At 37.4% G+C, this 72089-nt stretch overlaps 5 protein-coding genes and 1 long non-coding RNA gene across 6 annotated transcripts; all 6 read left to right on the top strand.

The window, feature by feature from the left end:
* The first annotated feature begins 19245 nt into the window (after positions 1-19245).
* On the top strand, positions 19246-20078 carry LOC141718924 (uncharacterized). Its single transcript, XM_074521294.1, has 3 exons — positions 19246-19302; positions 19351-19493; positions 19814-20078. Exons 1-3 carry the CDS (start codon positions 19246-19248, stop codon positions 20076-20078), a joined length of 465 nt encoding a protein of 154 aa, XP_074377395.1.
* Positions 20079-20081: 3 nt separating this feature from the next.
* LOC141718922 (putative mitochondrial protein AtMg00310) lies at positions 20082-20714 on the top strand. The gene has a single exon (XM_074521293.1). The coding sequence runs from the start codon at positions 20082-20084 to the stop codon at positions 20712-20714; it is 633 nt and encodes a 210-aa protein (XP_074377394.1).
* Positions 20715-20729: 15 nt separating this feature from the next.
* Positions 20730-21793, top strand: LOC141718921 (uncharacterized). Its single transcript, XM_074521292.1, has 3 exons — positions 20730-21222; positions 21313-21353; positions 21416-21793. Exons 1-3 carry the CDS (start codon positions 20730-20732, stop codon positions 21791-21793), a joined length of 912 nt encoding a protein of 303 aa, XP_074377393.1.
* A 590-nt stretch (positions 21794-22383) lies between these two features.
* LOC141716873 (uncharacterized) lies at positions 22384-23867 on the top strand. The gene is made up of 3 exons (XR_012573398.1): positions 22384-22561; positions 22761-22839; positions 23589-23867. It is a non-coding gene; the product is annotated as an uncharacterized LOC141716873 (long non-coding RNA).
* A 9953-nt stretch (positions 23868-33820) lies between these two features.
* Positions 33821-38326, top strand: LOC141719316 (putative inactive receptor kinase At5g67200). The gene is made up of 2 exons (XM_074521687.1): positions 33821-35485; positions 37313-38326. The coding sequence occupies exons 1-2, from the start codon at positions 34117-34119 to the stop codon at positions 37879-37881; spliced, it is 1938 nt and encodes a 645-aa protein (XP_074377788.1). The 5' UTR covers positions 33821-34116; the 3' UTR covers positions 37882-38326.
* Positions 38327-43945: 5619 nt separating this feature from the next.
* Positions 43946-46552, top strand: LOC141718920 (uncharacterized). The gene is made up of 4 exons (XM_074521291.1): positions 43946-44861; positions 45122-45297; positions 45370-45776; positions 46486-46552. Exons 1-4 carry the CDS (start codon positions 43946-43948, stop codon positions 46550-46552), a joined length of 1566 nt encoding a protein of 521 aa, XP_074377392.1.
* Positions 46553-72089: the final 25537 nt, after the last annotated feature.

Here is a 72089-nt window from a genome sequence, read left to right as displayed (position 1 = left end):
TGATATTTAGCTTGATGCACACACTAATCACTCCATCTGAATGATGAAAATTACTGTGGTGGTCTATGTTGTTTCAGATAAACAGTCATTGTGTCACCTTGCACTAATTCTGAGGACAAGTTCTGGTTGCATATTCTGAAGATTAAGTTCTGAAGAGTATAACTCAGAACTTGTATGAGGATTTACTCAGATAAGCATTCCTTTTTCGAGTTAAGAAATTATGTTATGATGACTGTTAAGTTCTGATATAAGTCTAAGTTCTGATATTACAGTCCAAATTCTTTACTTGACTTATCTGTGGATAAAATTTGATAACAGTCTCGGTTCAAACTAGAATATGTTGAAGTGGAAGATTAATAGTCACTATGGTTAGGGTTAATGGTATTCGTACTTGAACAGTTTACTTTTACTTGTTACTTGTGCGCATTAAACCATGTTTTCTCTTTCCAATGAATGTTATTCTTTTTCCAAGTCTAGGGAGACGAAGTAGAATTAATTCTACCTGTCAGTATTAAATTCCTTTGCGTCTCCTGGCATTCACTTGCCTATATAAGCAACCACTTCACATCAGCTTTCCCATCAAATTCTTTCTCACAAACTTACCTTCATATTTTTTCTTTCAAAAACACAATGGTCAAATACAACATGTTTTTGAATTACCAAACATTTAATATGGAGGTAAGCTGTGCTGATTGGCAGCAGGAATGGCACGTCACGGCCATTCCTGAGGAGATATGGGACTCTGTCCCACAGGAGGTACTGACCCACCTCCTGTTCTTCTATATGGATTACCATCGCCATCTGGAGCGATTGGAGGAGGAAAGGCTGGAAGCTCTCCGCCAGCAAGAGCGAATCATCCGACTCGCCATTCTGTTTGTCGAGAGTAGGAAGAAGAAATGATTTATATTCTTCTTCCTGTTTTTCTTCATCATCAGCCTTGCCCTGCTTTTTGAGCTAGGACTAAGGCTGTTGATGTTAGGTTTAGTAGCTTAGGGAAATCTTGTATAAGTACTGATGTAATTTCAATTTCATGAATGTATTCTCTTGATATATTAATGAAATTTGTTTTTGTTTCAAGATTTTGTCTCTAAGTTATTTTGTAATGCATTGATAAATCCTGATAATTATTCATATTCTGATGACCATATAAATTATGTTTTAATTTAAGTTCTGATTTTTCTTTATCAGCACTTACTCATCTGATTTATCTTGGTCATTTTCACTTGATTTATTTTCAGAATATTAATGATGCAGTGAAAAATAATTAATTTAGTGGGAACGGTTTCAGTTTTGAATTAAAACTGTTTCACCTTGATTCATGGAATATCTGGGTAAGTGGAACGGTTTTTCCTTGAAAACAGGCAAGTGGGCAAGTAATGATTACTGTTTTCTCGCGCCCAGTAACTATCCGTTATTACTGCATGTCTGACAGGTGTCCAACGACATTTTATCAAACACCTAACAGGCAATTTTAAATCTCAATTTTTCACATGGCACCTAAGAATTTCATCATTGATGGAGCTAAGTTTGTTCCAAACAACTATGCTGTAATTCTTGATCATGCTGAAGCTCCATCTGAATTGCATTTTGTGCAAGATCTTCTTGCACACAATGAGATTGGGTATGCATTAACCCAGCCTTCAGTCTTTTCGAGCCAACAAGTTCTGATGTTTTGGCAGACTGGGCACTTTGATGATGGTGGTAGACATGGCACTCCTAGTATTGTTTTCGAAGTGGGTGATTCTTCTTATGCAGTCACTCCTGGTACAATACGCAAGGCTCTACATCTCCCAGAAGGTTGTACCTTTTTAATTCCAGAAGAATCAGCTCTTCAGGAGTTAATGGCAAATTTGGGGTATGAAAAGAGTTTGGAAAAACTTGGGCAGTTGAAACGGGCTCATATCAGAAGAGAATGGAGCTTCTTCTTCGACTGCATCACTAAAGCTTTTGGGAACAAATGTTCGAATTTTGATGCTATCCCAATTCTGAGTCAGCACATCGGGTATGCTATTATAAATCAAACTCATTTTGATTTTGCAACTGGTATAATTGGTTTTATTGGGGATAGGATGACAGAGGATAGGAATGTTGTCTATTTTGCTAGATTCTGTCAACTTATTTATACTTTTTGTACTGATGAACCTCAATTAGTCAGTTCCTCAACCCCACCTTTTAAAGTTGCAAAACGCTACTTTAATGACCTGGTAAATGCTGACACTAAGAAATTAGTGGTTAGACCATTACAGATTCCTCAGTCTGTAAAACAGATTTTAGTAAATGCTGATCCTGATACTTATAGATCTGTTTACTCTGATGTCCAACCAACAACAAACACTCAAAAACCATCATCCTCAGCACCTACCACTCATTCTACTCAACCTACCCTCAGGAAATATCTCAAATCCTATCTCTCCACTTCACAGACTGTTCAACTCTCATCCTCCAAGCCAAAGAGGACAAAGACTGTTCCTCAAACACCTCAAAAGAGAAGACGGATTGCCTTGAGAGATGAATCTGATACTGAGGACCAGGTTCCTTCTTCAGAACCTGTTGTAGGTGAAGCTGACAAAGAGACTTCTCAGAAGGATTCTGGAATTGGGGGATCTAGGCTTCTCAAAAGGCTTAGAAGAATGACAGTTCCTGAAACTCCCAAGGAATCCAAATCAACAAAGAGATACAAGAAATAGAGGGCAAAAAGGCCAGTTTCAGATGATGAAGAGGAAGCAGCTAAGGAAGGGGATCAGGAATCTCTGAACTCACAAGACAAGGAATTTGCTACAGTCATTTCTTCTCCATCAACTCCATCTAAGGAAGCTGTTTCTGAAAAGGCTAACACACCATTTGTGTCTCCTGTTGATCCAGGTACAAATGCTGATATTGATGTTTAAAACTTGGTTGTGCCTGACGTAATTCTCTTAGAAGCTCCAACAGCAACTAATCCTTCAACAACACTTGTTATTGATGCTGTTCAAACTCCAGAGTTATCTACAACACCTTCTCTGCATCAAGATGTTGATGCTCAGACTTTAGGTGAGCATCAGGATATGGCTGTTGATCAGAACTTAGAACCAGATCAGCAACTAGAGGATGTTGAAGCCTCCATTGCTACTCACACTGTTGTTTTATCAGAAGATACTGATTCTTTAAGTTCTGATGCTGCCAATGCTGGAGATACTGGTGATGCTGCTACAAATGCATATGCTGATGCAGCAGGTCCTTCAGGACATGCTCCTCAACAAACTACTCTTAAGTCTGAACTTGTTAAGAAGTTTGTTACCAGAGAAGCACCAGTGCCTTGGAGTGAAACTCCTGCAGGACAGGAGTGGACTAAGGAATGGAACTCAGTCACCTGTATTCCAACTGCACAGAATCTGGCCAAGCGATTGACAAAAGCTGATGAGATGTTAAATACTGATGATTTCAAAACACAGCTTAGAGTCACTGCATTGAGTACTAAACATTTACAAGGTCTTCATTCAAATACTCATGCAGAGTTACATATCTTAAGGGAAGAACTAATGAAGCAAGAACAAGTTCACAAGATTGATAAGAAAAAGTTATTCCAACCTACCTTTGACAGGATTGCTTATATTGAGAAGACTCAAGATAATCAACAAGCTCAGATTGATGATATTCTGAAAAATCAAGCTTCTCAGCAATCACAACTCAATGAAATCCAATCTTCAGTGGAATTGCTTGTCTCTCTTCTATTACCTGCTGATGCCAAAAAGGGGGAGAAAGTAATTAAGTCCAAATGCAAGACTGACAAGACACTGAAAGGGAAGGATGATGGAAAAGATGATCGAGGAAGCTCTGGAATGGGTAGAGGTCATAGTCAAGGTAGAGGATTCACATCAAGACAAGCTGAAATCACAAGTCACAGGACAAGTTCTGATACTGGGAAAAGGATAAGTTCTGCTACTGGTAAAAGGATAAGTTCTGATGAACTTTTAGATCTTGATGAAGAAATGTCAAGACAGTTATTTCTTCAGGAAAATCCAGGAATGGACTTGGAGAGTTTAATGGAAGAAGAAGCCAGGCTTAAATCAGAGAAAGTCACATCTAAATCTGAAGCTTCTGGTAAAAAGCCACTTCCAAAACTCAAAGGCATTGTGATCAAAGAAAGGACACATTCTGAAGCAACATTGGCTAGATCACAACCACAGATAGATCCAAGATCCAAGGGTAAAGAAAAGGTTGGTGAACCTATCAAGGTTTATGTACCTCCTGAGGATGAAGAAATTACTGATGAAAAGGATGATCTTGCTCTGACTTCAAGAAAAGTTCTTAAAACAACCTCTGACATGGCTCAAGTTGTTCAGAGTCAAGAAATTGTAAGTTCTGATATTCAGAAGAAGCAAGTAACCTCTGACGCAGCTCAAGTTAACTTGATATCAGAAGATAGACCAAAGACACTCCTACCAGGATTCACTAAAGCAAAACAGACTCAACCTTTGAAGACTACTGCAAGTGGTTTTGAAGACTACTGCAAGTGGAAAGGAAGCAAGAGATAAAACTGGATTGGGAAGTGCTGATGAAAGGAGAATACAGAACACTACCAATGATCCAACTTCCTTGAGTGAACCAGGTATTGGAGCAACTCCTGAGAGATTGAATCAACTGGAATCTGTACAAATGGTTTACCATACCTACTTGAAAGAATACATCTTGTTGTATTTCATGACAGATGGTAGGGTTTATCATATAAGACAAAATGCCATTCCGTTGAAGTATTTTGAAGAATTGGAGCATGTACTATTCTTACTTCAAGTGGATGACAGATTGACAGGGACTGCTGCAAACTATTTGAAGGATCAGATTCAGAGACAGAAAAGGCTTTATTCTGTTAAGTTTGACAGCATATACGTTCCAAAGTACAGAGATCACAAGGGTGATATAGTTGAAATGAAGCCCAATTCTGCTCAAATTGTAACTACCTTTCTAGGGTACAGGGCTGTGGAATTCAATCTTGAGTCTGATAAAGCTTATTTGATCAGACTGGATCAGGATATAAGAAAAGCAAAGATCAATGATCTCAGAGCTGCAATCTTTCAAATTGGTGAAGATACTGCAGAGCTTAAAGATGCCAAAAGGAGAATGATTGATGAACTTAGATATGCAGAGAGATGTTTGTTGAAGAACTATCTCAGAACAACTCCTGACATCAGAGAGATCAGATAATGAAGCCAAGTCAAAGATCTACAACTGCTTAAATTCTGATATTTGAACAGACTGAAGTTGTTATCAGAAATTAAATATTGGTAAAGCTTTAAGGACTGTAAGTTGTAGTTATCTAGTCTAATTCTCATGCATTTGTACTTAATATTTTTGACATCATCAAATATCTGTTAAACTTGTATATTATGCTAATTTACAAGTTGGGGAGATTGTTAGATATATTTGATAATGGCATGGCTAATATGATTTATGTTTAGATTTCAGATCTTACTTAACAGGACAATTCAGTACTTAATCATCAATCAGTACTTATACTGAAAGACAGGACTTAAGGATATCAGTACTTATATTATCAGGAGATAATCATCAGAAGTTAGATATCAGAACTTAAGTGCTGGAGTACGTTCAGATAAGGACAGTAGCTGATTAAAGGAAAGAAGATCGAGATAAACATAAGAAGAGATATGCATGAAGAAGGAGTTCCGTGAAGAATGGAATACTTGGAAGAAAAGTTATCTGATTGATATATTTTAGGAAGCAGAATTATATTCCATATCAATTAGCGATTATCTTATAACTGTGTAGTATATAAACACAGACATAGGGTTTACACTATAAGTGTTATCATATTCAAGAAGATTATTCATTGTAACCCTAGTAGCTCTCGTGATATTTGTTCATCACTGAGAGGTAACAGTTCCGAACTGTAACAGATTTTATTGTTTCAATAAAGTTTGTTTTCTGTTACTCAAGATATTAGAGTTCGATTTAATTGTATTATACACTGTATTCACCCCCTCTACAGTGTGTGTGACCTAACAAGTGGTATCAGAGCTAATCTGTTAACACACATACAGTTAAAGATCCAAACACAATCATGTCTGACACAGAAACTCCAACTAAGCCTACAAAAACCGAAGAACCTCCAAAGACACAAATCCAAGGTCGGTATGAGACTATCAGAGTTCCCATACTGAGACCATCTGAATATCCCATATGGAAGGTAAGGATGACCATGTTCCTGGAAGCAACAGATCCAGAATACCTTGATAGAATCAAAGAAGGGCCTCACAAACCAACCAAGCTCGCAATTGCAGGTGAAGCAGCAAATACCGTACCAAAGGAGAAGAGTGATTATACTGCTGAAGATATAGCATCAATTGCTGTAACACCCCCAGATCCGGGGTCGGGGATCCGGGTCGTCACAGTCTTTCTTTCCACAATATCACTTCACTTAATTAATAATAATAACCTTATGCTGTGACCCCACACTAACACACACCACAACCCGTTATAGTCTCAGAGATGAAATTTAAATAAGTACAAGTCTTTGAATCCACAATTTAAAAGTTATTACAACCCAAAATGATTACTTGATAAATTTACAGTTAATTGCCATTATCTGCCACAAGTTATAATTATACATAATTGATTCTCAAAAGTAGATGGTCTGATCTACAATAGATCTACCTCTGCAGCTATAGCAGCTACAACATCAACGGGAAGACGCGGGACGCTTCCCACGCGCTTGCGCTGGGTCTGCTGGAGTCTGGCCATCTTTCCTAACTGTTGTTGTGTGATGAAGAAATAAAGCAAGGGTGAACAGCAAGCCCACCAAAATAATATGTATAATGATTTACAATATATGAGCCTTCTCATAGTACTCATGAAAGTCTTGGTCAAAAGAAATGAACCAAGTTTGATATCTTAATGCGATGAAGTCGCAAAATATTCAGTATATATACATATATACTTTTCAAAATCTTGGAAGTCCTCTTCCATGCATAATATACACAGAGTTCCAGTGTCTAACTGTATAAAAATATCGTTGCAAGGTGATCTCATATATCTAACCTTGTCTCAACGTTTTTCTGAAAATCTTTGTCATGCATAAGATAATCATTAACTAGATATAAGTTTAAAAGATGAAGTTACAAGATACCCCAAAATACTTATATCTTTCCCAAATACTACTTGAACTACCCCCGTTCAAGTTATAATCAGTTTCAAAGTTCATCACCCAGATGAGACTACAAGATAAGACTTGAATAGATTCAATCTTTGAAATATCATTATAAATAATGAAGTTACGAGATACTTCATTAAGTCCTGATATATATATCCATATATATATATATATATATCTCATACATTTCCTGAAAATCTCTGTCATGTAAAGTATGAACAGAGTTATAATATCCAATGAATTTTGGAAAGGAAAAGAATTTTGGCATAAACCAGATATCTTGCTGATCAGGCAAAGATACCAATAAGTAACCTTTTCTACTGTAGATGGATGAATTCCTCACCGGTCATCACCCTGGCCGCATTAGGACCTCGCGCTAGACCGTTACCCGGCCACTCACGCGTTGATGGACTGCCACCCAGCCACTTACACTTTGATAGACCGTACCCCGGCCTGTCGCTTATGCCGACTCAATTAGATGGGCTTACTTCCCGAACATTGGGCAAGTAATCAATTCATTTATCAAAACAGCAACCTTGTTGCGAATATAAAATACACCATAGAGCCGGATCCCTCAGGTTTTGAACGAGTATTTAAATCCCCTTTAAAAGGAAGATCTTAAATATAAAAATGAGTTTTGGGATCCGCTCTAACTTTTAAAAATCATTTTGAAGACTCGAAAACACTTTAAAGAGTGTTTGGAGTAATGCTGATTTAATGAAGTAAATCAGTCCCAATATATTTAGAAAATGTCTGAATATTATTATTTAAATAATATTCCCATAAAGAATAATCTTTATACAAATAATTGAAGTAGAAGTTGTAAGACTTATACTTGAAATGAGTATTAAATAACCAAAGATATACTTATATGAAAGTACTATCTTTATTTGAATAATCGAAAATAAGTTTGATTATCGAAACATTATTCTTTAATAAAATACAGAATATATCTCAGCAAATAATCGGAGTCATAGATCCTCAAATGAATATTCAAATAATATTCATTAAATAATATAAACTGAGTCATAAGCCCTCGAATGAATATTCAAATAATATTCAATAAATAATATAAAAGAGTCATAAGCCCTCGAATGAATATTCGAATAATATTCAAATAATAAAATAAAAGGAGTCATAAGTCCTCGAATGAATATTCGTAATAATATTTATTAAATAAAATAAAGTTATCGAATAAACCTTATTCGATTAATAGTTTTAAAAACTATATCAATATATATATATAAATATATATTATACTCGGGAGTCTCGCCTCCCGGTTTAGAAATATGTTCACCTTTTATCCCCTATACTAAGGGTAAACTCAAATACCGCTTATCTCTAGCATAGGTATTATGCAACTATAAGCATTTGAACCAACAAATATATAAACCAAGAATATAAATCAGGCATGCATATATACCATATCACATGCTACAATATATCGCAAGAATTTGCTAATAACAAATATGCATTTATCGCAAGATCATGCATATACACATATACATCACCACAACAGTATAACGGGTAGAAAACTTGCCTGAGCGACTGGGGGTTACGAATGGCTCGGGACGAGTCTGGTAACCTATAAACAACAAGTAAGTTGGAATTAAACCAAAGTCACTTGTAAATCTATACTTTAACTAACTTAGACTCTAACGCTTGTTTTGCGCTTATTGATTCTCTTAAGTCACTCGAGTACCCTCGGCTCCACCATTTTTAATAATTTAACCTTTACGAGTTTTAAGGCGATTCCTTCGCGAGTGTCTTACCAACTTCCTAACACACTTACCATAAATATTTCATACATTAATTAACCCTTTTTGGTCTTTAACCTATGTTTCAAAGTAAGGCGAGGGGAAAAGTTTCGTTCGCGAAACGCCGTTACTTGAAACGGTCGTTTCTCCTAAACCGTGCATCGGAATCGAACGAACTACATATCAAAACGAAGCTCGTAACATGAGCTATCTAAACATGGCAGTGGTCATAATCTAGCAGGGGGTTCTCGGGTCCTAATGTTATGCACAAAAACAGTCCAAAGAAAATCGGACGTTACGACGGCTATGTTTACGCGATTACCAATGTTTAAACTACTCCAATTAACCACCAACCAACTCATAACCATCAATACAACAAAACTTCACCTAAACCATACCACATCAGTCCATAATCTCCAAGGTTTTCAACTCAAACAACCACAATCAAGACCTATGAACTATAATCAAGCTTCAATTACCAAAACACTTCCAAATCAAACCAAACTACTAATAATCACAATCCATGCTTCTCATTTCACAACACCAACCATTAAACTTACTAACAAATAAAGTAAAGGCTATGGTTTGAAGTTTATACCTTCCTTGGGAGGTGTTAAGTTGCTAGGAAGCCTTAGGGAGCGTCCTACAAGCTTGATCTTTCCAAAGAAATCAAGAACACAAAGTTAGGCTTTGAAGTTTCTAAAAGTCCGATTTAAAGAACTGTAAAAATGAGGGTATTACCATGATTATTTGGACGAGACTTGTGAACAAGAGTTGTAGGCCATCTCAATACCTTTCCAATGAGCTATCGAACACAATATTTGAGTGAGAAATGAAGGAGATACAGCAGTTTTAGTGTTCTGGTTCTGTTTTGGCCGAGAGCATGAAGAACAATGCCTTGGTTTCTTTTTGATTTTGATGAAAATGATTTTACTTGGCTTGGTTGCTTTGTTTTTGTGTTTGATTTAGTCAATTACCTTGTTGCCCTTGAATTTGTGTGGTTCTCATTCAACCACACCTCCTTCCTTCCCATGTCATGCTTGTGTCATCCTCATGATGTCATCCTCCCCTCCTTGTCCTCTTTCTATTGGTTGGATGACATCATCCCCACTAATCCCCTTGATTAACTTCCTAATCGTTTGCCTAATGACCGCTGATCTGTTATACGGTTCGCTTAACTTTCGTTTTCGTTTATCGTTTGAGGGATCATACCCGGGATCTTATTACTTAGGTTCCCTTAACCTTTCTCAATATATTGTATTCCTTTTATGATCCTCTCTTATAATCCTTTAATTTAAATCCTTTTTATCCTGTTACCTTATACTCAATTCTTTCCGTATCTATTGGATTTCCGGGAAAAATCAAAGTGTTCGGATTTGGATTCTGACGATCTTTACATACACTTATATCCCATATAAAGTACTAATAAAATCTCAGAATATCCATATCAGAACCCCTACATAGTGTGGCATGAAAAGTTTTCTCATTCAGCAAAAACACTATTCATAAGGGTTTCAAAAATTTCCCAAAAATTGGGGTTATTACAATTGCTAAGGATGCTAAGGTACGACACTTACTGCATAGTGCCATTGATAATGTAATGTCAAACAGGGTAATCAACTGCAAGACTGCTAAGGAGATATGGGATGCTCTGGAAACAAGGTGTCAGGGAACTGACACAATTAAGAAGAACAGGAAGACAATACTCACTCAAGAGTATGAACATTTTGACTCAAAGACTAATGAGTCATTGAATGATTTATATGATAGATTTGTCAAACTTTTGAATGATTTGTCATTGGTTGATAAAGAGTATGATCTTGAAGATTCAAACCTTAAATTCCTATTAGCTCTTCCTGAATGCTGGGATTTGAAGGCAATGACAATAAGAGACAACTACAATCTTGATGAAACAACTCTTGATGAAATCTATGGAATGCTCAAGACTCATGAACTTGAGATGGAACAAAGAAGCAAGAGGAAAGGAGGAAAGTCAAGGACAGTTGCTCTTAAGGCTGAAGAAGAATCCCCCAAAGCAGCTTCCTCAAGGAAAGACAAGGGTAAAGCTCTTTTCATAAAGTCTGAAACTGAGTCATCAAGTTCTGAAAGTGATGATGACTCAGATTCTGAAAGCTTGCCTGAGACTGATGCTGATGAGGAGATGATGAAGCTGTGTGCTCTTATGGTGACTCACTTACACTGAGAAGCCACTATAAAAAGGAATTTCAAAAGATGCATAAAATGAGCACAAACAGTTGAGGTGGACTCTTGCACAAACTTATTCTATAGTAGACTTCATTATTAATGACATATTTTAAGCACTTTTCTTAGTTATGCCTTATTTCTAAGATGTACTGAAGTTTATCAGACTTTAATCTTTATCTGATATTTTGCTAATGCACACACTATCACTCCATATGAATGATGAAAATTACTGTGGTAATTCAGTTGTTTTTGACAAACAGTTAAGTGTCATATTCATAAATTCTGAGGACAAGTTTTGATGGAAGTTCTGATGCTTAAACTCTGAAGAAATAAGTCAGTATTTGTATGAAGAATCTCAGTAACAAACATTCACTTTTTGAGTACAGAAGCCATGTTCTGATGACCGTTAAAATCTGATAATAGTCAAGTTCTGATATTAAATCCTGATGGAAACTCTGATGCTTGCGTGGCATTATTTATTTACTTGACTTATTTGTGGTAAATACTGAAACGGTCATATTTTATCAGAATATAATTAGGTGAGATAAAAACAGTCATAATCATTTGGTTAAGTGGGAAACGTGTTTGTCTTGAAAAACTGCATGTGCACATTAATTACTACTTAATTCTCGTGCCCACTAACTCCTGCTTTAACTTTTTACTGACTGCTCACATGTTGCCAGGTGTAAATTGTCTGCCATGCTTCAAAAATATAGCTGTTATCACATGGGCTGTATAAATAAATGAGTTAAAAGATTTTCAAATCTTTTACATACTTTTCTTATTCTCTCATCTCTCTTATTTTCTCTCACCCACTAATATTCTCTGAAGCTATTTTTCATACAGGCATTTTATCAAACACCTTGCAAACACTCTTTTTCTCATTTGATTTTTCACAGAAATGGCGCCAAAAGACATTGTTTTCAATGGAGCTAAGTTTGTTCCCAACAACTACTTGGCTATTCTTAGCAAGGGTGAAGCTCCATCAGAACTTCACTTCATTCGGGACTTCCTTGCTAACTCTGAGATTGGGTATGCTTTGACCCAACCAGAAGCAATCTATGGAACTCAAGTGCTGGAGTTTTGGAGAATTGGCATGTATGATGATGGTGGTGCTCATGGGTCCCTAAGTATTATCTTTTCAACAGGGGAGGATGAGCATGTAGTGACTTTGGCTACAGTTCCACAGGCTTTACATTTGCCAGAAAACTGTGTCTACAGTTCAACAGTTGAGGAGCCAGCTCTTCAACAGATGATGGCCAATCTGGGGTATGAAAAGACTTTTGCAAAGCTTGGTCAATTGAAGAGACCTCACATAAGGAGGGAATGGAGTTTCTTCTTTGACTGCATCACAAAGGCCTTTGCCAACAAATGTTCTAATTTTGATGCAATCCCAATTCTCAGTCAATAAATCGGGTATGCTCTCATTAATCAAACTCATTTTGATTATGCAAGTGCTATTTTAGGATTTATTGGGGATAGGATGACAGAAGATAGAAATACAGTTTACTTTGCTAGATTCTGTCAGTTTATTTATAGTTTTTGTTGCTCTAATGCACCCCAACTAACTTATTATCTACTGATAATAAGAAGACTATTTTGAGACCCCTCCAAATTCCTACATCTGTCAAACAAGTCTTGGTAAATTCTGATCCAGCCACCTATGCTGCCTTATATCCTGATGTACAACCAACCCAACCTCCATCAGCACCTCCAACAACTACACAACCAACCACCTCTCAACCTCAACCAACTCAACCTACCATCAGAACTTACTTCCAACAATCAGCTCAATCTTCACAACAACAATAACCATTTGCTAAAGCATCAAGATCCAAACCTTCTAGAATAAAGTCTGTTCCTAAGTCTCCACCAAGGAGAAGAAATATGATTCTAAGGGATGAATCAGAAGATGAGGAAACACAGGTTCATGCATCAGAACATGTGATAGTTGAAGCTGAAACTGTGGTTTTTCAGAAAGAAACAAAAGCTGAAGGGTCAACCCAACAGATAAATGCTGAAGATGAGGGTTCAGGTAATTTGAAGAGAAAGAGAACTACTAGTTCTGATGCTCAAGCAACTCCTTCACTATCAATGAGATTGAAGAAAATGAGGGTTATGAGGCATTTGGCTAAGCCTCCATCAGAAGATATTGAAGAAGCTGAGAAAGGGGATCAGGAATCTCTGATCTCAAAAGAGCCAATTATCATTGAATCCCTTCCAGAAACAAAAGACAAAGTTCCTGATACAGTGCTCACCCCTCCTGTCTCTCCAATAAAAGTAACAGATGATGCTGAAGAACAAGCAACAAGTTCTGAAATAGATATTCACAATCTGAATATTCCTACTGTTCTTTATCTGGAAGCTCCTACAGCAGCTCAGACATCTCCAACTCATTCTCCAATCTTAAATGCTGAGATACCATCCACACCAATTCTTGATCAGGAACCTGAAGATCTGAATTTAGATGAGGTAGTTCCAGAATCTCCCATTGCCTCACATACACTTGTCTTATTAGAGAATGATGAGTCTTCTTCCAGTACTGGAGATAGTGTTTATGTTGATACTCCAGCTCCCATTCTAGGAAAGGAGGCACTTATTGAGAAATTTGTTGATCAAGCTGCACCTATTCCTTGGGAAGATACTTACAGAGGTGTGGAGTGGACCAAGAAGTGGAATGAAACTGATTCATTCCAAGCTCCAAAGTACTGACCGACCATATTGGTAAAGATGATGAGTTACTTACAAATTCTGATTTCAAGACACAACTCAAAGTCACAGCTCTGTCTACCAAAAATCTTCAAGGTCTACACTCTGCTACTCAAGAAAAGGTTGACAAGCTTCTTGAAAAAGCTGAAAAGCTAGATATGGAGACCAAGCTTGATAAAAAGAGGTTTATCAGACCTATTTCTGAGAAGATTGAAGCAATTGAGAAAGTTCAGGAGAAGCAACATGCCCAAATTACTGAGGTCCTGCAAAATCAAGCTTCTCAAAAAGCTCAATTGGATGAAATCCAATCTTCGGTTGAACTTCTTCTCTCTCTCCTACTACCTGATGATGCCAAAAAGGGGGAAAAGATAGTTAAGTCAAAATGTTCTAATGATCAAGTACTGAAGAAGAAAGATGATGAAGCTAATGACCAGGGAAACCGTAGCAAGGGTAGAGGTCAAGTTCAAGGTAAAGAGCACAACAGCAAGGTTTCTTCTAGGAAACTAATTACTGATGCAAGCAAATCTTCTACTCAAAAGAAGACAAGTTCTGAAGCTGCTCAAACTCAAAATCTGATAGCAAGTGCTGATAATCAAAATCTGATATAAAGTTCTGATAAGCAAAGTCTGATAACAAAGCCTGATGTTCTGATTCAAGGTGGAAGTCAAAATTCTCAAAAGTTTATGCAAACTCTGAAGCTAAAGGGGAAGCAGACTACAGTCTACTACAAGGATCCCAAGATTCAGACACTTGATGAGGAAATTGCTAGAAGATTATTTCTGAAGCATAATCCTGGAATGGATTTAGAAAATCTCAAGGAGGAAGAAGCTAGATTTAAAGCTGAAAAGACAAATCTAAAGCCAAAAGCTTCTGTTGCATAGAAACCTCCAAGGCCTAAGGAAAAAGGCATTGTGATCAAGGAGAAGTCAAATACTGAGGCATCAAAGCCCAAAACTAGATCACGGATTGAGATTAATCCCAAAGACAAAAGGAAGGGAAAACTTGATGAACCAACCAAGCCACTGGAGATGAAAATTCCTCAAATCCTGATAAAACCAATGTGCAAAATGGTTCAAGTTACTGATGATACTCTTGTCGAAGATGAAGATGTTCAAACTCTGAAAAGAAGGAAGATTTCTGAAGAATCCAAGACAACCTCTGACAGTGCTCAAGTTGTTCAGAGTAAAGAACTTCAAGCTACAACAAAAATAGCAAGTTCTGATAAAGTCATCAAGACATCAACCTCTGACAGTGCTCAAGTTGATTTAGACAAGATGGAAGTAGCTGATAAAAAGAAACTTCTGTGGAAAAATGTCAAATCATCAGATCCAAAGAAAAGCCAATTGTTGTCTACTTTCATGACCATTGGGTTAAATGCTAGAGAACCAAGAGACAGGGCTGGGCTAGGTTCTGATGAAGCTAAGATCAAGACAGGAGTTAAAGTTGCTACTAGAGATCCATTTATGTTGACTGACAGACCTCTTGAAGATGTTACACAGAAACACCTTGATAAGGTTATCTCTATTCAAGTGGTACTGGATGTTCATGACAAGCACAATGTCAAGGAAAATCTGATTTTATTTCTTGAAGATGGAAGGACATATCAAATGTCAGAATCAGATGTGCTAAACAAATCACTGAAAGAACTTCAATTCTTTCATTACCTTTTAGAGGTAAAGTCTGATATTACCAGGAGATGGTCAAATTTTATATTGAAGACCATAAGAGATCAAACAAGAATTTCTGGTTCAAGGGTTACAGAATTCATTCCTAATATAGTTAAAGATGATGGAAGTGAAATTCCAATAAAGAAGGATTCTGCTAAGCTTGAAGTGTTACTGAATGAAAAATGTTTGTGCTACAATGAAGATTCTTCTCATCCAAAGGTAATAAGACTGGGTGATGGTTTAGAAAGAAACCATATTTCTGCACTAAGGACTGCAATCTACCAGATTGGAAGTCAGGGTGAAGATTTGAAGCAAGTCAAGACTACATTATCTCAAGTCCTGAGGATCAAAGAAGAAAATTTGATATCAAGCTTTGTCAAGAATCATTTTGGATTCAGATTGACTCAGTGAGATTGGTAAAAGCTACAAGGACTGTAAGTTGTAGTTAGTTATCTAGTTAAACTCTTATTTGCATTTGTACTTAAATGTTTTTGACATCATCAAATCTATTAACTTGTATATTTTGCATAATTTACAAGTTGGGGGAGATTGTTAGATATATTTGAGATATCATGTCTAATATGATTTGTGTTTAGTTTTCAGAACTTAACAACAGGACAAATCAGGACTTACTAAAATCAGGATTTACTGGAAGTCAGAACTTAATATCAGAACTTAAGGTCATATCAGAACTTAAGTACGGGAAGACTTTCAAATAAGGAATAAGGTTGATTTACAGGAGAAGATCGAGACTAAAACAAAAGAAGATATGCATGGAAAGAGTTAGAAGACTGGAAGACTTGTAGAAGATATCTGATTGATATACTTTAGGAGACAGAATTATATTCCATATCAATTAGAATATATCTTGTAACTGTGTACTATATATACACAGACTTAGGGTTTACACTATATATGTTATCATTATCGAGAAGATTATACATTGTAACCTAGCAGCTCTTAGTGATATTTGTTAATCACTGAGAGAGAATAATAATTCTTATTGTAACAGAGTTTATTCAATATACTTGATCTTTGTTACATACTTGTGTTAAATCGATTTGATTGTATAAACACTGTATTCAACCCCCTTCTACAGTATTGTGTGACCTAAAAGAAGAAATGTATGCTGATCTTGTTATTGAGAATGAGGAAGATGAAGAAATAATAGTGGCAGATAAGGAGGTGGAAGAACCAAAACAAACGTTTGTATTGGTGGGGCGATTCTTAACGGAGAAGAACATTAATTTTAATGCTATGAAGAATGTTATGGCCTCGTTATGGAGACCAAAGAAGGGCATGGAGTTTCATGACTTGGGAGGTTTCCGTTATTCATTCGTCTTTTTCCATGTATTGGATCTATAGAAAGTGGTGGATGGTGGTCCATGGTCGTTTGAGCAGGCATTATTGGTGTTTAATCGGTTGCAGGCATCTGAGAATCCTCATATGATAGAGTTAGAAGAAACAGAGACTTGGGTTCAGGCGTATGAGATCCCGAGAGGTTTTTTATCTGAAAATATACTTCAGAGCGTTGGAACGTCGATTGGGAAGTATGTAAAATCTGATCCACGTAATTTTGATGGAGCATGAAAATCATATGTTCGGGTTAGAGTACCTATGAATGTGGAAAAACCATTGAAGAGAAGAATGAAAATAAAGCGTGAAGGAGCAGAGGCCAGTTGGATTAATTTTAAATACGAAAGACTTAGCATGTTCTGCTTTGTATGTGGTAGACTTGGCCATTTTGAGCGTGATTGTAATGTTGTGTATGAAAATCCGGACAAGATGGCTGCTAGATTATATGGAGCTTGGCTTCGTGCACCAACGAAGAATGCCAATACGAATGCAGGAGCAAGGTGGATTCGAAATAACAATGATGGTAGTCAGGCATGATCATCGAGCAGTAACTTTTCTGGAACATCAAATCTCGGTAAAGATGGAGAGGGGCAAGGAGATGCAGCGAAATTCATGGAAGTTGATGGTGTTGTTAGCGAAATTAATAGGGATACAAATGTGGTTATGGTTAAAGGGCGAGAATCAGGGAAAGGAGATATAGGCAATCAATTTCAAAATAATATTGAGACTTTAATGGGAGGGAAAGATAGTGAAAAGGAATTAGTAGTTACAGATTCAAAAAGGAAGCATATGGGGGAAATATTAGAGGGAGAAATTATAGGAGAAAATGATAATATTATTACTGAGGATCAATCACATGGTGGATCAAAAAATGGACAAGGGGTGGGCTCTGGTTTCCAGGCCCACCAATTATTATGAGTCTTTTATCTTGGAACTGTCGTGGGCTGGCCAACAGTTAGATTTCTAAAGGAAATCAATAAACAAGTTCGGCCCAGTATTATTTTTCTTTGTGAGACTTTAGTTAAAGAAATTAAAATCAAAAAAAATATGTACTTCATTAGGTTTTGCTGGTTATTACTCAGTGGATGCCCTAGGTCATGGGGGTGGCTTGGCTTTGCTCTGGAAAAATTAGGGAGGGGTGGTAATTACCTTAAGTACATCAAATTATATCGACTTTGAGGTGTTCAATGATCAAATGGGGAGATGGTGGTACACGAGCTTCTATGGCTATCCTGAAAGGAGTAGGAGAGTGGATTCATAGAATTTGTTAAAAGATTTGTCTCAAAGATCACCACTTCTGTGGTGTGTAGTTGGTGATTTTAATGATATGGTCAGTTTAGATGAAAAAAGAGGAGGGTGTCAGCATCCGAGGTACTTGTTGGAAGGATTTAATCAGACATTGATAGAGTGTGGGCTGTTTGATTTGGGTTATGCTGGAGAAAAGTTTACATGAGAGAGATCTAGAGGTAGCAGGAAATGGATTCAAGAGCGTTTGGACAGAGGGGTGGCTACTACTGTTTAGAGAGACTGTTTTCCTTCAGCTGAGGTTCGTGTTTTAGAAGTCTCAACATCGGACCATTTACCTATATGCATTTTGTGGAATAAGCAGGTGTATAAACCGAGGGAAAAATGGTTCCATTTCGAGAATGTTTGGATCAGGGAGAATGAGTGTCGAAATATTGTTCAGAACTGTTGGAACATGGAGGGAGTTGATGATATTATGGAAAAGATGGTAAGGTGTTGTGCAAACTTAGAAGAATGGTGGGGAGGGTTACTTAAGGAGATGAGAGCAAATATCGAGAACTGCAGAAAAGAGATGAGGAAGTTCAGATCGAGAAGAGATTCGAATGGCGTTTTGCAGTATAATAAAGTTCTTTGGGAGTACTTATGCTTATTGGAGAAACAAGAGATTTTCTGGAAACAGAGAGCTAAGCAGTTTTGGTTAAAGGAAGGAGATAAAAACACTCGTTTCTTTCATAAATATGCGTTGACCAGAAAAGAGCATAACATCATAAGGAAAATTAAAGATGTGAATGGGGAATGGCAGGTTTCCGATGATGCGATTCAAGGGGTGACTGCAGATTATTTTACGGAGCTGTTTAAAGTAGGAGAGGTGGAGGGAGGTTTACTTGACAGAGAGAGAGTTTGCAAGGTGTTAGACAAACAAAATAGTGATATTATGATGCCTGTCTCAAAGGATGAAGTAAAGATGGTAGTGTTTGCTATGTATCCAGAAACGTCTCCTGGTGTCGATGGCCTTAATCCAACATTTTTGCGGACCTAATAGAATATTGTAGGGAAGGATGTGGTCCGGTTTTGTCAGCAATTTATTGCAACAGGAGAGCTGTAAAGAGAGTTAAACCGTACGCTGATTTGCTTGATTCCGAAGGTTAATTGCCCGAAGCAAATGTCAGATTTTAGGCCAATTTCATTATGTAATGTGCTTATAAGGATCTTGTCGAAGGTAATGACTAATAGATTAAAACCATGCTTGAAATCTATTATTTTTTAGAACCAAAGCGCATTCATTGAAGGGCGTCTATTAACAGATAATGCCTTGATAGCATTTGAAATTAATCACTATATTCATCAGAAAACTCAAGGAAAAACAGGTGTAACAGGGTTGAAAATAGATGTCTCGAAAGCTTATGACAGGTTAGAGTGGAGTTTTGTGGAGAAAATATTAAATAAATTTGGTTTCCACCAGGATTAGATTCGAAGAATAATGACTTGTGTTTCTACGGTGTCCTACACTTTTTTACGGAATGGGGAGTTATTTGGTGAAGTTCAACCTCAGCGAGGGGTTCGTCAAGGGGATCCATTTCCCCTTACTTATATATTATGTGTGCAGAAAGATTGTCTGCCATTATTAGGAGTTATGAGGCTACTGGAATGTTACATGGCTGTAAAGTCGCTCGAGGAACGCCAAGTGTATCCAATCTTTTATTCGCAGATGACTGTTATTTCTTTTTCAGGGCATCAAAAATGGAGGCTGATAGTATGAGATCGATTTTGAATAGGTATGAACGTCTCTCAGGACAAGCTGTTAATTATTCGAAATCTAATGTTGTCTTTAGTCCAAATACAAGCCTTGCTGATAGAGAATTGGTCAGCGGTAGCTTGGGGATCGCGGAGGTTAGTAAGCCAGGGACGTATCTTGGGATGCCTATGAGTATAGGAAAGAATAAATATGAGATTTTTGGTTTCTTGACGGATCGAGTGAGGCATAAACTGCAGTGATGGATGAATAAGAATCTGTCAAAAGGTGGTATAGCTACGTTACTGAAATCGGCTGCGCAAACGATCCCAAACTTTTGGATGTCTATTTTCTTGATTCCAAATGGGATTAGTGAGACTATAGAGAAATTAATGAATGGTTTCTGGTGGGGGAGGGGAGTAAATGGAAAAGGGATTAGCTGGATGGCGTGGGACAAGATGTGTGCTCCGAAAAGTCATGGTGGTATGGGGATGAAAAATCTTAAGAACTTTAATATGGCTATGTTGGCTAAGCAAGGTTGGAGGATTTTAAATAAGGAAAACCCTCTGGTATCTGCGATTATGAAGGCTCGTTACTTCCCTAATTCAGAGTTCTTGGATGCAGAGGTAGGAGCTAATCCTAGTTTTGTATGGCGCAGTATTGTGAGTGCTCAGGAGGCAATTAAGGCAGGGTGTAGGCGAAAGATTGGGAATGGAGTCTCTACGAAGGTCTGGGATGTTCCGTGGTTGCCAGATTCTGAGAATGGATTTATGTCTACTTATAAGCCTGCTCAGCTTCAGAATGTTACAGTTGATAGTCTAATGGATATAGAGAAGAAGCGATGGGATTTCGAGGTTATTCGTGATATATGTAATGATAGGGATCTTAGACTTATCTAGAGTATTCTAATTCCTATGGAAGAGAAGCAAGACTCGTGGTTCTGGATAGGAGATGATAAGGGGGTCTTTACGGTAAGAAGCTATTATAGGTGGTTGACAGGGGAGTTTGCAAGCATTCATGCGAGTTTCTGGAATCGATTGTGGTCTTTGAAGGTGCCTGGTAAAATTGTTAATTTTCTATGGAGGATGTGTAGAGGTTATTTTCCAACCACTAATGCATTGGCCATGAAACGGGTTGATATTAGTATAAACTGCCCTTGGTATCACAATGGAGTAGAAACTGATGGTCATGTGATTTTTGGGTGTGACTTTGCAAAGAATGTATGGAAAAACTCAGAAGTTAAGCATCTGGTGCATTATGATCTGTTGGAGTCTACATTCGAAGTGCTCAGTCGTTATTTTGTTGCTTGTTCAATAAACCAATGTGTGTTGATTGGTATGATCTGCCGGAGTATCTGGAATAGGAGGAATAAGTGGGTGTGGGAGAGAGTTAATGGTTCAGTTTTTGGTGTGTTGGCTACAGCTCGAAATTTACTTTAGGACTGGAGAGAAGCGCAGGAGGTTAACATCTAGAATATAAACCATGGATTGCATATAGCTGGGAAGCACCGGAGTAAACATGCAGATGGGTGGTATAAGGTGAACTGTGATGCTTGGTTAATGATAATGTGGGGATTGGATGTGTTGTTCGTGACTCTCAGGGAAGTTTAGTGGCTGCTCGTTGTAGTCAAGTGGAAGGTAGTTGGAGCCCGAGGGAGGCTGAAGCAATCAGCCTTAAGGAGGCATTGTCGTGGGTCAAGGAGTTGGAGTTGAAGTGCTGCGTCTTTGAGATAGACTCGAAGGTGTTAGTGTTAGCATGTAATGGCCAAGGGGGAGAATCGTATTTTCATATCATTACTTTTGATTGTATTAAGTTATTAAAGCACTTTGATCATGTGCTAGTGGAGTTTGTATATTGGTCTGCGAATCGTGTGGTGCATGAGTTAGCTAAAGCCGCACATTCTATGCCAGGCCTTGGAGAGTGGCTTGTCACTCCCCCTGATTTTATTAATCATGAACTCGATAAAGATATGAGTTGAGGAATGCAAGTACGTTTTATTCAAAAAAAAGCTACTATTATTATATTATAACAGAAAAAATATTAAAATTTTGGTCAGTATGATCCTTCATTGAATTACTTAATTAACTTTATTTAATGATTCTATTAGATATTAAATGCAACACAGAGGGGTGAATATGTTTCAAAGATTTTTAGCCTTTTTAAAATTATCAGGATTATACATGAACAAAGTAGTTAAGTTATTGCAGATAGGGCTGAGCAAAAAACCGAATAAAAACCAAAACCGGTAAAATCTGCAAAAAACCGATCCGCAAAAACACGAACCGATCCGAAATTGAAAAGTTCAAAAACCGATCCGATGATAATTTTCCGGTTCTGGTTTTAGGTCCCAATCGATCCGAGAAAAACCGAACCGATTATTTAAATAAATAAATATATATATATATATATATATATGTATATATATTTAGAATTAACAAATATATGTATATTACATATAAAACATCAAATTATTAACATTCTGTAGTATATTGTATTGAGCAGAGCAGACTAGCAACAAGCAACAATAGTACCTATTGGGCCTTAAAAAATTAACTAGTCCAGTAAGTAATAAAACTATAACGGAAAACAGAAGTCTGTAGTCTCTCGCTTCTGTTAAACCTGAAATACGACTGAAGGCCGAAGCAACAAACACATCTAAATCATGTTTGGGCCATCAATTAATCAAATTTCTCAGCGAGAAACTTCTCAAGAACCACCTCAAGAGTCTCAACCTTCGATAAAAGAGGTACTTTTAGATTTACAATTTTTAATTTTTCTAAGCAGTAGGTTTCTGTGAATCTAAAGTTCGATTTGTGTAATTACAGTATGAACAACTGGAAAATGGTAATTTCTGTAGTTTTGTGTTACTGTGATGTTATTTATATCATATTTTGTGTTCCTGTCCAGAAGAGTATTTACAACATGTTTCTAATTTCTATTTACAGATAAGTTGAAAGTGGTTGGAAAATCACTTGACCACATGGGCATCGATGATTAGCCTGAACTCTTAGGAGTATTTTGCAGGTATAACTCTTGCTTTGCCGGTTCATTTTGATACACTCATATGAATTGATGAATTGCGTTTGTTCATTGTTGCTAGTATGGTTCATTGCTGGTTCATTGCATTTTTTCTGGTATGTAGGAACAAACAGAGTTGAGTTTGATGCACTCATATGAAGGTTAGATATAACGCACAAGTTAGTATCACATAGGCTAAATTATAAATTATACTTCTAGTAGACAGATCAGAAACATATTCTTCGAAAAAGAGTAAAGCATCAGATATGAAGACAGATAAGTAATAACAGGTTTTATGTAGTGTTGTGATTAAACAACTATCCTTTTTGGAAAATAATACATCACCAAATTTGAAGACAAATAGGTAACATCAAGTTGGTATTGTAATCTCAGGTATATTTTTCTTCTTTTGTACTTTGTAAATTTAGTGAAAGAGAGAAGTATTATCACATAGACACATACTATTGTACATAAAAAAAATGACCGCAGAAGTCGTCGTAAGCAGGAGTTAGCACTAGTTCATTACTCTCATACAGTGAATATAATTTTTTTTAAGTTCTTATCATGCTTCTGGTAGCAGAATAATTGCCACTTTTTAGATGTCCATGGATTCCAAAGATATGTACATTTTGATGCAGATTAGATTGTTTTAAAAGAAAACTGAGTAAAAAGGTTTACTTTGATTCTTGTCATCTATGACTTATAATCCATAATTTGGTAGGCTTGTGGTTTACTGCTCTGCTTTTGTTGTTCAGATGGTGCTCTACCTTGCGGAAGCTAGTCAACATTTTGGATGTACTGAACTATATTCAAGGAGTCCTTAAAGTTTGCATGGTCTGATTACTTTATTGTTCCTTACCGAAGGAACATCTTATCTAAAAATACATAGTAGACTCATCTAAGGAAATGATTGATCATATGGATATTGTTAATCACCTTGTGCATTTTAAATTTATGTTATGATCACTCTGATTGTAATATTGACAGGATGCTTGCATTTGTTTAGCAATCATACAGTTTCAGAACTACCTATTTATTTAATTTTGTTTTTTAATTATGCAATACATTTTTTTACCGGTTTTGCAACTGAAACCGAACCGATATAAACCGATCCGGAGTTTTTAAAACCGCAACCGATCTGGTGGATTGGTTACGGTTTTTAATTTTAAAAACCGAACTGATCTGAGGTTTGCTCCCCCCTAATTGTAGATATATTGTATTTACAGAATTAATCAACAAGCACACTATTTTCAAAGCTCACTTAATTTGTATTAATTAAGTGGGTCTTGCTACAAATTTTGTGTTCTTAAGGAAAAAAGAACTCAACTTCTATCTTGAGAGAATACAAGAAAATTTATATATGTTTTTTATGAACTAAGGACCCGTGCATGCTTATAGACTAGCATAGCAACACATGTTTACAAGACTTGCACTAAAATGTACTAAACTACTTTCTAAAGCAACCTTTTTCTATTTCCATTTCTAGCTTAGCAAATTTGTGTAGAATCTTGCAGGTATGTGACCACCCTTTGTCTAGTTAATCTTGACTCTTGATCTTGTATTCTTCCGGCTACTTTGTATAATTTTTCAATCTAGTGAATATATCATTTGTTAACTGATAATCATGAATCTTTGAACTTGTCTGCTGTATTTGAGAAGTATGTCGAGATCTCCAGTTTGTTCTATAGAGAAGTGACATCTCGATAAGTATAATGACTTATCGAGATCTTTGTGTTCTCTATAGGTATACTTGACTTGTCGAGGTCTCTAGATCCTCGCATGTGAGATGACTTGTCGATATGTCTGAAATCTCTTCATGTAGAAATGACTTGTCGATATCTCTGAGACCTCTATATACACATTTTGACTTATCGATATCTTTGAGATCTCTATATGAGAAATTGACTTGTCGATATCTCTGAGACCTCTACATGTAGAAATGACTTGCCGATATTTTCAATGTTAGCTATTGAGTGCAACATAGAGTGGGGGTGAATGTGTTTTCCGGATTTTTAGCCTTTTTAAACCGTTTGGATATGAGGTTAACAAAGCAGTTTCTAATTTGCAGAGATATTGTGTTAAACAAAAACAAAACAACAAGGATAATATTTCAAAACTCACTTAATTTGTATTGACTAAGTTTGTCTTACTACAAATTCTCTGTTCTTAAAAATATAAAAATATAATAATTCAGCTTCTATCTTGAGAGAATACAAGAAAATATGAATCTGTTTGTTACAACTAAACTAAGGACTAGTGCATGCTTTATACACTAGCAGCACGGGTTTACAAGACTTCTCTATAAGCCATTTTGGACTTCTCGATAAGTCATTATGGACTTCTTGAATGACTTCTCGATATAACTTGATATGTGACTTGTCGATATCTTTACTTAGAATATTTTTCATAGAAAAGCTTTATTCAACTCCAAACTTCTACACTTTTCTCTAAGGCATGATCATGCCCTGATCTTCTTCCAGAGTCTATTCCTTAGCATGAATCTGTTCACTGAAAAATCCACACGTCTAATCTTCTAACCATTTTATAGACTCAAAAAATACAATATAAAATACAAATTTAGACTATCATACAACTTAATCTTAGGGTTGTAAATGTGACATAATCTTGTTATTGTACATGCTTGTCTTGCACAACAGATTTAATAATTTTATTTATTCAGCCTTACTTAACTACTATATAAGTCAATTACCTCTATTTTGTAAAACATGTTTTTTTCTACCAACTAAAACACTTGTTTTTTCTAAAAATATTATGGATAATTCAATTTAATAAAATATTATAATTACTAATAATTATCCATTTACCCTTTTTTGAATAAAACATATTATAATTTTTTTAATAAGGTTGTCAATTGAAAAACGTTACAAATTCAATTCAAGTTAATAATATAAATTTTTAAAAAACTTAATTCAAATTAAATTTTAAAAATTGTATAATAATAAAGTAAGTACTTGAATCGCAAAAATTTTAAACTATTATATATAATTTATAAATTTAATATTACCTCTAGATCTTTCTATTATCATATTTGAAAACAAAAAAATTACGTATTCAAATGAAATTTAATATTTAAACTTTTATTAAGAAATATTTAATAATTTTCCGCTTTAGCTTTTGCTTTAGCTCACATGCCATTTCATATATTTTATTTCTAAAACTATCATCTGATATATGACAAGAATTATAATTTTGTTAATGTGTGTGCTACCGTCGAATTAATTTAATATTATAAGGAAATTCATGGGTAAATTTGTCTTTTATCCCTCACTTTATTATTTAAACTCAATTCCATTATTGATAAATTTTGTGAGAACCTGAAACTTGAAGACATCATTCATTTCATAACAAAATAAACTTATTTAGATTTCATTAAAATCATTTTTTTCTACATAATGAGATATCAATTATAACTATTAAAAATTACTTTCAAAAAATAGTATATTTTAACAAACTTAAATATATGTTTAAATTTTTTATTTATGTCCATTTAAATTGCTTATATCAAAATAAAATATTGATAATTAAAATTAAAATTAATTGTAAAGAAAAAAAATTATTATGTTGCAACATGTATGACTTGATCTCGCCAAAAAATGAAGAATATATTGAATTTTAATTCCTCAAAAGTTTCAACAATGTTAGAAATGGATATGTGAAAGAAGCTGTAGAAAAAAAATACTTGAACGCCCCTGAAAAATTAACGAAGTTAGTCGGATTTAATGAAAGTATACACGTTTTAGAAAAATTAGAAGTCTAGTATGATAAATAATAATTTTAAAATTCTAATATTACAAGTGATCTGACCATGATATATGAAATGCATTTTATCGTAAAATGTATTTAGTTTGGATTACTGGCAGAAAACAAAGAAATTTTACACTATCTCGTGTTTTAAGTGTTAAATGACATGTTAGGTAATGAATTACACACAGAGGGGGGGGAGGTGAATGCGTTTTAGTGTTTTTATGCTTTTCTTGAACTATTTTGGTTTTGAACAAATTAAATCAAATCTTGTAGTAAGATGTGTTAAAACAGAAATTAAACATGCAACTATGAATAACACAGATCTTTCAAAACTCACTTACTTTTATATTAAAATTAAGAATGTTTTGCTACAAAATTTCTAGACTCTTTGTTGTTAAAGAGCTTAGCTTCAATCTTGAGAGAATACAAGAATTCCTGATCTAATTGTTACAACTAACAAAGGACTAGTGTTAACTTTATATGATAGTTACTACTGGTTTACATAGTGTACAATAAGAAATGCTATTAACTTTAGTAAACTGTCACTTATCATTTTTATTTTAGGAAAAGCAAATCTTCCATTTCTGGCTTAGCATATCTTTACATCCTGTGTTAACTTTAATCTTCCTTTGTCAGTTAATCTTCACCCTTGATCTTGCACACTCTTCAAGCTGCTTTTTGTAGACTTGTCAATCCAACTGGTTGGATTGTTTGTTGATTGTTAATCTTGGATATTGAACTGGTCTGCAATTTGTACTTTGAGATTTTACCTCGAGATCTCCAGTTAGGCATATAGAGATCTTGACATCTCGATAGGTATATTGACTTATCAAGATCTCTAATACTCCATAGTTAATTTGACTTGTAGAGGTCTCTGAGTTCTCTATAAGAGAATTTAGCTTATCGAGATCTCTCATCTTCATATCTTTACTTTGGCTTATCGATATCTCTGAGTTCTCCAGTGACTTATTGACTTGTCGATAACTCAGAGTTCTCTAGTCAAATTTGACTTGTCGATAACTCAGAGTTCTCTAGTGAATTTTGGCTTGTCGATATCTCTGAGTTCTCTAGTGGAATTTGACTTATCGATAACTCAGAATTCTCTAATGAATGTTGACTTGTCGATAACTCTGAGTTCTCTAGTGAAGAAATGACTTGTCGATATCTCCAATCCTCATGTCTTCAATTTGGCTTGTCGATATCTCTGAGTTCTCTAGTAGCTTTCCTGAGTTCTCTATAAGTCATTCTGGAGTTATCGAATGACTTCTCTATAACACTAAATCTGTGACTTGTAGAGATCTTGACTTAGAACATTTTTCCCAAAACAGATTTATTCAACTCCAAGCTTTTTCATAATTCTTCTGAGGCATTATCTTCTTGATCTTCTTCCAGATAGAATTTTTAGGCTTAATACTGTTTAAAGAAAAAGACTCTAGTCTGCTCCTTTGACATTTTTACAGACTTTAAATGTTACAATACAAAATGCAAACTAAGATTACAATACAACTTACCTAGGGTTGTCAATTTGACTTAGTCTTGTTAAAGTGCAGGCATGTCTTGCACAACATGACATATTCGTCACTCAACTCGCTAATAACTTTCAATTGAGTCATCGAACTCAAAAAAAAATTCAGTCAGGTCATTCAACATATTAAACATTTCATCCAAATCATTAAAAAATCTTAACTGTTAAATAGGGTTGATTCTAAACTGACAAACATTAAGATATACAAATCAGTTGCAACATTAGATTTTGACCCGCCCAATTAGTTAGTACCTGATCCATTCATAACCCTAATCATATTCATTTGCAACCCAACCTATTTTTGTAAAACTAATTCAAGTATCCTTAATTTCATTTTCTCTAAACCATATTCTTCCAACTTAATCGGAGCTGTAGTAGATCAAAATCGGGTGTTTAAGTAACAATTTGAAGCTCTTAGGCTTTTCTTTACATTTTCACCATCAATTATCACAAAAGATTACTATTCTCAAATTTTTGAATTTAGGGTTCTTGGTTGAAATTGGGGTTATTGATTCAATCTGTTGCCTAGTTGTTGTTGAGTTGATTGCCTGTGAAAAGTGAAAACTGTACCGAAACAACGTGTTTTACCTCTGAACTCGAGTTATCATAAGTGGAGGAAGGTGACCGGAATGTCACCGTTTTATGGGCAAAAACCCAGATTTCGACCACATTCGTCTTTTCGATGGCTGTCCTTCAATGACGAATCACATTAAAGCTTCTCGAGTTTGATGACCCAATTAAAAATTATTATCGAGTTGAGTGATGAATCTATTTTTCAACCTCGTATTTTAATTTGGTGTTTAAATTGATTGTCATGGCCTAAAACCAACTCACAACTACAAAGTAGATGGAATCGTGCATATATTTACTAAATTTTGGATTTGCACTTGATGCGTATTGCATTTTTATATGGTAAATAAATTACAGTACTGCAATCTGCAGCTTGCAATTGGAATTATAGTGTCCAACAAAAACATATTATAATTTGTAAAATAATTGAATTGTATTTTGTAATTTAATTTTATTAGCGCATAGACTTGGGGTTGTTTGTTTCGAGGAGTGGTATGAGATTGAAATAAGAAATCATGAATCAGATTAAGGTGGTATGAGATTGAGTTATCATTTATGATATCAGTTGTTTGGTTGAGTGCTGCAATGAATATGTTTAATTTAAAATATTTTAAAATCATTAATTTTAATTTTTTTAGTAAACTTTTGGTTCATTAATTTATTTTGTATTAATTTTTTACATCTTATTGCTTAAATATAATTGAAGTACTAGAAATAAAGTTAATTTCCCATACCCCTCAATAAAGTTGATTCCCCATATCCATTCATCGTACCCATTTTTTCCCTTGGGTATCAAAACCCATATTCTGGAGGTAAGAGAAATGAATATGAAGAAATAAAATTCTGAAACAGACATTAGGTATGGGAGGGAATAATCGAAATTTATAACTGATATTAGTATATCTCCCACTAAACGACCCCTTAGTAATGTAGAGTTGAATTACTTTGTATTTCTATAATTTGTAAAAATTAAATTACTTTTGTGAGTTCAAGTAATATATTTGTAAAATACTTTTGGTAACTTTTTGAAATGTTTAAAAATCATTTTCATACAATGTGTACAATTTTAAGTAGCTATTTTATCATGAAGCATCTAACATAAACATATAGAATTATTTTCTTAATTTTTTATTGTGTGCAAGTTGTCTGTGTAAGATGTATTTAATCTTTCCTATTACCAGTATTAAATATACCCCCTTCGAGGGTAGATGCATCAAGTTTTATATAGGGCACACGAAGTAAAATTTGAATAAACACGATTATATATTAAAATTTTGTAAGAATAATTTTATATATTTTCAAAAGCTGATGGAAAAAATTGAGAAGAACAGGTCCCTGGTTTCACCCATGTAGTACTTTCCAAAATTCTCTGAGGTTGGACCCATGGATACTATAATATAAACAACGTAAGCGCTAACAAGTAATACATAAATTTTCGTGTTAACTCACATAATAATTTTAATCTTATCAAAAGTAAGTTTTGTTGACAAATTTAAAGAAAAAGTAAGTTTTGTTGACAAATTTAAAGAAATATTTAACACTTAAAAGAATTTATCGGAGACAAATATCCAACCGACAATGCAATTATATTGAAAAACAAATAAATAAATTAAAGAATTAGCCGTTATATTTAATCGTGGAACATATTGAGTAAAAATGTTCTTGAAACTAAAACCAAATTCTGATTTATTGATGTAAACAACATCACAGTTGACCTTGACCTTTGCATAATTAAATCTAGACTTATATAATATTGTATTCGAATATTTCAATTATACTAATTGAGATCGGAGTTACACATGCCCCACATGCATAATATGAACAAACTTCTGTTATAAAAGGTAAGTTTTTGCGGTATACACAATCATATCATTTCTCATCACTTTAATGCGAGCATTCCAGATAGAGGTGGCCAAACGGGCGGGTCGGCTCGCCCCGACTCGCCCTTTTATTCATCTAAAATCAGTTCGTCTCGGGCCGGTTTCAACTCGGCACGGACCGTAAAAGTTAACGAGGCGTTCACAAGTTCAGGAATTCTGAATCGTAAATCGGCACGACACGGTTCAGAAATTCGGCACGACACTAGCTCGTCTCGGCACGCGCAATCAGCTCGGCACAGCCCGCCAACTGGCCTCGGTTCGTACATACACCTACAATAAAATACTCATAATTGTAGACAAAGTGCAATGAACCTCACCTCTCTATATTGTTATATTTATTTTATTCATTCCAAATTTATATAGTGTTTGTCAAAATGTGAGTATATATTCTAAATTTATTATAGAAATTTGAGTAAAATAATTTGAAATTAAATATTTGTGATATTATGATTATATTTATATTACAATTTTTTTAATAATAATTAAGAATTAAATATTTTCTATTCTCTTAATATCTTTATATTACAAGATTTTTCAATACTAATTTTCAGAAAATGATGTGGAGAAAAAGGTGGTTGCTTGGTGTTTGTTCCATACATTTCACGTTAGTAAAATCAGCTCTTTTTCTCCTTTTCAAGTTTTGTCAACAAATAAAGATGCCTACTAGACTTCAGATTAAAAACAATATACACACAACTCGCCTGGCTCGCCCCGCCCCGAACCGCCCGAGCACTCTATCCACGCGCCTGCCACCTACAAATCTATACACTTCACCGGCTCGTGTAACTCGTGTAACCCGCGAGCCGTACACGAACTCAATTATCTCAAATCGGCCCGAACTCGGCACGGCTCGTCAACTTATACGTGTCGTTCACGAGTTCAGAGGTAGCCAAACCGGCCTGCTGACAAACCAGCACGGCTCGCCCGGCCCGCTCGTTTGGCCACCTCTAATTCCAGATTCTCCAATACACCATAAATATTATTCATAAAGAAGTATAACTCAAAACATATTAATACATATTAAACTGTCATGAAAAGATAAAAAAATAACTCAAAAAATTGGGTACAGAAAACATATTAAAAACAAGATCAAAGCAAGAAATAGGTCTCTAGCGTAGGGGAGGACAAAGAAAGAGTTATGTAATGGCTATTAAAATTGAGGATAATGAAGAGATTATTAAAGTTATTAAGAGTCACTAACAATATGTTGGAGATCTATTTTGACGGTACTCTTTACAATTAAGAACTTAGAGTATCTCTCATGATTGTCACCCTTCAAGGAGCGTCAACTTTGTCACATAATTAAAAATATTATATTTTATATTCTTTCTTTCTTATTATTTTTAGCAGACTTCTTTTTAAAAAAAAGCTTAATAAAAATATATTAAATAAATGATATTTAATGCACTATTGGGAACACAAATGAAGTTGACACGATACTTTCTAGGATGTCAACTTTTGATACCACAAGTTAGGGTGATCGCAATGCGGACAACGTAGTTTTTGCCTCAAACCGCAAACCAAACCGCACGTGCGGTTTGATGAAATTTCCAAACAGCACCCGCACCGCGTACCCTCAAAAATCGCATAAACCACACCACGAAAATGTGGTGCAGTATGGTGCGGTTTGTGCGATTTATTTATTCAAAAAAATTAATATATACCTACAAATATAATAAAAATTTAGATAACAAGAAAGTTAAAAATAATATATTTTTTTTTAAAAATAAACATATGTCGGTAATTTATAATATGTAAGCTAGTTTTATAACACAAAATTATATTAAAAAAGAAATGAATTTATAATATATAAATATATCTATATATATTACATATCGATATATATTATAAATAATTATATATATATGAACTTGCGGTGCGGTGCGGTTTGAACCACAATGTAAAAATGTCAAACCGTAAACCGCAAACCGCACCACGCGGTTTGTCAAAAACTTAAACCGCAACTGCGCCATAAAAAAATTAAAAAGTGTATTTTACGATGCGGTGTGGGCAATTTAGGCGCAAGTTGACACTCTTTACCAATTTATTTGACACCCTACTAACATCTCTCAAATTTAATAAAAATATCAAGTTACGTCATGTGGGCCTCCATTGAAATTGCTCTTAGATATCCTCAAAGGGATGCTGCAACCCCAAAGAAACCAAGAAAACTACGTCCGAGTCCAACCTTAAACTCTTTCGTAGGAAATCCTGCTAGGGCTGCTCATGGGTTATCCAACCCGTTATAACCGACCCAACCCAACCCTAAATTCGGCCGACCAAGCCGAATCATCCAAAACCGTGGGTTAATTTGGTTGATTTTTGATTGGGCCATTTGTAATGTGTTGGGTCAAAATTTAGATATTTAAAATCTTAACCCAACCCAACCCGGTTTTATATATATATTAATTTATATGATTATAGTATAGATTACTACACAATCCAATAATTCATGCATTGAATCACTTGGTCACTATTACCCTTCTAAAATGTAAATTTGGTTAGCCAAGTATTTGTTGTATAACATGTATATAGTATATGATATTAACAATAGAAGTTAAAAGGCAGATCATTTGATTACCATTTCTTCCTGCATGACAAACAATTTCAACTACACTTCATTTTCTTTAAACGAAATTAGATATTTAAACTCATATATTACTTGGACATAAGTTTATAAGATTTTTTGCGCATTTTTGTAAAAATAACTTATTTGTTTTTATTCTTGTCATGTTACTTGACACTAAAAGATAAAGAACAAAAACACAAATCTATTAGCTAATTACAACTTATGCTAGAGTGTTTTGTGTTTGTACTGCTAATGAGTTTGAATTTTGGAACCGGAATGCTGGAGACAGTAATGAACTCCATTGATTGTAGATTTTTTCTTTCTATATAGTTCAGCTAATTTTAGTTATTTTAGATGGGATGATGAATTTCTCTTGTAAATAACTTTATGCTAAAAGTTATGCATCATAACACTTCTAATAATATGATTGTGATAGAATATTTTTTTATAACCCGATCAACCCAACCGTGACCAACCCAACCCATCAAATGATTAATAAGGTTGGGTTTTTTATTTTTTTCGAGATTAATGGGTTGAAATTTTTGTAACCCGTACTAAAATGGTCAAATCGTTAAAATGGTCAAATCGACCCAATCCAGCACATGTCCACCCCTAAATCCTGCCCATATCATAAATGCATTAACCCATTGCAACTGAGTGAAGTCATCTATTTACGTGACCCAGAGCCCCCACATACATGTCAAAAACTAAAGCCATCTAACGAGAGTGCAATTTACAAAACTGAAAAAAATAAGTTGCACACCCATCGAACAAAACTAACCAAAATTTACTTTCTCGTGACAGTCAAAACCCATGTGACCCCTACGCTTTCTTACAGCAACACTCCCAAGGTCCAACACATTAACCCACTTCCATCTTACAGTACACAAAACATAATAAGCCAGCCAGCCAGCTGCTCCGCATCACTTCCCCTAGTCAATCCCATCAGCTCCCTATTCAAACTATCTCTCACAATGACGCGCCACCGCATTTTCATACTCCTCCTTTTACTTCCACTCTTCGCCGCCCAATCTCCACCTTCCGACGCCACCGCTCTCCTCGCTTTCAAGTCCAAAGCTGACTTCAACAACAAACTCAACTACACTTCTACTGACTCATCTAACTACTGCCAGTGGCGCGGCGTTAAATGCGCTCAAGGCCGGGTCGTTCGACTAGTCCTTCACTCTTTTCATCTCGGCGGCACTTTCCTACCAAACACATTGTCTAATCTTGACGAACTCCGAGTTCTCAGTTTACCTAATAACTCACTCACTGGCCCGATTCCTCAGCTCACTCAACTCGTTAACCTCAAAACTCTTTTTCTTCACCATAACTCGTTTTCCGGTAACTTTCCGGTGAGTTTAGTCTCTCTTCACCGTCTCATTTTTCTCGACTTGTCACATAACAATCTCTCCGGTTCACTTCCGGTTAATCTTACTCTCTTAGACCGGCTTAACTCTCTCCGGCTTAATTTTAACCGGTTCAACGGTTCTATCCCGCCGCTTAACCAGTCGTTGTTAGATATTTTCGATGTTTCCGGGAATAATTTTAGTGGAGCTATTCCTGTTACGCCGACTCTTACTAGGTTTAGTAGGTCTTCATTTTTGTATAACCCTAATTTATGCGGTAAGATTTTAAATAAGATTTGTCGTTCGAATGGTTCTCCGTTTTTCGATTCGAGTGGCGAAGGCGGAGCTGCTTCTCCGCCTTCGCCTTTTTTACAGAATGAACAAGGAGTGATTTTATCGCCTCCGTCTTCGAAGAAGCATAACAAGACTGGTGTTATTCTAGGGTTTGTTATTGGTGTGCTAATTTTAATTGCGGCGATTTTGAGTGTATTTGCGTATTTTAAAAATCAGAGACGACAGCGAATTGAATGTAAATCAACGAGTTTCGAGGAAGTTGAGAATGAGAATGTGAATGCGGATACGAGTGAAGGAACAAATGCAATGCAGGTATTTGGTAGTGAGTTACAGGTTGTGGAAAAGAATGTAGGAGTGGCAAAGCGTGAGAAGAGTGGGAATTTGATATTTTGTGATGGAGAGACGCCGTTTTGCAGTTTAGAGCAGCTGATGCGAGCTTTAGCTGAGTTGTTAGGGAGAGGTTCTATCGGAACTACTTATAAGGCTGTAATGGATAATCAGCTTACGGTGACTGTGAAGAGGCTGGATGCAGGGAAGACTGCGGTTACTAGTGGTGAGGCATTTGAGAGGCACTTGGAGGCAGTGGGAGGGCTACGGCATCCTAATTTGGTGCCGGTTAGGGCTTATTTTCAGGCTAAGCAAGAGAGGTTGATTATTTACGATTACCAGCCCAATGGTAGTTTGTCCAATCTCATTCATGGTAATCTCTAATTCCGATCTCGAGTTTTTAGTTTAATTATTGTGCTTTTAGCATTGAATCATTGAATTGTTTCATGCAATTGTAATGTGTTAATTGTATGTGCGCAACTTTTAATTTAGTTCACACTTCCACACCAGATTTTGGTTATGCATCTTGACTTTGTGATTCAATTTGGTAATTTAGCATTGAGCATTGGGTCAATTTATGCAAATAGTAATGTGTCGTTGTGCGCGAAACTTTTAATATGGTGTCCCACTTCCACATTAAGGACAATCACAGTGTTCAATTGAATTCTTTAAACTTGGTCCCATAAAAGTAAGAGATGCTTTCACCACATGGTTTGGCAAGCTTGGTGGACTTAAATCAATTGGTGCAATATCTAGTAAGCATATAAATAATTCATCTATTAGTCATTTGCTTATGATTATAGGAGTATGTTTACTAATAATGTTGACTTTTATTAAGGTTGATGGCTTCATGCACTCATAAAGTACTTTATCTAAGTTCTTTTGAATCTTTGATGCTGTAAAACACCATTCCTTGCTTTTGTTGTCTAGATTACCCAGTGAAAAGTTAGGATTCCATATTATAATTATGATCTCGTTGATTTACTTTTGGGAAACTTTGATGGCAATAGTCTAAGTAAAATTGCAGGATAAAAGACAGACTATGATTTCAGATATTGCTTAACCCAGGGAAAAGTTAGGATTCTAAATGGCAATTATGTGCTTGTTAATTTACGTTTAAAACCTTTGATATGGCATTAATTTAAGTAGAATTTCAGGATTAAAGACACACTATAAGTAGAGTTCAGATATCAACTTAGGCCGGAGACACACCAGTTTTGACTATCGTATATCTAGCCACCTGCTGTTGAATATGGTTCTACGAGATGCGGCAGATAATGAAATTCTACAATACTTGATATATCAGATTTTTTTATACTTTTTGTGACACATGGGCATAATAACATATGACATTTATGCTAGTACATTTAGGGGTTATATGGTGATTTCAAATATAAACATCAAAATAGGCAGGTTTACAAATGTGACGTTAATGAATATGCAATCAACATGTCTCTCTTCAGGTGCAATTGCTAATTACTGAAACATAGCCAAGTATGTTTGCACCAATTTTGTTGAAATTGCACATCCTTTACTTTTTTTTGGGTTAAGTATCAAATTTACCACTATATAACTAGCGAAATATCAAATTTACCACCGATTAATTCGGGGTCTCAAATTGGCCATTTTCTCACACAACAATGTTAATTTTCGGTGATAAATTTGAGATGTCGTTAACTTATGACCAATTTGAAAAGTGGCCAATTTGAGACCCACCTACTTGAAAGTGGCCAATTTGAGACCCCGAAATTGTCTGTGGTAAATTTGAAACTTTGCTAATTATATAGTGGTCAACTTGATAATTAACCCCTTTTTTTCTTTAATTTTGTCAACATGCTGTTCTTGGATTGCACCAAACTAATTTTATTCTTGAACTTCACTTTTGATTACCCTGGAAATATCCCCTCTAATCAGGGAGTTTGTAGCACGGTCTTACCACTGTTTTTTTGGCATGTCAAATGTGTCTATGTGATAGCTAATACAAGAAGTATTGTAGTCCTTTCTTGGTGTATCTGATGCCAAAAGATAATTTTATTTTAGATTAGTTAGGATTTAGGATGTAAATTATGGTTTGTGTTTAGGTACATTTCGGGAAATATATAGATATCAGATGACAGTGCTTCTTTTAGGTCAAACTTATTGTTTGCTTTGAGTTATTGCTCTTGAGTTGAAACTACTGAAGCATATGGCTATAAAATAGGTTCAAGATCATCAAGGGCCAAACCACTGCACTGGACATCGTGCTTAAAAATAGCAGAGGATGTTGCTCTGGGACTAGCCTACATCCACCAAGCATCAAGACTTGTTCATGGCAACCTCAAGTCCTCCAATATCCTGCTTGGTTCAGATTTTGAAGCTTGTCTCACAGACTATTGTCTTTCCATACTTGCAATTTCTGCAGCAAATGAAGATTTGAATTCTGACAGCTGTAAAGCTCCAGAGATACGCAAATCCAGCCGTCAAGCTACCACTAGCTCGGACGTGTATGCATTTGGCGTTCTTTTACTGGAGCTGTTGACAGGTAAACCTCCATCTCAGCATCCATATCTCATGCCTGCTGATATGGCAAATTGGGTCAGGGCCATGAGAGAGGATGATGGTGGAGAAGATAAGTTGCTACAGATGCTTGTTGAGGTAGCAAGTATTTGTAGTTTAACATCACCAGAACAGCGACCGACAATGAGGCAAGTAGTAAAAACAATACAGGAGATCAAGGAGAATGCACTGATAGAGGATACCGGAACAGAAGGTTACATAGAATATATATAGTGCTCCTATTTGGTCCAAAGCAAAACAGGAAACAGGAATCAAACAGAAAACAAGATTCAACTAAGTGTACAGTTCCACAAGTATGGACACCTAAGTAAATGGAACTTGCTGGGCTCGAGGCTAATTGGTTTTATTTTTGTTTAATTTATGATATTTCTAAACCTGAGCACTTATTAGAAAACTTTTGGGGCCAAAGGTTAGAACTACTTGGACGGGTGATTATGGCTGCTTTAGTTCTGTCGCATACATGTATTAGAAGGGATACCGAGGTCTTCTACTTGCTACTTGCTATTGATATTGTTAATATTGACATCTTGGTAATTTTTGATGTGCTGAGAAAAGTAAAAGGAGAGGCTCTATGTTTCAGTCCGTAGTCCATACATATTAAGAATATGAAGCATGTGAATATGTACTGCACAAGTGAAATCAAAATCATGTTTTTTTACCCTTAATGTATTTGTTGTGGGGTGGTGGCTTTCTGTAGCTTGGTAACAAGCTTTCTCCTCTTTAGTCATTTTCAGTATGGCCAAAGACCAGAGATCAAAGACAAGGGCCACCTGGTTCATGGTTGATGAACTGAATTAGTGGTAATCAGAATTGTTGTTCCTATTTTGGTGTTTAAATGAGCATTTTAGTTGATTGGAGCAGGACCTTGTTCTCGATAAGAAGATGAATCACTTCTTACATATTGTTATGCCCGCTTTCGGCCATGGGCCCTAAACAGGTCCCTATAGGTGCATTGAGAAGCTGGACTCTCGTGTGTGGGCTAGAATCATGGATTAATAAGACTTGGGCTAGCACATGTGGGCTGGGCTCGTGACATGCGAGGTGGGCTCGTGACATACGAGCTGGGCTCACGTGACCACATGCGGGCTGGGCTCACGTGATCACATGCTAGCTGGGCTCATGACAAGTGAGCTGGGCTCACACATGCGAGCTGGGCTCACATTTGCCATCTGGGCAATCATATGCGAGGTGGGCTTAGGTGTCTACATGCGAGGTGCGCTCAGATGACTTCACGCGAGCTGGGCTCAGATGATAGCACGCAAGGTGGGCTCAGATGACTTCACGCGGGCTGGGCTCGGTTTCCCACACGCGAGCTGGGCTCGGTTGCCCACACGCGGGCTGGGCTCAGGTGCCCACACGCGGGCTGGGTCTATGAGCCCACATCTTATGAAATCAAAGTTAACATTGTATTTATTGGTTAAAAAGGAAGGCGGTGCGGGCCGAGGCCGCCAGGCCGGCCCGTATTAGAGGACTTTGTGTTCGACATGGATAGTGGCTTATAGATGACTGAGTTGCTCGTAAATTTCGGGGCCGACACGGGTTATTGCTATAATTATGGGAAGAAATACGGAGATGCCGTGAGATTATAGGAAGCGTGTGGAGTCGGTCGAGATTTACGTGACTAATTGGCTGAAGGTCTGACTTTATCGTGGGCTTGGGCTGCACGGGTTGGAGAACCCTAACCCTAGCCTACGTGACTTGTTCCCCAAGAACTACGTGATGCTTGATCCCTATAAATAGGGTACGTAGGCACTTGTATGAGACATGAGTCAACACTTGACAGAGAATAACAAACCCTATTTTTTCTTAAGGAGTCCACATACAAGCTCAGCCACCACCAAACAACCTTCCTCCGCCCTCAAACACCGTCCTTGATCTTTGTTCCGCCCATTAACCTCCACAACATTGTTATACAAAATTCTCCCTATAATATTTGGCGCTAGAAGGAGGGGCCCTCGTTCATCTTAGGGAGAAAGATGACCAAAGAAAGCAAGCAAGCGGCGACACCAGGGAGCGGAGGCAAGAAGGACCCTACTTTCGAACACACGCCCCCAGAGAATCAAGCGCCACCTCCACCAATTGCAACCGTGGACGGGCAGGCTGTGATGACGTATCTCGAAGGGCTGGCCGATCAGATGAATCAGATCAACGCCCGAATGTCAAAGGTAGAAAGAAGCTCGGTCCGGAACGCCAAGCGTAAGGCGCGCCGCCTCAAGGTCTCACAGCGTAGCTGGAAGGGCAAAGGCTCTCAGAAGAAGCTGATCCACGATTTTGATGACGTGGCAACCGAGACCAAGCAGAAGAAAGAAACATCACGCGAAAAGGAAGATATACCCCGAGGCCATGATCAGCGGGGCAGCCAGATCTCTACGAGATCGGGGCCGAAGCCAGCTTCATCTGAGGCAAGGTCAACTAGCGTGCTAGACCGAGTGGGTAAAAAACTAAGCGAGCATGACCTCAGGCTCAAATTGGAGAATTGTAAGAAGGAGAAAGAAGAGAAAGAGCCCGTGGATCAGAGAGGCTCGAAAAGGGAACGGGCAACGACCCCTCCGGAAAGACGTCAACACACCTCACCCAGGAGGGAGGAGCGACGTAGACGTAGAGACAATCGTGAAGAGGAGTCGCAGGCGCGAGCTGGAGGAGGGGGACGCCGCGAACGACCTCAGGGCTCACACCATTCGAGTAATGCGGGTGGTGACAGAGAAGGAGAAGTTGTTAGAGTAAGGGACCTGAGAAGGATCTTAGATGAGATGGAGCGAGAGAAGAGAGGGCCCCCTGCCTCGGCTGCCCCCTCTCCGTTTACGGCTGCTATCCGATCATCCCCCCTACCTCGGGTGTTTAGGCACAACCCCGACCTTCTATTCAACGGCGAAGCCGACCCGGCGGAGTACCTTATTCAATTTAACACTGAGATGGAAGTCTATTAGGTGCCGGAGATGACCCGCTGCAGACTCTTCGCGGCATCACTCAGAGGTAGTGCCCAACAATGGTTCTCCAAGTTGGGACCGGCTAGCATAAGAACGTGGAGGCAATTGGAGGACTTGTTCGTCAGACAATTTCAGTCGACCCTCCACTATTCGCCTCCTGTGGCCACGTTAGCCAACATCAAGCAAAGGGAGGGGGAGCCCTTGGCAGAATACTTTCGTCGGTTCAACGCCGAGGTCCCCAAGGTGAGAGGAGCCAGTGAGGAGACCATCAAAAATTTCTTGATTGCAGGGCTGAAAGAAGGATCGAAATTTTGGAAGAGCCTCCAAGCGAGTGAGCCGAGGACCTTGGCCGAGTTCTATGAGCAAGCCGAACCCTTCAAGAGGGTAGAGAAATCGATGAGAGAGCTGAAAATCAGCGAAAGCTATCGAGACAAGAGGGACCGATCCTCAAGCCCTGACGAAAGGAGGAAGACGTATCGGCGTAGTTCGAGCCCGAAAAAGTCTGCCCGTGGCAAAGAGACCACTAAAGATTCGGGAAGGCCTTATACAAGCAAATGGCAGACACACACCCCTCTGGTAGCCTCTATCGACCACATATATGCTACATATGTAGGGAAAGGGGTATTCAGGAAGGCAACTCCTCTCACAGACTACAATAAAAGAGACACTTCGAAGTATTGTGCATACCATGAGGCCACCGGACACGATACAGCTGATTGTAGACAACTAAAGGATGAGATCGAGACTTTGATTAGACAAGGGAAGCTTACGGAGTGGGTTATCAAGGAGGTTCGAAGACACAGGACGGATTATCATACCGTCCCTCCTCCACCCCCAGAAGACAAAGAAAGGGTCCCTCGGGCTGGTAGTATTCATATTATTCTAGGTGGGTCTCACATTGGTGGAGACAGCCGGAAGGCGATGGACAGATATGCCCGGGAAGCAAAGGACAAGCCGCTCACCAACGTCAATCATCTAAGCCAAAGGCCCCCGGAGCTCTTTGAAAGGGAGGCCGATGATATCGTGTTTAAGGAGAACGATGCAAAATGGGTGCATTACCCTCATACCGATGCCCTAGTCATAAAAATGAAGATTGGGACGGTGAATGTTCACCGAGCAATGGTGGACACCGGGAGCTCGGCTGATGTTTTGACTTATGATGCCTACAAAAAACTGGGATTATTGGATAGATAATTAACCTCAACAGGTGGGCACCTGTACGGGTTCACGGGAAACTCGATCGGAGTGAAAGGGACAATTCGGCTCCCGGTGACCATAGGAGAGGAGCCTCATGTGGCCACCCAGATCGCTATGTTTACAGTTGTAGACCAGCCTTGTGCCTACAATGTTATAGTGGGCAGACCCCTTATGAGGGCGATGAGGATGGTGACCTCGATCCATCATATGACGATAAAATTCCCAACCCCCAGGGGGGTAGGCATCTTGAAGAGCTGTCAATACGAATCCAGGGTCTGCTACAACCAGACACTCAAGGCGGCCGAGTCAAGAAATGCCTCAAGGGAGATAGCTGAAGCAGGTGAGTGCGACGTCCCCATGGAAGAGGCAGAGGGCAGGAAAAGAATACGTCCCGAGGGCCACGAGACTTGTAATTTGATTTCAATTGAGGAGTTGCCCGAGAACTACTTCGAGCACATGGGAATTCATGTGGAACCACGCCCAGGGGCCTTACTAATGGAAGCCTCTCAGCCCATCATGTTGATACAAGAGGGGATTGTAGAGGAAGCAAGTGATGAAGAAGAGATCCCAGAACAAATCGCTGCAAGACTTAGGAGAGGGAAGTGGGCACACAAAGAAACAACAATCGCTATGGACCCACCCGACGGAATCACTCGAACTGTAACTGCAACCTCTGAACGCTTGATAAATCCGGCCCAAGCTCACCAGACCGAGCTCAAGGATGCGGAAGGTTTGGCAATCACGGAAATGGAAAAAACTAGCGAGGCTCGAGCAGATTTAGACCCGAGAATGCCTCCAATGGTCGAGAGGGCCGGGGCCGCAGAGGACACAATCCCGATCTTGGTAGACCCAAATGATCCCTCCAAGGTACTCAGAATAGGCTCTAACCTAAGTCCTGACTTGAGAGAGGATCTAGCCCGCTTCCTAAGGGAGAATTTGGATGTCTTTGCATGGTCACACTCCGATATGATAGGGATTGACCCAAATGTCATGTTCCACCGGCTCAACTTGGACCCGAAAAAGAAGGGGGTTAGGCAAAAGAGACGGTCGATTAGTGGAGAGAGGGCAGAGGCCCTCAGAGAAGAAGTGGATAGATTAATGGAGGCAGGACTTGTGAGAGAAGCCTTCTACCCCGTGTGGCTAGCCAACCCCGTGCTTGTCAAGAAGCCCAATGGCAAGTGGAGGACATGTGTAGACTTCACCGACCTGAACAAAGCTTGCCCGAAGGACAGCTTTCCTCTACCCCGAATCGACCAGCTGGTTGATTCCACGGCTGGGCATGCATTGCTTAGTTTTATGGATGCTTATTCGGGATATAACCAAATCCCCATGTATGGGCCAGATCAGGAGCACACCTCCTTTATTACTGATCGGGGCCTTTACTGTTACATCGGGATGCCCTTCGGGCTCCTTAATGCGGGGGCAACCTATCAGAGGCTGGTGAATAAGATGTTCAAACATCAATTGGGGAAGACTATGGAGGCCTATGTAGACGACATGCTGGTGAAATCGAAAGAAGCGAGGGATCATGTCCGACACCTGGCAGAAATGTTCCAGATCCTAAGGGAGTACAGAATGAAGCTCAACCCCCAGAAATGTGTGTTTGGGATTGAATCAGGGAAGTTTTTGGGATTTATTGTCAACCATAGAGGCATTGAGGCCAACCCAACCAAGATACAAGCCCTACTCGAGATGAGATCCCCTCGACGAGTGAAGGATGTTCAAAGCTTAACGGGACGAGTGGCTGCCTTGAACCGCTTCGTCTCAAAATCCTCCGATAAATGCCAAGAGTTCTTCAAAGCAATCAAAGGAGTGGGGAGGAACTTTAAGTGGACCGAAGAATGTGAGGAAGCCTTTCAGAACATAAAGAAGCATCTCAGTAGCCCTCCAATGTTGTCCAACCCAAAGGCAGGAGAAACTTTGATCCTATACTTGGCCGTCTCCGACTTTGCAATAAGTGCAGTATTAGTCCGAGAGGAGGATGGTGTCCAGCTCCGGTATATTATGTGAGTAAAAGGCTAGCCGATGCCGAGACTCGATACACAAGCCTCGAAAAGCTAGCGTATGCTCTGATTCTGGCCTCCCGAAAACTCAGGCCCTACTTTCAGGCACATAAGATAGAAGTGCGAACCTCCTACCCCCTCAGACAAGTGATGCATAGACCAGAGTCTTCTGGTCGAATGTTGAAGTGGACGGTTGAGCTCGGCCAATTCGAGGTGGATTATAAGCCAAGGACTGCGATCAAAGGTCAAGCCTTGGCCGATTTTGTGCTAGAATTTCCCCCACATCAAGAAGTGGAGCCGGGAGCCCTTGTTGTTATACCTAGCACAGAAGAAGTTGAACTGGAGAGACAAAATAGTGCCCCATGGTGGAGCCTATTTATGGATGGTGCCTCTAACGGTGATGGAGCAGGAGCTGGAATCGAGCTAATCAGCCCAGAGGCGCACAAGATCAGACGTGCGACCCATCTGGCCTTTCATGCAACCAACAATGATGCTGAGTATGAGGCCCTGATCAACGGTCTCAAGCTAGCTCTGGAAATGAAGGTCGAGAATTTGAGTGTGTTTAGTGACTCCATGATTGTGGTCTATCAGATAAACGGGGGGTATCAAGCTAAGGGGCCGAGAACAGAGCTTTACCTGAAGTGCGCACAGAGGATAATCGCAAGATTCAACGAGGTGAGGCTGGAACTAATCCCACGTGGGCAGAATGAAGGCGCGGACGAGCTAGCTAAGCTCGGCTCACGCCGCGAGAGCACTTTGCTAGGGACCGTGCCCCTTGATATACAGAGGCAACCTAGTGTGCCCGAGCACGAGGTGGGCAGCCTCAGTAATGAGCTCGGCCCCACGTGGATGACATCTATTCTAGCATACATAAGAGAAGGTTCACTTCCAGACGAAAAGAACGAGGCAAGGAGGATAAAATACAAAGCAGCCTGCTATGTGATATACGACGGGATTCTATACAGAAGAGGGTTCAGTGTTCCTCTCCTCAAATGCATAGATGGGGATGAATGCAACTACATCCTAAGGGAAGTACACGAGGGCATTTGTGGCAATCACTCGGGGGGTAGCTCTCTAGCTCAGAAAATCCTCCGTCAAGGCTACTACTGGCCAACGCTGAAAAAAGACGCCTCTGAATTCTCCCGAGCTTGTGATAAGTGTCAGCGATATGCCAATTATTACAACCACCCCGTGACCTCTCTCACATCCCTCATGAGACCCTGGCCCTTCTCCATGTGGGGAATTGATCTGATTGGGGAACTCCCGAAGGCCAGGGGAGGCGTCAAGTATGCGGTGGTTGTGGTAGACTATTTTACTAAGTGGTAGAGGCCGAGCCCCTAGCCACTATCACAGCGAAAAAGCTCAGGGAGTTTGTATACAGGGCTATTGTATGTCGCTATGGCATCCCTTACAAGCTGATATCTGACAATGGGAAACAATTTGATAGCAAGGAGATGCGAGAGTTTTGTGAGCAGCTGGGGATTCAGAAGAGCTTTAGCGCAGTATGCCACCCGCAGAGTAACGGGCAGACAGAGGCTGTTAATAAAATCATTAAGCATACCTTAAAGGCAAAGCTTGAAGAGAAGAAAGGAGCATGGCCAGAAGAGCTCGCCCAGGTCCTATGGTCTTACAACACTACACCCCGAACCACAACTGGAGAGACCCCTTTTTCTCTGGTGTATGGGAGTGAAGCTATGGTGCCCGTTGAAGTGAGAGCAGGATCTTTTGGAAGGGACAACTATGACTCAGAGGCAAACGAGGTCAATCATCGGCTCTATTTGGATATGATCGAAGAAACTCGAGAAGAGGCTCAGATCAGGATAGCGGCATATCAGCAGAGGACAGCTAGGCATTACAACAGTAAGGTTCGAGCCCGAGCTTTCAAGGTGGGAGATTTGGTTCTGCGCCGGGTCATGCCAAATACCAAGGTGGTGAGTCACGGAGTCTTTGGAGCGAGTTGGGAAGGCCCCTACAAGATAAAGTCAGTGCTCTGGGAGGGAACCTACCACCTCAATGATATGCAAGGCAAGTTGATCCCAAGAGCCTGGAACGCGGAACACCTTCGCAAGTATTATCAGTAATATTATTCTTTCCAGACTTAGTATTATCTTAAAATATTCCTAAGTCTCGGGGGGTAGTGCCATATAGGTGCCTCCCTGAGACCACAAGCATGTACTCTTTTCACTTCCCATTATCTATGAATAAACGATTGATCTCTATTTGCGCACTTGATATTTTAACTTCTGTTAATAGATTAAATACCTAGCAGGGGACCCCATCCTTGGGAACCCATGCGAGGACAGAACAGTTGTTTTATTAACATGTTAAAACAAGCCGGGCCTCGGCCCGCTTGACGCCAAGAACATGAAACGAGCCGGGCCACGGCCCGCTTAGACAAATATGAACACATAGTAGATAAAAGATGAGGATAAAGAGGTATAGGCCCGTGATGCGAGCTCATACCCTGACCCTCAAGACCACAAATGCGACCCAGGGGGCCCAGCCCTCCATCAAACATACTCAAAGTCGCATGATGCGAGGAGAAGACACATGCGAGCTCCTAGGCCGGCTCGCTAGTGCGAGCACACCTACAACACCTGCGAGTTGATGCGAGCTTGTTCCACTTGACATTCTCTCTCAATGGTTGTTTGATTGAACAAATGACACGAGCTGGTTATTTGGGCTCGCAGTGAAGGGGTAATGCTCGCCATAAGCGGCCAGAGTTATGATTACTTTTGGTCAGTAGAGGCATGGTAAGAAAGCACAAAAAATAAAGAAAGCCAGCTGGAACCGTAAAGACATACGCGGGCACAAAAGACTTGACATTTTATACAAACAAAAGTTAAATAAGTTATGCCCCGAGGCATAATATTTCAAATACAAGCGCGAGGCGAGAGGGGTGCCCGCTTACCCAGTCAAAAGTCTAGTTCTACTTAATATTACATCAAGGGTTATCAGCCTCTGCTCCCTCACGATTTTCACCAACGACCTGGGCCTTCTCGGCCGCGAGCCGAGCCTCCTCAGCAATTTGGGCATCTCTCTCCATATCTAACTTCAACTTGTCAGCATACCTCGCTGTGCTCACACCCAGAGCCGCCCAATCGAAGTCAGGAACCTTCTTCATAAAGACTTTCATAAAATTCCTGGCCCCCAGATTCCTAGCATCAGCGAGGGCAGCCTCACGGCCCTCGGTTAGGGCAGAGACTGATCCCTCCAGCTCGAGCACCCTCTCCTCAAGGGCATCCTTCTCCTTCTTCCATGCCTCAGCAGCCAGGTCATGAGCCTCCTTCTGCTCCCTTAGGGCCTTGTCGTGAGCAGCGTTCAGGTTAACTATCTTCTGATTATAGTTGTTCACCAGCGTAACTTTCTCTTGCCCGTGCTCAGCGACCTTACTCTGAAGGGACTTGACTTTAGCCTCGAGCTTTGTGTTGGTCTGGCTGAGGGCTCGCATCTCTCGAGCCTTAGATAACTGACGATAGTATACTTCGGCCGCGGCTCGGGAGAGTGCATCCTGGTTAACCTCGAGAGCAGAGGAAGACCAATCCTTTAAATCCTGCTCGCTGATGTGACCTTGAGCGAGCCGGCCGAATGTGGTCGCAGCCATATTGGCAGAAGAAGAGGAGGGAAGAGGAGCATCAGAGGGAGCAACTTTCTTTGGCTCAGGCTCGCCAGTTTTTCCTTCTTTGTGACCTCTATGCCTCTTTATTCGAGGAGAGGGCCCTGAATCCTTGAGGTGCTCAGAGAGAGTAGTCATGCGGGCCGGAGGATTGGCCTGAGAGCGAGCCCTTGTGCTCGCAGCTGTGGGCTGAACTGGGCCCGAGGCCGCAGCCTGCTCAGCCTCTTCCATGAAGGGGATAGGGGAGATGGCCATTTCTGAAAAAGAAAACAACAAAACAATAGATTAGTCATAGCAAGATGGAATGGAAAGAAGTAATGCGAGCAGGTGAAAGATACGGAGAATTAAAAGTGCGATGTGAAATGAGATGCATGCAGGAAAAGTGAGCACGCGAGCACACGAGATCGCGCATGCGAGCAGCCAGGCCCGGACGTGCGGGCCCGATATTCTTACCCTTCCTGGCTCTCTTCCTAGATTTCTTCTGAGGAGTCAGCCTCACTCCTTCCTTCAAAAACCCACATGCGACCAGATTTGAGGTCGTTATGAGTTTTCGGATGTCCCGGTCCGCCTTAGGAAGATTTAGAAGACTGTCCGCGTTTATCTTTTCTTGTCCCACAAGGACAGTGCGAGGCGGGGTGGCTGGAGATAAAAGAAATTCTTGTTAAAAGGAAAGAGCTATGGTAGAAGAGACGAGAGCGGGCAGGAAAAACTTACATGGATTATAATAAAAATGAGTCTGGACTCGAGGCACCTCGTGGATATAGAAGTAAGGGCTCTTCCACTTCCCTGAGTTGCTCGGCCCGTTGTGGATGAGGTTCTTCTTGTTGAAGCACGGCCAGACAGAGAAGTAGAAATACCCAAAGTCGTTAGGAGAATGCTTCAAATGGAGGAAGTAACCCAGCTGCCTCGCGGTTAGAGAAGGGTGCCCGCATTTGTGGTACATGATGTACAGTGCGAGGGCGGCCCGGTATCCGTTTGGATTGATCTGAAGGGGTGCGAGCTGGAAATACTCGCAAACATCTTTAATGAAGGGATGAAGAGGAGAGGAGATTCCCAGCCTTAATAGGAAAGTGGACAAGACCATGCGAGGCACCCTGCCTCCATTCTCCAAGTGATTGAATCTGTAGCATCTCATATGAGGTAGGGGCAAGACAATATGGCCCTCGAGCTGAAACTGCTCAATGTGCTCGACCAGATGTTTCTGAGTCAGCGAGGTAGGCAGGTCGCGGCAAGCGAGCACCTTAACCTCCTCGTTTGCAGTTGAGCTCTCCTCCCCATCAGGAATGATCTGCCTTTTGAAAACAATTTCACCCTCGAGCTCGGGCTGAGCAGGAGGCACATAAGGCTCAGGAGAGGCCGCCGGGATGTAGTTATAATTACAAATCTTATACTGACTTGTAACATCTGCCACCTCCTCGCTCTGAGGAGAGTCATAGGACCAGTGCGAGCCGTCCTCTTCACCCTCGAGCCCCAAGATGGGGTATTCAGCAGCTATGGGTTCTTTTCCTTTTTTCCTGGTGTCATAGTATGCACTCCCCAGGTCACTGTCAGTAGATTCTGAGTCGAGATGAATGGGGTCGAGGCTGTTAGCTGCAGCTTGCCTTAGGCGGGTTGCCCTCTCTCCAGCCATTTCTCGTAATATCTCCTCAGCTCGTTCTTTATCCAAGGGAGCAGGCTCTCGGTTTAGCAGCTCTTCTACCCCAAGGGAGGCTGGAATATGAGAGAGGTCCACGGGCCTATTTCTCCAATCATATATATTCTTCTCCCTGGTGAAATCCTCAGGGTTCGGGTCGAGGTGAATATCAAGCGAGCCGGATCCAGCTGCTCGCATCGAGTTCTCAACTCTGGCAATATTCAAAGCCCCTTAAGGGGTGATAGCTGAGCCAGGAGAGATGGGTTGGCTAAGACGACCAGAAAGAGAAGTCAGCTCGCGTTGGAAGTCCTTTGAGCCTCGCTGCTCAGGAGGATATTGGTTTAATGGAGATGGAGTAGCTGAAGAGCAAGCCGGGCTAGCAGAGGTGCGAGCCGGGCTCGAGGAAGAGCGAGAGGATCCATAGGAGCGGGCTGAAGACGCACTCGACATCTGTAAAAGATGGTGAAAATTAGTGTGTGGCCCTAAAAACAAAAAAAACAAAAAACAAGTATGGGATCGCACCTAAGTGTCCTCACATCTCACACGGGATCGCACCTAAGTGTCTAAAGGAGCGAAAGGACTCGCATCGCGCGTTGTGGTTGTGTGTGAACTCGCATCGAACAGGTGGTGTGTGCTCGCATGGTGTACGTGAATAAGCATGAATAAAAAATGGGCTCGAATCGAAGAGTACCTGTGGGAGAGGTGTATGAAGATCCTGATGAATCTGGTCCCGGAGAATATCGCCGCCGGTAGACGGTTCTTGTTGAGATGATAATCTTCGCCGTGGTAGATCCTTGAGCAAATTGAGCAGCAATTCAGGAAGTGTTTTTAGAAATGTGAGAAATGAATTCAAATCTCACATATTTATAAGGGATAGGAGAGAGAAAAGGGAGGTGACGCGTGTCACCATCTTAGATGACGACACAGATCCCCACGCCAGCTGTCCAACGGCTGTCAAAATGAATGCTAAAATGAAAGGCATGCGAGGCGAGGCACGCAAGGCAGTTTGGTGCGGCCTGGTGGACTCGCACCTGCGAGGTCATAAAAGACTAGAAAATTTCTAGCCTAAAAAATGCGACCAGGAATTTTGGGGGGTAGTTGTTATGCCCGCTTTCGGCCATGGGCCCTAAACAGGTCCCTATAGGTGCATTGAGAAGCTGGACTCTCGTGTGTGGGCTAGAACCATGGATTAATAAGACTTGGGCTATCACATGTGGGCTGGGCTCGTGACGTGCGAGGTGGGCTCGTGACATGCGAGGTGGGCTCGTGACATACGAGCTGGGCTCACGTGACCACATGCGGGCTGGGCTCACGTGACCACATGCGAGCTGGGCTCACATTTGCCATCTGGGCTCTCATATGCGAGGTGGGCTTAGGTGTCCACATGCGAGGTGCGCTCAGATGACTTCACGCGAGCTGGGCTCAGATGATAGCACGCAAGGTGGGCTCAGATGATTTCACGCGGGCTGGGCTCGGTTTCCCACACGCGAGCTGGGCTCGGTTGCCCACACGCGGGCTGGGCTCAGGTGCCCATACGCGGGCTGGGTCCATGAGCCCACATCTTATGAAATCAAAGTTAACATTGTATTTATTGGTTAAAAAGGAAGGCGGTGCGGGCCGAGGCCGCCATGCCGGCCCGTATTAGAGGACTTTGTGTTCGACATGGAAAGTGGCTTATAGATGACTGAGTTGCTCGTAAATTTCGGGGCCGACACGGGTTATTGCTATAATTATGGGAAGAAATACGGAGATGCCGTGAGATTATAGGAAGCGTGTGGAGTCGGTCGAGATTTACGTGACTAATTGGCTGAAGGCCTGACTTTATCGTGGGCTTGGGCTGCACGGGTTGGAGAACCCTAACCCTAGCCTACGTGACTTGTTCCCCAAGAACTACGTGAGGCTTGATCCCTATAAATAGGGTACGTAGGCACTTGTATGAGACATGAGTCGACACTTGACAGAGAATAACAAACCCTATTCTTTCTTAAGGAGTCCACATACAAGCTCAGCCACCACCAAACAACCTTCCTCCGCCCTCAAACACCGTCCTTGATCTTTGTTCCGCCCATTAACCTCCACAACATTGTTATACGAAATTCTCCCTATAACACATATGTAATGATATTCCACATCATTCTCCCTTTTTTAATAGATAAATACCTTTTTCATTTTTTTTACCAATGTGATTTATAGCCTTATAATAAAGTATATATTCTAACAAATTTTAGGGATGCGACAGAATGAGTCCCAAGACTGTAATGATAGAGGAAAGTCCAATTATTTTCATAAGAGCATCTCCAAGGATAATATGTAAAATTGTTAGTTAAAGAATCATTATCTAAAATTTTATTGAACCCCTAGGGATTTGTGCTAAGGATAACATGTAAAATTGTTAGTTAAAGAATCATTATCTAAAATTTTATTGAACCCCTAGGGATTTGTGCTGTAAGAGCATCTTCAACGGGAGTAGTTATATTCATTAGCTATATTAGTAGAAAATAGATATTATGTAAAAATTAACTGTAAGGAATTCTGCTTTAGTGATATTAGCTATAATGATTAGCTATATTCAGAAAACAGTTTTTATTGTTATTTTCAAATTTTAACAGTTATGTTTTATCAAAAAGGGTTGGTAAGAAATTATTAATAAAAAATATTTTTTTTAACTTAAATATAAGGGGAAATAATATATATATATATGTATAAAATAAAAATATTTACTGATGTTATTATAATATTTAAATCATGAAAAAAATTAGTTAACAAACATTACTTTTATATATTATAAAATATTTAACTAATTTTTTTAACCAAGTAATTTTTAATAGTTTTTTATATAAAAATGTACGATAAAAAAGTATATAAGTAATTAATAAAATTGGTTAACATGATTTTTTTACAGCTTTTTGATATTAAATTTTTACAATTAATATTACATAAAGTTAAAATATAAAATTAAATTAGTAATTATATATATATTAAATGTAATTATTATATATAAATGTAATTTTTTGTAAAACTCCACTCAATTCTAAAATCCCAAACCTTAATTATATATATTTGATGAAGCCAGATGTTCTAGCGGGAATGTGTATAATGGAGGGAAAATAAGAGGCGGGAGAGATATTGTAGAGGAAAATGACGTGGCCCAAATATAGATGACAGTCATTCATTCAACAAATGTAACGTGCATTTTTCTCCGTATCTAAAATTTTACCTAACAGATGTCTTCTTTGGAGTGCTGTTTTTTTACATATTATCTATATTTTTAAAATTAGGGTTGCCACATATATATTATTGCTAACAGATGCTCTCCCTTGGAGATGCTACGGTGTTAGCTATAATCATTAGTTATATTTAAAATATTTTTTTTTATTAATTTTAACATACAATTGAAATAAATTTAAGTTAGTTTTTATCAATACAAATATACAATTGAAAATAAAATATATATTTAATAAAAAAATATTCAATAAAATATTTTTATATTTTCATATTTATGTAAATACTTAAGTAAATATTATAAACACAAAATATTATAATTATAAATATGTAACATATTTAAAAATAGAAATATTAAAATTAACAAACATTACTTATATAAATTTTAAAATATATAATTAAAACATGGTTTATTATGTCAGATTTTAAAATTTTTGTTAACAATTAAATAATATTTAAAAATAATTTGAAGTGATATGTTATATTTTAAAAAAATAAAAAGAGCACAGGGTTTACAAGAAATTTAAGCAGGATCTAAAATTATACCTAACACGAGCATCCGTTGAATTGACCAATATTTTACATATCAAATATATTTAATTGCCACATAGATATTGGAGATGCTCTTAGTTTAACTTTTGGTGAAGTACAATATTCCTTCGACTGGCATTTCCCTACACTGGTGGCCTTCTGCCAAAGATCAACTATCAGTCAATATTCCTGATTTTTCGACTTGCAGTTATTGGGCAGATTCTGCATTTTGCCACTCGCTTTTCTTTTAAACTTTATGCTTTTTATTCTTTCTATCACATTGTATGATTCTAAATATTTTTTATAAAATGACCACTGTTTTAGAGTTCTAAGAGCACGTCTTGGCATCTGCCATGGTTTGGTCATATAAGTAATACTTTATTGTCGGTCTGTTTCTAATTATCAAAATCTCGTATTTATTTTGAAATCGTCTTGGTCATAAGAAATCATGGAGAACATTACACAAGCTATGTTTGAAATAAGCTTGGATGAAGATGACGAAGGAGGCATAGCTTTAAATGAAATTGGCGAAGGAAACGTCACAGGGCAACAAATTATAGGGGATCCAAAACTTTGTCTCGTGGGGAAGTTCTTAACAGAAGGAGTATTTGATTTCGCTGCAATGCAACATACTCTGGCGTCGTTGTGGAAACCAGGGAGAGGGGTCTATATCAAGGCTGTGGAAGCAAATCTATTTCTCTTCTAGTTTTATCATGTCATTGATTTGAACAGAGTGATTGATGGCAGTCCATGGTCTTTCAACCGAAGGACTCTGTTAATCAGGCGTATGAACGAGAACATGAATCCTAGATGCGTTCCGTTGAATATAATTGACTTATGGGTGCAAGTCCACGATATGCAACCAGGGTTCATGGCAGAGAGGATTCTTCATGAGATTGGAAATCAAGTTGGTCATTATATCTGTTCATGTCCAAGCAATTTTAAGGGCATTTGGAGAGAGTACATGCAGATAAGAGTCAGCATCGATATTACAAAACCATTGAGAAAGAGAATGAAAGTACGTAAATCTGGGAATGAATGGAGCTGGATCACCTTCAAATATGAAAATGTCCCAACATACTGCTTCATCTGTGGTATCATTGGACATGCAGATAGGTACTGTAGTAAATTGTTTGACGTCCCAGAGAACGAAATAACCAGACCATATGGTGCGTGGATGAGAGCCCCACCAAGAAGGCAGAATAATTTGTTTGGCTCAAAATGGCTTAGAAACGGGGATGATTTCATGTCGGGTCCGGCAAGCAATACAGTTGACAAACGGAATTCGGTACCGGAGAAAGCTGTTCAAACTGAATCAACAGTCCCTGGAAAATCGGCAAGAGATAAGGATGGCCAATATTCAGGGGATAGCATGCAACAGAATGATACGTTAGGCCACAAATCAGGGAATTCAAATTTTGCTGATATAGGTGTTGGAGGGAAAAATAATACAGGTGTCAAAAGTATTATATTGGAGAATAAAAAAAGGAGAACAGATTGTGATGGGGAGGAAATTATGGGAATAAATACGGAAATTGAGCAAGAATCTGAGAATGAAAGCATGGATCAAGATGGAATTAATAATGGGCCAAAAAACGGATTTGTGGCGGGTTCCGAAAGTCGGGCCCGCCCAGAATTATGACAACCTTAAGCTGGAATTGCCATGGGCTTGGCACCCCATGGGCTTTACAATTCCTAAAGGATCAATCGATCCAAAAGAAGCCCAGTATTATATTTCTTAGTGAAACATTATGTAAAAAAGAAAAAGCAGAAAATGTCAGGAAAAAAATAGGTTTTGAAGGAGCTTTTGTTGTTGACTGTCAAGGGCAGGGAGGGGGTTTAGTAATGCTCTGGAAGAACAAGGAAGAGATTACTCTACAAACATATAGCAATAACCACATTGATGTGGTCGTAAACATTCAAGGGTGGTCTCCATTCAGGTTAACGGGACTATATGGGGAGCCTAATAGAGCTAAACGGAGGTCTACTTGGAATCTTATTAGACAGCTTCACACTCAAAATCAACTCCATTGGGTTCTTATTGGCGACATGAACAACGTCCTGGTTCAAGCTGACAAAAGAGGAGGACCCCTTTATCCTTCTTGGTTGATCAATGGATTTAATGAAGTTCTCGAGGAATGTGATCTCCATGATATGGAACTCCACGGATACCCATTCACATGGGAAAGGGGTCATGGAACAGACAAGTGGGTTGAGATTAGGCTTGACAGAGCTATAGTCTCAAGGTCTTGGTTGGAAATATTTAAGAAGGATTGAGAAGTGCAAGAAAGTTATAAGGAACACAAGGGGATGTAGGGATGGCGAAACAATACAAAGAAATCAGCGTGCCAATAAAGAATTGACAGAAATCCTTACTCAACAAGAAGTTTTCTGGAAACAACGATCAAAGCAGTTGTGGTTAAGAGAAGGGGAAAAAACATCAAATTCTTTCATGCTACAGCTCGAGCTAGACGAAAGAACAATCAAATCCAATTTTTGTTAAATGAGAGAGGCGATCAGGTGGACTGGGAAGGAGGGCTGCAAGATATGATGGTGAACTATTTCAATGGGTTATTTGCAGCAACAGATACGAGTTGGCAAGCTGTAACCAACTGTGTGAGTAATAAAATCACCAATGCTCAGAATGAGCAACTTCTAAAGCCTGTTGAGGAAAAAGAGGTAAAACAAGCTATCTTTCATATGCATTCTGATAAGTCCCCAGGCCCCGATGACATGAGCCCGGGCTTCTATCATAAATATTGGAGTACGGTTGGGGGAGATATAGTCAAGATGGTAGAATCTTTCTTTGAAACAGGTCTGTTCGATGAACAATATACTGACACAAATATTGTTCTTGTTCCAAAGAAGAAAAATCCCTTATATATGACAGACCTTAGGCCCATATCGCTGTGCAACGTCAAGTACAAGATAACTTCTAAAGTTCTTGCAAATAGACTGAAAGAGGTGATCGATTTGATAATTGCGGAGGAGCAGAGTGCTTTTATTCCAGGACAAATAATCTCAGATAACATTATGATATCGTTTGAAATTATTCACTATATGAAACAGAAAACTCAGGGCAAGAAAGGGTGGATGGCTCTGAAACTTGACATGAGCAAAGCCTATGAAAGGGTTGAGTGGAATTACATACGAGCTATGCTAAGTAAGTTGGGTTTCTCTAATTCAATTATTAGCCTTTTTATGCAGTGTGTCACAACAGCTCGGTATAAAATTTCTCACTCAGGCAAGGAGTTTGGAAATATAGTCCCAGGTAGGGGTTTTCGTCAAGGCGATCCCCTATCATCTTACTTATTTCTGATATGTATGGAAGGATTATCAGCTCTTATAAAGTCTTATGAGCGTTTGGGTCTTATAAAAGGAATCAGGGTGGCTCGCGGTGCCCCTAGGGTGTCTCATATGCTCTTTACGGATGACAGCTATATCTACTGTCAGGCCACTAGAGAAGGAGGTGTGCAAGTTATGGAGGTTTTAGCTCTCTTCGAACAAGCCTCTGGCCAGAAAATAAACATAAGTAAGTCGAGTGCTTTCTTCAGTCGTAATGTCAAGCAAGACACCAAGGCAGAAATCCTGGAAGTCTTAGGATTTCATGAGGCTGAGCCGAATAGCCAGCACTTGGGCTTACCTAGCTGCATGAACAGAAATAAAGCAGCAGTTCTGGGGTATTTAAAAGATCGAGTTCGCAATAGAATTCAGAGTTGGGATGGAAATCTGATGAACAGAAGCGGCAAAGAGGTTCTTCTGAAAACAGTAACTCAGGCAATCCATACTTACGCTATGTCTGTCTTCCTTTTACCAATTGAAATGTGCAAAGATATGGAGAAATTGATGTGCAAATACTGGTGGAAATCAGGAAAGAAAGACAAGAGCATACATTGGATGAGCTGAGAGCGTATGTGTGCTTCGAAATTCTATGGGGGCCTTGGTTTTAAGAATCTCCATGAGTTTAATGTAGCGTTACTGGGAAAACAAGGTTGGCGACTTGTTACAAACTCAAACTCTTTGGTAGCAAGGATTTTTAAAGCAAAATACTACCCAAATGATAACTTCCTTAGTGCTAAACTGGGAGCAAGCCCGAGCTTCGTCTGGCGTAGTATATTTGCAGCTCAAAACATTCTAAGACAGGGTCTGGGATGTAGAGTGGGTGACGGGAAGACAGTGAAAATAGTAAATGAGCCATGGTTACCTAATACGGAGAATCCATATGTGATGACTGAGTGTGAAGCTATACAGAATCAAACCGTATCAGCGTTGATGATTACAAACGAGAGGAAATGGGATGAAGACCTGATCAGGGACATCCTTATTCAGCGGGATGTCAATCTTGTTCTAGCTACGCCTCTCTCAGAGAATAATGAAGACAGTTGGTACTGGAGAAAGGAAACTTACGGGTACTACTCAGTCAAGACGGCATACACCCTTATTCAGGAATCTAAGAATCTGAGAAGTCAGTACGACAACGTTGGTTTCTGGAAACGGCTATGGAATTTAGCAGTGCCCCCGAAAGTAAAGAATTTTATGTGGCGAGCCATTACGGGGTGTCTTCCAATAAAGGACAATCTTCGAATAAAGCGAGTCAATGTTAACATAGAGTGTCCTTTGTGCAACAGGGAAGATGAAAGCACAAGCCATGTATTATTAACTTGCTCGTTTTCCAGGTCATGTTGGGAAAAGATAGGCATCCACGGAAGCGATAATAATTATGACTCTTTATTTAGTTGGGCAGTGGATGTCTTCAATGAGTGGAATGCTGACAGAAGACAAATTGGAGCCATGATGTGCTAGACGATTTGGAAGTGCAGAAATGATATAGTATGGAATCAAAAACATATGGAAGTACAAGAAGCTGTGACTTCAGCTAAAGTGGTCCTTAGTCAATGGAAAGAAACTCAAGATAAATTCTTTGATCGTTCATGGGGTCTGTTAAACCCAGACGATGGTGTTGAGCGATGGTCACCTCCAAAAGAAAATCAGACTAAGGTAAATACTGATGCTGCAGTTTTTAAGTCTTCTAACTGTTTTAGCTTTGCGTTTGCTGCAAGAGATCACAAGGGTGATTTGATAGAAGCTAGGTCCAGTTGCAAAATGGGCTATACTGCTCCTGAATGCGCAGAAGCCATGGGAATTAGAGAGGCTCTAAGCTGGATCAAAGGTAAACAGCTGACTGATACCTTAGTAGAGACAGACTGCCTGGTTGCTGTTCAAGCAATTCGAGGTCAAGCAGAAATGGTCTCTTATTTTAGAGTAATAATCCAGGAGTGCAGAAACATTTTGAAGGAGTTAGAAGACAACGGTGTAGTCCTTAATTTTGTGAAGCGTTCTGCGAATAACCTAGCTCATGCTTTGGCAAGCTGTAGTTATTCTGTAGCCTATCCAAAATTTATCATGTTCTTATGAACGATTTGAATTAATGAAAGTCTATTTTCTCTCGGCAAAAAAAAATATTTTTTATAAAAACTTTGAAATCAATAATTATTCTTTAATTTACTAAATTTTAATACAAAAATTTTATTCTTTAAATTTTTATATTTCTTAAATATTTTGTACTTATATATTTAATTATTTTAATATTTTTATATTTCATCAGGACAACCTTTGTATACTATATTAATAATTTAAAAAATAATATTACTGCTTTTAAAGTGTTATTAATATGTATAATTGTATTTCACAATTATGCATAATTATTCTTATATTTTATTCTTAAATATTTTAACATTTTAATAACATGTAATATATATTTTTACATATTTATTTTAAATGATTTATTTTTCAAAAAAAAATTATTTTTCAAACTTGCTCATTTAATTTTTATTATATTTTTATATTTGATTGTGACACATAATTAAAGGAGTTTGTTGGTTATAATTTGTACCTTACTACTTTTTTCAAGTGTGTTTTTTAATAATATTTTATAAATTCTCAGTTTTTGTAATAACATTTAAAAATATATTTTGCAATCTATTATCAGGCTTATTTTTTTCATTTTATTAAAATTATATTTTATTTTAAGTTAGTATTAATTTTTTATAATCATTATATTTCTTTTCAAAATTTATTATTTATAGAATTTGTAACATTCATAACCAAACATATAGTAAATGTTTTCACTAATTAATAATATAAAAAATTAATTTTACACATAAGAATTGATTTTTGACAAAATGAGTTGGACTATTTACTTTTTGATATAAATATCTTTTACCAAAAGTACTATCAATTTTTTATTCTAATAACTTTATTTAGATGATGATGATTACATGGGTGATGTGGGACCCATGATATTACTAATTATAATATTAGTCCTGATCATTCAATCCTAATTACAATATTATATTCATGACAGTCAAACTATAACCATTTTTTATCTAAGAATTTTTTTTGACTAAATGAGTTGGTTTATTTATTTTTTAAATCAATATTTTTAATAAAAAATATTATTATTTTTATTATTCAAATAACTTTATTTACATCATGATGGTCATATTATTGTATTTTTATATTTGACATTAATAACATAAAATATAACATATGTATTATAGTTTAGTTTATTTCTTTCATTGTTTGATTTTTTTCATATTATAAATTTGTAAATAAAATATTTTAATCATAACACATAATATGGTTATGTAATCATTTTTCTTTTATTTATATATATTTTTTCTTAATCTTATGAAGTTTAATCATGAATTGAAAAGTTGTTTGGGATTTGTATTTTACCGCGTTTGTAATAATAATTTATAATTTTTCGGTTCTACTAATAATTTTGAAAAAATACTTTACACGTAATTTTCATAGTACTTTTAAATATATTTTTTAAGATTTGTATTTCAATTTTTAATTTTAATTTTAATAATTTATTATTATTATTATTATTATTATATTTTTCCTTGTTTTTATGTTTTATAGGATTCATGTGTGCCAATTGAAATAAATGAAATAAATATAATATATAGTATTTTATTAAATTTGTATTTCAATTTTTAATTGTAACAGTTTTGTTATTAAGAATATTTGTCTATAATATGTAGATTAATGATTTTGCAAAGTTATTCTCAAATTAAAAATATTTTTGAACTATATTTGATTCAAATAAAAAGAATAATAACTAATCATATATTTAAAAAGACTTAAAATTATTATTATTATTTTTATATTAGGTTGAGGTTTATACATGTATCTTGTTAAGCACATCACTCCCTCTTTGTGGCTTTGTATTTTTTCAAAGTAATCACGAATCTCTAATTACAATATTAGTCCTACAATATTAGCCCTCAGTCAAACTTACCTATTTCAATTTTTTTAAACCGATTAACAGATGATTTGTTAATTGTTATTTATATTTATTTTTATTAAGATAATTGTTACTTGTATTATATATATATATTAATTTTAATATTATTTATAACATTTAAGTATATATAATTATAATTCAATTTTTTTAATTAATTACTTATTGTGTAATACAATAATAGAATAAATAAATTAAATATTATTTTTAATGCATTTTATTAGATTTATATTTTAATTTTTAATTTTAATAGTTTTTTATTTTTATATTTCTTCCTTATTTTTAAGTTTTTTAAGATTCATGTGCTCAAGTATTACTTCTGCCTAAATATAGTTTAAATGTGTTCTTTATTTAATAAAAAAAATAAAATAATCTATTTATAGATATTTTTAATCAAATTTACACATTCTATTTTTTTTAAAAAAATGATCTACCTTAACCCGATTAATAAATGATTTGTTAAATCTTACATAGTTTTATTTTTATTAATATAAATGTTGTTTTTATTATATATATAATACTTTTAATATTATTCTATATCATTTAAGAATGTGTAATTATATTTTAATTTCTTAATTTATTACCTATTGTGTTTGTTATACACATTATTAAGTATTATAATAAAATATTAAAATAAATGAAATAAATATAATATATAGTATTTTATTAAATTTGTATTTCAATTTTTAATTGTAATAGTTTTATTATTAATAATATTTTTCTATAGTATGTAGATTAATGATTTTGCTAAGTTATTCTCAAATTAAGAATATTTTTAAACTATATTTGATACAAATAAAAAGAATAATAACTAATCATACATTTAAAAAGATTTTAAATTATTATTATTATTTTCATATTAGGTTTAGGTTCTAAGCACATCACACCATGTTTTGTTTCCTGGCTTTGTATTTTTTCAAAGTAATCACCAATCTCTAATTACAATATTAGCCCTGAAGACCAAACCATATTATTTTATACCATTTAAAAATGTGTAATTATATTTTAATTTCTTAATTAATTACTTATTGTGTTTGTTATACAGATTATTAAGTATTATAATAAAATATTAAAAATAAATGAATAAATATAATATATAGTATTTTATTAAATTTGTATTTCAATTTTTAATTGTAATAGTTTTATTATTAAGAATATTTGTCTATAGTATGTAAATTAATGATTTTGCAAAATTATTCTCAAATTATGAATATTTTTAAATTATATTTGATACAAATAAAAAGAATAATAACTAATTATATATTTAAAAAGACTTAAAATTATTATTATTATTATTTACATATTAGGTTTAGGTCAATACATGTATCCAGCTAAGCACATCACACCATGTTTTATTTCTATAATCACCAATCTCTAATTACAGCTCACAATGGTATCATACCATTTTATCTCCTTTACTCCAATTATATATAGGATATAATTCACATTACATAAAAATACAATGTGACCCAAGACAAACGAATACCAAAAATAAAATGCTGAAGTTAAAATGACTAACTACTCGTACAAACTAGATAAAAAAAACTATTCTCTTTTTTCTCTTTAACCTCCTCTCTTTCTCAAATATAGCCGTGGGCTTTGACCAGTTTTTTTCATTAAAAAACCCCACTATCTTTATTTTTTTCATTGTTTTTACCCTTGTTATTAGATCTTCATTTCTATCATTTTTTCAAAAATAATTCTTAGATAAAAAATTATCGGAGACGGATTTTCTACTTCTCCAATTAAGCGTGTGGTTCTTCATTTTCAAGGGGTTCGGGTTCTCTTTTTTTTTTGTTGGTGGTTTGTTTTGTGGATTTATGACTTACTTTTATTTCGTAATTTAATTTTGATTTAATGATAAAAATTTATATGGAATTGCAATTAAGATCGATATATCTGTTATTCCCTAATAATATAACAAGAATTACATAAGGGGGGTTGAATGTAATTATGACTTCTTTTTCAGGATTTTTGAAACAGTTCTTACTTGATAATATATAAGTGTTTGATTTATAGAATGCGAAATAAATACTTTATATGAATCAAAATACAAAGTAATAAAAACACACAAACTTTTAAAACTTTCTGGTGGATTTGAAAGTATCCATCAGATATATATATATATATATATATATATATATAATGAGAACCGTGTGAAGCTTGAATAGCTCACAGCTGCTTACAAGTATGAACAACTAAACTTAGAGAGAAATGCTACAGAATACAACTTGAAAATGTTTCTCTGAAAATGTGTGTACTTAGTTTTTTTATTATTGTTCTACTTGCTACACTTGGTTTTTATATCACCAAGTTTACATGACAATAAGACAAGATAATAAAACAAAATATATCTAGTCTAACTCCATGCTACTTCGCTACTCTATTCCAACATCTTTGAATATCTTCATAATAACATTGAAATGGTAATGCTTCTTTGTTCTCAAATTATGGCTTAACAGTCTGCCACATTCCTTTTGCAAACACCCAACGCATGTGACAGTATTGTCACTGTCAACAGATATTTGAATTTGATCATCCGTCGGGTACATGCTTATCATCCGTCAGGTAGCTTTGTTGATCATCCGTCAGGTAGCTATTTGTCACTTGACTCCATTTTATTTATATAGAATTACAAGACATCTTTTATTTACATTTAATAAACCTATTCTGCATATCTACTGGTAGTCAACATGACTCTATGCTCCTACAGAATCTATACAAAGTTGTTTGCAGAAGTGCTACAATACTTATTTGTTACATAAGCTACTCACCCGCTGGATGTCAAATCATCATCCATCGGGACTATATTGAATCATCCGTCGGGACTATATGTAATATATAATAGATGATGTCAACGATTACTGGAACTAATAATGTCATCAACATCTATGATCTGAGTATATCAGAAGATCAGAAGAATTGAAGGCAGCAGGCAAGAGCAAAATATCAAATGATGGAAAATTTCTGTATATAAAAGCTGGCTCTTTGTCAAGATACAGGATAGGGATGTTAGCTAGTTTTCCTAAACCAGATTTTCTGAAACTAATAGAGGCTCTAACTGACACCCCCATCCTAGAAGAATTAGAAATACTTGTGCAGATTAAAAACATAATTGAGAAAGGATCAGACAGCTCAGTCTTTACTTAATTATTGTAAACTGTCAAATATTCAATGTACAAGTGTTGTATCAGCTTTTATATTATTTTATTTTCATTCTTTAACTTGGGGTTAGTCTTGTTAACAGACATGAATTTGTGATAAGCAATCTTCTCACAAATTGGGGGAGATTGTTGTACAAGACATGCCTGTATCATAACAAGACTAAGTCATACTGACAATCTTAAGATTAGTTATATTGTAACCTTAATCTGTAATTCATACTTGTAACACTTAATGTCTGTAAAATATAAATGGAGCAGATTGAAGCATTTTTCTCTAAACAGTGCCAAGCCTAAGAATTCTATCTGGAAGAAGATCAAGAAGGTCATGCCTCAGAAGGATTATGAAGAAGCTTGGAGTTGAATAATTCTGTTTGGTGAAAAACATTCTAAGTCAAGATCTCTACAAGTCACATAATTAGTGTTATAGAGAAGTCGTTCGAGAACTCAGAAAGACCTATCGAGAACTCAGGAATAGTCATTCGAGAACTCAGGAATTGCCTATCGAGAACTCAGGAAATGCTATTAGAGATATCGATAAGTCAGATACCCATTCGGGAACTCAGAGATATCGACAAGTATACATTCATTAGAGAACTCTGAGTTATCGATAAGCCAAAGTCCTTTAGAGAACTCTAAGTTATCGATAAACCAAAATTCACTAGAGAACTCAGAGTTATCGATAAGTCAAGACATCAATGAAGTTTCAGAGATATCGACAAGCCAACATGCCTATCGAGATGTCGAGTTCTCTACAGCTTAATTGGAGGTCTCGAAGTGAAGAAATTTCTCTAAGTACAGAATTACAGAACAGTTTAATATCCAAGGTTGCAGATCAACAAACAATTCACACAGCTGGATTGACAAGTCTACAAAAATCAGCTTGAGAGATGTGCAAGATCAATGACAAAGATTAACTGACATATGAGATTAAAGTAAACACGGGATGCTAAAGATATGCTAAGACAGAAATGGAAGATTTGCTTATCTATAAATAGAAATGGCAAGTGACAGTTTAGAAAAGCTAACAGCGTGTTTATTATCCACTGTGTAAACCAGCAGTCAACTGAGTTATAAAGTTAACACTGGTTCTCTAGTTAAATGTAACAATCTAGATAGAAAATTATGTGTTCTCTCTCAAGAAAGAAGTTAAGTTCTAGAACAAGAACTTAGAGATTTTGTAGCAAAACACTGCTTGATTTTTAATATAAAATTATGTGAGTTTTGAAGATCTTTGTTTTATATATTTGCACAATTATTTATGTTTAACATCTATTCTACTAAATCATTGGTAACAACCAACTGCTAAAGCATGAGTCGATCAAAAATCAAACATTTAAGCCAAAACACATTCACCCCCCCTCTGTGTTATATTCATACCTAACAAGTGGTATCAGAGAAAAATCTGAAAGCAAACAGATTAGATCTTGGAAAAATGAATACACAGAAAATCAGTAGTATCAAGATTCCTCCCTTTGATAAGGCCAATTACACTTTATGGAAAAAGAAAATGTTGCTGTTTATAAGAATGGCCAATCATCTTTATATTGGTATCCTCAGGAATGGGCCATTCACTCCTGTAGTTAGAGTTGAGGAAACCACAGATGGATATATGGTTATTCCAGCTCATTATGCTCCCAAGGATCCTTCTGAGTATACTGAACCTGAAAGAGAGAAAGTTTCCCTAGACAGTGCTTTGCAACTAATACTAATTGAGTCACTTGACAATGTGATGTATAATAACATTGTCAACTGTGACACTGCTAAACAGATCTGGGAAAAGAATGAAATACTTTGTGAAGGAACTGAGGAGGTTAGGTCAAATCAAAGAAGGATATTGATTTCTCAGTATGAGGGTTTTATGGCTAAACCAAAGGAGGGTATTACTGATGTGTTTGAAAGGTTTAATAAGCTGATAAATGACTTGCAACTTCATGATAAATTTTATGATGTCGAAGAAGTGAATTTGAAGTTCTTACTCACTCTCCCTGACCATTTGGAACAAAAGATCTCTGCAATCAGAGAAGGAAGGGATTTGAGTAGAATCACACTGGAAGTGCTCTATGGGGTTCTGAAAACTTATGAACTTGAAATGATTCAAAAGAAATCATTAAGGGCTGGTCAAGGATATGTACTGGACGGCTCAAGTGCACTAATTATGAATGATGGCCAGACCTCTAATGATGAGCAAAGATCCCAAACTCCAGAAGTTTCTACAAGTGAGAAAAGAGTCAATGACAATAAAGAGCAAGTCATACTGGAATTGGATGAAGAAGATGAATTCTACACTCATGATGAACTTGATGAGCTAGACAAATCAATGGCTTACTTGGCTAGAAAATTCTCTAACATTAGAGTGAAGAAACCAAGATTTTTCAAGAGCAAAGGACAGTCCTTCAACAAAGACAACAGCTGGAAAGGAAAAGGGAAGTACACTCCTGATAGCAAAAATGGCTACAAGACTGGACCTGTTGATATATCAAACATAAGGTGCTTTAATTGTGATGAGTTGGGCCATTTTGCTACAGAATGTAGGAAACCCAAGAAGGCAAAGAAAGACAAAGCCTATCTTGAATTGGAAGCAAAGTATGATGCTCTTCTAAAGAAGCAACAAGGGAAAGCTTATATTGCTGAGGGCAAGAGCTGAGATGATTCAGATAATGATGAGGATGAAGAAGTTGGAAACAATGCACTCATGGCCTTGGAGCAAGGAGATTCTTCATCATCTAAATTACAGGTACCAACTCTTACCACAATTAATTTAAATGTGAGTCAATATAAGGAAACTGTTGAAAAGATGAGCACAGAAATGTTCCACATTCATACAAGCATGGTTGCTGCAAATGAGGAAGTTAGCAGATTGAAAAAGATCAATGAAAAACTTGAGAGTGAAAAACAAGAGACTGAATTGTTGTTGGTTGAGCTTGATGCTGCTAGGCAAGAAAATGCATACTTAAAGAACAAATTAAAGTGTGCAAGTGAAATTGAAGCAGTATTGAGAGAAAGGCTGGAGAAGAATGAAGTGAAGCTGAAATCCTTTAAAAATGCTTCTGATTTGATTGGCCAATATCATGAAAAGAACAAGCCATGTGCAAACATTGCCATTGGTCTTGATTATGAGGGTTTGAACAACAAAAAGAAGTATGTCAGTGACAAAGGAAAATCAACTGAAACTGAAGATGTTCCAATTATTTTGAAGAAAGTTGACTCATCTTTGTTCAAGGCATGTGAAGTGAACTTCAGTGAAGAAGAGTTGATCATCAAATAGGAGATAGCTGATGAGGACAAGGAAAAGAAAAATGATGAGACAACTCAGTCTTCCATCTCTGTTGAAACACCAAAAGCCAATCAAGAAACTAAGGAGCCTGTGAAGGAGATTAAAGCTGAACAGGTCAAAAAGAAAAAGAAGAATAAAAATGGAAAGATTGGGATAAACAAAAGCAATAATTTTGCTTATGTTGCAGATGCTCCTAGAAAGAGGTGTGAGAATTGTGGATCAATGAATCACCTAACTCATCTTTGTAAAAAGACTGTTAGCAATTCACCTGAAGGAGTCTGCAAGTACAATGAAGCTAAGGCTAATGATCCCTATTCATTCTGTGACAAGTTTGACTGCATTCCCTGCAACATGAAAGTGATCAAGAGTTGTCACAAATTGAGAATTGATCTCATAGAATTAAAAATTGGTTATATATCTGAAAGGGAAAATGCTCAACAGTCTATGAATTCCATTTTATCTCAAATTCTCATTCTACTTCTGCAAAATCAGTTAACAAGAAGAAAGTGCCCAACACAGCTTGGGTAGCTAAACACAATTAATCCTCATTGTGTGCAGGGCAAAGGAAAGAAGGTCATATGGATCATTGATAGTGGATGTTCCAGGCATATGACAGGTGATAAGGCCCTGCTATCATAATTTGAGGAGATGGTTGGCCCTTTGGTGACCTTTGGAGACAACAACAACGGATTCACAATGGGATATGGCAAGATTGTTTCTGGAAATGTTGTCATTGAAGATGTAGCACTAGTTGCTGGATTAGAAGTAAATCTCCTAAGTGTTAGTCAATTTGCAGACAGAGGTTTTCAAGTTGTTTTCAACAAAGAAGATTGTGCTTTTATTAGCAAAAAGACTGGTGAAACTGCTCTTAAAGGAGTAAGAAAGGGAAGCTTGTTTGTTGCAGACTTGGACTCAACAAATAAGGATGGAGTGTGTTGTTTCTACACCAAGGCATCAGAAGAGCAAAGCAAATTATGGCATAAGAAGCTATCTCACCTGAATTTCAAAGCAATCAACACCTTAGTCAAGAAAGAGCTTGTGAGAGACATGCCCAGTCTGGAATTTGCTCAACTGGAAGTTTGTGAAGCTTTTCAGAAAGGAAAGATGAAAAGATCAAGTCACAAGTCAAAATCTGTGAATTCCATAAGTGTACCTCTGCAACTTATTCACATGGATTTGTTTGGGCCAGTAAATGTCTTGTCCATTTCAAGGAACAAATATGCCCTTGTCATGGTTGATGATTTTTCAAGATACACTTGGGTTGAGTTCATGTACTCTAAAGATGAAACTCCAAACATTATAATTGAGCACATCAAGAAAATTGAGAAGCAAGCTGAAGGAAAAGTTAGTGTGAAAAGATTGAGAAGTGATAATGGAACAGAATTCAGAAACTCAACATTAAGTGAATTCTACAAAAGCAAAGGCATTGTTCAAGAATTTTCTGCAGCTAGAACATCTCAACAGAATGGAGTAGTTGAGAGGAAAAATAGAACATTGGTTGAAGCTGCTAGAACTTTGCTACAAGATGCTCAGTTGCCAACTAGTTTTTGGGAAGAGGCTGCTAATACTGCATGCTACACCCAAAACAGATATCTCATCAATAAAGCTCATGGAAAATCACCCTACTCAATCATATCTAACAGGAAGCCTACAGTGAAGCATCTACAAATGTTTGGAAGCAAGTGTTATATTCTAAAAGACAACTCTGGATATGTGGGAAAATTTGACTCTAAAGTTTTTGAAGCAATTTTTCTGGGATATTCATTGGAAAGAACAGCCTACAAAGTTTATGTGATTGATCAAAAGAAAATGATGGAAAGCACATATGTGACTTTTGATGATGACAAGTGTCCAGGCTTGGAATGCCTTGATGTAAATGATGCTGAAGCCCTTGCATTTGAGAATCTAACCATTGATAGTGATTCTGATGAGGAGGATGAAGTTGTGGCATAACAAATGACAAATGAAGAGACTTCTGAACAAAATCATGGGAATGAAAGCTCTCTTCAGACACCTGAATTTGATGGCACAAACTCAGGGGGAGAAGGAGAGAATGGAAATGATAGTCATGGTAATACTGAAGAAAATGATGAAGGCACTAGTCAACAGACACACACTAAAAAGTGGGATAGGAGTCATACAGTAGAAGCTATTATTGGTGACCCATCAGCTGGTGTGAAAACTAGAAGTGCAACTGCTAATGAATGTCTACATGCATATTTTCTATCTCAAGTAGAGCCCAAGAAAACTGAAGAAACCCTATTTGATCTTGATTGGATATGTGCTATGCAGGAGGAGCTGAATCAGTTGGAGAGAAACAAAGTGTGGAAATTAGTCCCTGCACCAAAGAACAGAAGCATAATTGGAACTAAGTGGGTGTACAGGAACACAATGGATGAAAATGGAATTGTTACTAGAAACAAAGCAAGACTGGTTGCTAAAGGCTACTCACAAGAAGAGGGAATTGACTATGATGAGACTTTTGCTCCTGTTGCAAGACTAGAAGCAATAAGGATTTTTCTGGCATTTGCTGCACACTCAAATTTCAAGGTGTATCAAATGGATGTCAAGAGTGCCTTTCTTAATGGTGAACTAGAAGAAGAAGTTTATGTGCAATAACCACCTGGCTTTGAAGATCCAGAATTCCCTAACTTTGTTTACAAATTACTCAAGGCTATATATGGACTGAAACAGGCACCTAGAGCCTGGTATGACACACTGTCAGAATTTCTACTCAAACATGGCTTTATCAGAGGTACTATTGATAAAACTCTCTTCTACAAGAAGCATTGTGAAGATATGATCCTTGTTCAAATCTATGTGGATGATATCATCTTTGGATCTACTAATGAAAAGCTTTGTCAAAGATTCTCTAGGCTAATGCAGAATGAGTATGAAATGAGCATGATGGGAGAATTGAGTTACTTCCTTGGCCTTCAAGTTAGTCAAAGAAGTGATGGTATTTTCATCAGCCAAACCAAATATGTGAATGACTTATTGAAGTAATTTGGTATAGTGGATAGCTCACCAGCATCTACACAAATGTCTACTGCAACCAAGTTGGATGAAGACAAGAAAGGCGAGAGTGTGGATATTTCAAGCTACAGAGGGATGATTTGATCATTGCTTTATTTGACTGCTAGTAGACTAGACATCATGTTTGCTACTTGTCTATGTGCCAGATTTTAAGCCAATCCAAAGGAATCACATTTGATGGTTGTAAAAAGGATATTCAGATACTTAAAGGGAACTCCAAACTTAGGATTATGGTATTCTAAGGGAACTGGTTTTGAAGCTGTTGGATACACTGATGCAGATTTTGCTGGATGCAGGATTGATAGAAAAAGTACTAGTGGAAGCTGTCAATTTCTTGGTCAAAGACTTGTGTCCTGGTATAGTAAGAAACAGCAATCTGTGTCAACTTCCACAGCTGAGGCTGAATATATAGCTGTTGGAAGTTGTTGTGCTCAGGTGCTTTGGATTAGAAATCAGCTAATGGACTACGATCTAGTGTTACACAAAATTCCTATTATGTGTGACAATACTAGTGCCATATCTATAGTAGCTAATCCAGTTAATCATTCTAGAACAAAGCACATATATGTTATGTACCATTTTATCAGGGAATATGCTGCAAATGGTACCATTGAGCTCATTTTTGTTCCAACAGAGAAATAATTAGCTGACATTTTTACTAAACCTTTGGATGAAGCAACCTTCACTAGACTTGTGAGTGAAATTGGAATGCTCAATTCTTCATTCTAAGGCAAGAACTCAGCTAATGTTTAGCATCAGATTAATTTCTGATGAATCAACCTAGTTTGATTTAATTGGAAATTAACTGAAATATGAATTATAAATATTTCAGAATCTCTGTATATTTATCTTTCTTAAAAAAAACTCAAAAATTAACTTAGAATATTTCTAAATTCTAAGTAAACTGCTTAGTTGTTAATTTACATCTTAAATGTGTAAAATTAACACAAGGCAGAAAAACAGTACTCAAAGGTATAGAGAACTGAGTTCTCGATAAGTCAAAATGACTTATCGATAAGTCATTTTAGAGTTCTCGAGTGAGTCCTCGATAAGTCTTTTTACAGACTTCTCGAATGACTTCTCGATAAGCTCTACTATGACTTATCGATAAGACCATGTAGAGTTCTCTAATAGTGTTAATCCACAGAGTTCTCGACAAGGATATTTTGAGACTTATCAATAACTCAGAACTAAAATAATTTAATTCAATGAATTATTTTAGACACATACTTTTAAAAATTTATTCTGATTTTAATTTGATTCAATTCAAATAAATTAGAATTATTTTAGTCCATTTTCGGACAAACTGGGTATTTATCAGAGTTCTCGATAAGTCATCTTTGACTTCTCGATAAGTTTAATATCAAACGATTATTTGACTTCTCGATAAGTATTTTATTTTTTTTATAAATACCCAGACTTCTCGATTAATCTTAACTTGGAATTTCTCAAAGTTCTAAGTAAACTGAATATTTATAACTTCATATCTTCAGTATATGAACTTAATAAATAACAGATCAAAGGAAGCAAAAAGTATGAAAAACTGAACAAATTTAATTCATAAATTATGTTCATAAAAATACTTTTGACATACTTTGTCTCTAATTTCTCTGACTTATTGACACATTTACATGCTTATATGATTTCTTGCTTACGTGGAATATGTTAGCCCAATGTTAGTAGACTAGTACATTATTTGTGTTGTTTTGAGTATGCTGATAGTGATAAATTTATCTGACTGATTGCTGATAGGGTGAGTTGCTTTTTGTGTAGGGAGTACGTGCTTATTTGCATGGGGAACAGTTACTCTTTAAAATAAACTAATATTCTTGAGTACTTGCATGGGGAATAGTTACTAATCATTTCTAGCTGTCAAGTATGCTTATGTGATTATTACTCTTATTATTCGGGCAACTCAAGAGTCTCTTGGTTTCTATCTTTACTCCCTCTATAAATTAAAACGCTTCACTCTTTATCACTCATCACTCTCCTACTCTCAACAAACATCAAATTTCAACTCACCTCCTGTTCCCCTCTCTCTCTCTCTCACTCAAATGGATGCCACAGTTTTCTACAGACTTATTCATGGAGCTTACCGACCGGTCCATCATTTGGATGATGATCTAGTATATTTTGATCCTATCGGACTTCGTGTCCGTCTCAAGGGGGTTGTTTACAGCCCCTTTGATATTCCACTTGAAGTCTTTTACGAACTCTCCTGGAATGATCAAATCAACATTCTTTTCTTTGAGATGGAAGCCTCTTTCGAGCAGAAGAGACGAGCCAGGATGGCTGAGAAGTAACGCCTTGCTGCTTTGGAGTTGTAGGAGAGGATCATCTCTCTTGCACACTCCATGTCCAGAGCTTACCAGCGCAGGGCAAGGAGGTTGGAGGCCGAGGATAAGGAGTCTGAATTAGAGTAGTTAGGATTAAGATTTACTTCTTAAATCTATGTCTTAATGTACTATGTTTCCATCTTTAATGAAAGTTCCGATTCTTGTCTGAAAGT

This window comes from Apium graveolens, chromosome 4 (assembly GCF_009905375.1).
Source record: "Apium graveolens cultivar Ventura chromosome 4, ASM990537v1, whole genome shotgun sequence".
In the NCBI taxonomy this organism is placed as follows: domain Eukaryota; kingdom Viridiplantae; phylum Streptophyta; class Magnoliopsida; order Apiales; family Apiaceae; genus Apium; species Apium graveolens.
The sequence above is the reverse complement of the archived record's forward strand: the minus strand, read 5'-3'. Positions and strand labels throughout refer to the sequence as shown.

Excerpts from the sequence above, each read along its gene's own strand:
- LOC141718924 (XM_074521294.1), top strand. The coding sequence starts at position 19,246 with ATGTCAGATTTTAGGCCAATTTCATTATGTAATGTGCTTATAAGGATC. Across the intron at positions 19,303-19,350 it reads TTATAAGGATCTTGTCGAAG|AACCAAAGCGCATTCATTGA; the intron begins GTAATGACTAAT and ends ATTATTTTTTAG. Across the intron at positions 19,494-19,813 it reads GTCTCGAAAGCTTATGACAG|GGCATCAAAAATGGAGGCTG; the intron begins GTTAGAGTGGAG and ends TTTCTTTTTCAG.
- LOC141718922 (XM_074521293.1), top strand. The coding sequence starts at position 20,082 with ATGAATAAGAATCTGTCAAAAGGTGGTATAGCTACGTTACTGAAATCG.
- LOC141718921 (XM_074521292.1), top strand. The coding sequence starts at position 20,730 with ATGGAAGAGAAGCAAGACTCGTGGTTCTGGATAGGAGATGATAAGGGG. Across the intron at positions 21,223-21,312 it reads AGTTAATGGTTCAGTTTTTG|CTGGGAAGCACCGGAGTAAA; the intron begins GTGTGTTGGCTA and ends GATTGCATATAG. Across the intron at positions 21,354-21,415 it reads ATGCAGATGGGTGGTATAAG|GGAAGTTTAGTGGCTGCTCG; the intron begins GTGAACTGTGAT and ends CGTGACTCTCAG.
- LOC141719316 (XM_074521687.1), top strand. The coding sequence starts at position 34,117 with ATGACGCGCCACCGCATTTTCATACTCCTCCTTTTACTTCCACTCTTC. Across the intron at positions 35,486-37,312 it reads TTTGTCCAATCTCATTCATG|GTTCAAGATCATCAAGGGCC; the intron begins GTAATCTCTAAT and ends GCTATAAAATAG.
- LOC141718920 (XM_074521291.1), top strand. The coding sequence starts at position 43,946 with ATGCATAGACCAGAGTCTTCTGGTCGAATGTTGAAGTGGACGGTTGAG. Across the intron at positions 44,862-45,121 it reads TTGTGGCAATCACTCGGGGG|AGGCCGAGCCCCTAGCCACT; the intron begins GTAGCTCTCTAG and ends ACTAAGTGGTAG. Across the intron at positions 45,777-46,485 it reads GAAGGCCCCTACAAGATAAA|TGAAGGGGTAATGCTCGCCA; the intron begins GTCAGTGCTCTG and ends TTGGGCTCGCAG.